General features: G+C 51.9%; 3 protein-coding genes across 5 annotated transcripts in view; 1 reads left to right on the top strand and 2 right to left on the bottom strand.

Annotated features, from left to right (window-relative positions):
* The window catches only part of EPHB6 (EPH receptor B6), a 13,737-nt gene extending 8,526 nt beyond the window's left edge, over nt 1–5,211 (top strand). The window contains exons 6-18 of one of the 3 annotated variants that reach the window (XM_034638523.1): nt 461–616; nt 959–1,315; nt 1,422–1,546; nt 1,712–1,874; nt 2,132–2,246; nt 2,504–2,556; nt 2,722–2,841; nt 2,982–3,229; nt 3,477–3,653; nt 3,888–4,037; nt 4,298–4,491; nt 4,614–4,769; nt 4,880–5,211. In XM_034638523.1, the coding sequence (XP_034494414.1) occupies nt 461–616; nt 959–1,315; nt 1,422–1,546; nt 1,712–1,874; nt 2,132–2,246; nt 2,504–2,556; nt 2,722–2,841; nt 2,982–3,229; nt 3,477–3,653; nt 3,888–4,037; nt 4,298–4,491; nt 4,614–4,769; nt 4,880–4,988 (2,123 nt within the window). In that variant the 3' untranslated portion in view covers nt 4,989–5,211. Of the gene's footprint in view, nt 1–460; nt 617–958; nt 1,316–1,421; nt 1,547–1,711; nt 1,875–2,131; nt 2,247–2,503; nt 2,557–2,721; nt 2,842–2,981; nt 3,230–3,476; nt 3,654–3,887; nt 4,038–4,297; nt 4,492–4,613; nt 4,770–4,879 lie in introns of those variants that run through there. The other 2 variants (XM_034638533.1, XR_004619027.1) reach the window with 2 other exon arrangements.
* A 589-nt stretch (nt 5,212–5,800) lies between these two features.
* On the bottom strand, nt 5,801–19,878 carry TRPV6 (transient receptor potential cation channel subfamily V member 6). The gene is given in 16 exon segments (XM_002924161.4): nt 5,801–6,080; nt 6,399–6,505; nt 7,528–7,796; nt 8,169–8,235; nt 8,573–8,738; nt 8,978–9,054; nt 9,155–9,241; nt 9,557–9,769; nt 9,852–10,004; nt 10,397–10,572; nt 10,719–10,817; nt 11,093–11,184; nt 11,186–11,228; nt 11,592–11,714; nt 11,858–11,955; nt 19,373–19,878. Coding segments are annotated over 16 exon segments (2,178 nt in total). The 5' UTR covers nt 19,501–19,878.
* Nucleotides 19,879–34,450: 14,572 nt separating this feature from the next.
* On the bottom strand, nt 34,451–59,908 carry TRPV5 (transient receptor potential cation channel subfamily V member 5). Its single transcript, XM_011230960.3, is given in 16 exon segments — nt 34,451–34,754; nt 35,443–35,549; nt 38,728–38,996; nt 40,976–41,042; nt 41,241–41,406; nt 41,657–41,733; nt 41,832–41,918; nt 53,533–53,745; nt 55,374–55,520; nt 55,914–56,089; nt 56,236–56,334; nt 56,610–56,695; nt 56,697–56,745; nt 57,213–57,335; nt 57,451–57,548; nt 59,781–59,908. Coding segments are annotated over 16 exon segments (2,196 nt in total).
* Between the last annotated feature and the right edge of the window lie 1,040 nt (nt 59,909–60,948).

Here is a 60,948-nt window from a genome sequence, read left to right on the forward strand (position 1 = left end):
GAGTTAAACTCCTGAGCTATCTTGGGATGGGTCCTTTGACCCTATTTGCCATCTAGTTAGGAAGGGATCATCACGGCCAGGTGACCGGGATGCAGGTAGGAGAAGGCAGTGGAGACCAGCTAAGGGGAATCCTGCTGCAGGGTGGAGGCTCCCGAAGGCCCTTGCACAGGGAGGTCATACAATCAAGCCAGACTCCTCTATCTGGTGCTTGGCTTGCCCATAGCCCCCACTGCACCTCATTTTTTCCATCTGTGGCAATGCAGTTCTACCCCAGTGGCCGTGGAAATAATCTCTGCCTAAGGGAGGGAAAGAGGGAAGAGGGGGGTTGGTCTCAGGAGGACAGGAGAAACAGCCCTGGGGAATGGAAGGCTGGGGGCATGTCTGTGTGCTGGCATATGGTGGGGCTCAGGAGGCAGTGGAGGGAGTGAGCCTAATGTCTCTGCCCCATTCTGCCCCCCAGCCTGCCCTGAGGGGTCCTACAAGGCCTTGGCTGGGAACGCGCCCTGCTTACCGTGTCCTGCCCGCAGCCAGGCCCCCGATCCTGCAGCCCCTGTTTGCCCCTGCCTTGAGGGCTTCTACAGGGCAGGTTCAGACCCCCCAGAGGCCCCCTGCACTGGTGAGTCCCCCCACCAGCCCCAGGGGTGGAAATGGGACTGCAGGCGGCAGAGAAGGGGAGCCTGAGGGCAACACAGTGGGGCTGGTTTGCATTTGCGGTGACTTTTCTCCTGTTCATTTTCTCCCTCCACTCACCTCCTTCTCACCCTGACCCCATCCACGCTGGCCCTCTCCTGCCTCTCCTCCCACCTGCCTCTGCTTTCTGGTCCCCACGCCATGCTCTCGGTCTCCTCCCCTCTGACTCCTTCCTTCCTTCATTACCCCCACCCGTCCTCCTTCACCTGGACTCCCACCACCCCTTCCTTTCCCGGCCCTTCTCGCTGCCCCCTGCCGGGCTCCCCAGGCCCTCCGTCGGCTCCCCGGGAGCTTTGGTTCGAGGTGCAAGGCTCAGTGCTTATGCTGCACTGGCGCCTGCCTCAGGAGCTGGGGGGACGAGGGGACCTGCTCTTCAACGTCGTGTGCAAGGAATGCGGAGGCCACCAGGAGCCGGGCTCGGGCACCGGGGGTGCTTGTCGCCGCTGCAGGGACGAGGTGCACTTCGACCCCCGCCAGAGGGGCCTGACTGAGAGCCGAGTGTTAGTAGGGGGGCTCCGGGCCCATGTGCCCTACATCTTGGAGGTGCAGGCTGTGAACGGGGTGTCAGAGCTCAGCCCCGACCCCCCCCAGGCTGCCGCCATCAACGTCAGCACCAGCCACGCAGGTGAGCCTTACGCTCTGCCTGATGCCTTACCTTGTCTCCTTAGAAGGCCCTCCCCTACTCCTGCTGCCGGGCCCCTGGAAACCCGCCCCCTAACCCCCCACCCCAGTTCCCTCTGCAGTCCCTGCATTGCACCAGGTGAGCCGGGCATCCAACAGCATCACGGTGTCCTGGCCACAGCCGGACCAGACCAACGGGAACATCCTGGACTACCAGCTCCGCTACTACGACCAGGTGGGGCGGTGCGCAGCAGGGCTGGGGGGAGCTCGCAGTGCCCCACGGTGGGGCCAGAGATGGGGGAGGTGGGCCAGGACGGAGAGGCGCCAAGAAGCCTGAGGGTGGGAGCAGGGGTCAGGAGCTGGGGCTGGGCAGCAGGGAGTGAATGGCTGTCACCCCCAGGCAGAAGATGAATCCCACTCCTTCACCCTGACCAGCGAGACCAACACGGCTACCGTGACACAGCTGAGCCCTGGCCACATCTATGGCTTCCAAGTGCGGGCGCGGACTGCCGCAGGCCACGGCCCCTATGGGGGCAAGGTCTATTTCCAGACGCTGCCTCAAGGTGAGAGGGAGCCTGGATGGGGAGGGGGAAGCACCAGGGGGTAGGGAGCCAGGGGCCCCCCCAGGCCTTGAACCCTCATCCAGAACCCTCCAGACTAGAGGCCGTGTGGGTAGGAGGCCGTGAGGGCAGTCTCATGGCTGACCAACTGGCCTTTGGGTCTGTGGGGGGGGGGCGTGACTGGGTGCCAGGGAGGGTGTGTAGGTGCACGTGCTTGTGAGGCCTTGCCCACATGTGATCCTGGCTGGCTGCTTCCTCAGGTGAGCTGTCCACCCAGCTTCCAGAGAGACTCTCCTTGGTAATCGGGTCCATCCTGGGGGCCTTGGCCTTCCTCCTGCTGGCAGCCATTACCGTGCTGGCTGTTGTCTTCCAGAGGTGAGCCCTTCCCAGCCGTGTCCCCACACCACTTGACCCGCAGCACAACCCCACGTCCTGGCAGCCCCAAAGCCCACTGCAGAAGCCACCTCCGAAGCCCACCTCCCCTCACTGGGCCCCTTCCCCTGGGCCCATGCGAGGCGGGAAGGGGGGATCCAGCAGCCCTCAGTCCACGGATGCCTGGCTGGAGAGTGGCCTGCATGGGGGCCGAAGGGAGGAAATGGGGGTATCATTCCAGGGCTCTGGTTTGTCCTCAGGAAGCGGCGTGGGACAGGCTACACAGAGCAGCTCCAGCAGTACAGCAGTCCAGGTGTGCGGGAGGGAGGCTGGGGGCTGAGCGCAGCAGGCAAGGCTAGGCTCCCCCAAGGTCCGGGGGTGCTCCTCGGCCTGCCGTTGTAAGAGGGCATGCCTGGGGTGTGTGGGCAGCCTGGCCTCGTACCGCACCCTCAGCATGTACCCCATTTGCCTACAACAGGGCTTGGGGTGAAGTATTACATCGACCCTTCCACGTACGAGGACCCCTGCCAGGCCATCCGAGAATTTACCAGGGAGGTGGATCCTGCATATATCAAGATCGAGGAGGTCATTGGGGCAGGTGTGTAGGCGCAGAGGAAGGGGACAGGAGGGACTGGAGCCCCCGTGAGCCTTCCCTGGCAGGATCCCCTCTAAACAGGGCAGGACACCGCGAGCCAAGGTCCTTCCTCACTACCCTCCCACCTGCACCTGTTCTCCCAGGCTCCTTCGGAGAAGTACGCAGGGGCCGCCTGCAGCCCCGGGGACGGCGGGAGCAGGCCGTGGCCATCCAGGCCCTGTGGGCTGGAGGTGCCGAGAGCCTACAGATGACCTTTCTAGGCCAGGCTGCCGTGCTGGGCCAGTTCCAGCACCCCAACATCCTGCGGCTGGAGGGTGTGGTCACCAAGAGCCGGCCGCTCATGGTGCTGACGGAGCTCATGGAGCTGGGCCCCCTGGACAGCTTCCTCAGGGTCAGTCTGGCCTGGGGGCGGGCAGGGGGCCTGCGGTCCAGGGAAGTTTGCCGTTCTCAGCTGTCCCGGAGACAGAGACAGAGCCCTATTTCTTTGCTCCCCCACCTCCCCTGGTCCTCATCCTTCTCTCCCAGGCCATTTTCTGATTCCCTGAGCCCTTCTCCCTCTCCTGCTGATGTCTGCCTGGCAGTGCATGGAGGTTCCCTGCCCGGCCGCTGGCGGCTGACCTCTGCCCCCTGCCCCTCAGCAGCAGCGGGAGGGCCAGTTCAGCAGCCTGCAGCTGGTGGCCATGCAGCGGGGAGTGGCCGCCGCCATGCAGTACCTGTCCAGCTTCGCCTTCGTGCACCGCGCGCTCTCCGCCCGCAGCGTGCTGGTAAACAGCCACCTGGTGTGCAAAGTGGCTCGTCTTGGCCACAGTCCTCAGGTGAGAGCACAGTCTCAGGGGCTCAGCCTTTTCCAGAGGGTGCTGGCCGGGGAGCCCGGCTCCCGGGTGCGTACCACCGGGCGCGCGTTGTGGTGTCTGAATGGAGGAATGGAGCCCGCCTGTGCTCCCCCTAGGAGTGCACCCTGGGCAGACGTGGCGACCCGTAGGAGTTGCCCAATAAATGTGACCCCTGCTGTAGTTACTGCTACTGTTGCTTCTAACCCCACCCCTCAGGGCCCAAGTTGTATGCTTCGCTGGGCAGCCCCAGAAGTCATTGCCCACGGGAAACATACCACCTGCAGTGACGTCTGGAGCTTCGGGATAGTGATGTGGGAAGTGATGAGTTATGGAGAGCGGCCCTACTGGGACATGAGTGACCAGGAGGTGAGCTCTTGACCTAGACATTGCTGATTCTCCAGCCCCATCCTTCCAACCCACCAGCCTCACAGGCTCATACATTCGTAGCTTCCATTCTCTAATCCACTGAGGTTTTAAGCTGTCTTGGCTTCCATATTTTTTCAGTTCCTTCCCCACTCCAACTGCATGCTCCACCTGATCCCAGCCCACCCGATGACCTAACAAACAGAATATGCCTTTCTGCCAGCAGTAGCTTCCCATCACTATGTTCTTCTACTAACCCCCAGGTGCTAAATGCAATAGAGCAGGAGTTCCGGCTTCCCCCACCTCCAGGCTGTCCTCCTGGACTACATCTGCTTATGCTAGACACTTGGCAGAAGGACCGTACCCAGCGGCCTCATTTTGACCAGCTGGTGGCTGCGTTTGACAAGATGATCCGAAAGCCAGACACTCTGCAGGCTGACGGGGGCCCTGGGGACAGGTCTGGAGATTGGGACTGGAGTCCGGGACAACCAGGGAGGGTAGAGGCAAACCGGAAAGCAAACTGAGGAGAGGGGGCTAAGATGAAGGGGAAATGTTGACCACCCCCCTTCCCCCACTCAGACCCTCCCAGGCCCTTCTGAACCCTGTGTCCCTGGACTTTCCTTCTCTGGACTCACCCCAGGCCTGGCTTTCGGCCATCGGACTGGAGTGCTACCAAGACAACTTCTCCAAGTTTGGTCTCTGCACCTTCAGTGATGTGGCTCAGCTCAGCCTGGAGTAAGCGGGGAGAGGCGGGGGTGGGGGTTCCGCTGGCCTCCAGGCCAGGGGTCCTGCCGGGGATCTCAGAGAAGCCGGCCCAGACCTGACCCGCTCCTTCCCCACACCAGAGACCTGCCCGCCCTGGGCATCATGCTGGCCGGCCACCAGAAGAAGCTGCTGCACAACGTCCAGCTCCTGCAGCAGCACCTGAGGGGGCTGGGCTCAGTGGAGGTCTGAGGTCTGAGGCCTGGGCGGGCCCCTGGGAGCGGACGGTGCCTCTGTCCCAGCCCCCGACGCAGGCCCACCCACCGAGCGACGTGGAATGCTAGAGCCTGTCTCTGTCTTGGCCTAGGCTAGAGGCCCCGGCCACACTACACCGGACCCTCTGGACGCTTCACTCCCTTGTCCTCCGCCCTCCTCCTCCCTCCCCCACATTAAAGGGAAAGAAGAAACTTTGCAAGTTGGAGGTGTGGTGAGACCTCAGTCTGCAAGGAAGGGCTGGGAAGGCCTTGCAGGAGGCACCCAGGCCGTTGCCCACAGGCGACAGCACCCCGCTGAAGGCACAAGGGCGCAGAGCAGGGAACGGCTTTATTGGAAGGTAGAAGGTGGCAAGACTCAAGCAGCTTCACCCCACCCCCAAAGCGGTGCCTGTCCCCCTCACTCACGCTTTCCAGAAGCCTCCCCCCAGCGGTCTGGAGCACCCTGGGAAGGGCTGTCCCCTTCCCACCGTGACACTGGGGTAGAGACGACAAGCCTGTCCTTAAAGTGCTTTGCTCCGACAGTACAGAGTTCTTCAGTAAGGCCGAAGAGCCTTGCAGCCCGGTCTTCCCCGTCACCAGCCCGGTGCCCGGGGTGAGGTGAGGGCCACCTCCCTCCTTGGTCTCCGTTCGCCCCAGAGCTGAAGGAGCAGTGGAACCTGGGGCGGTGTTTCCCAAGCGGCATTCCTCAGCATGCATTCTGCTTTCCCCGAAGGGAGATTAGACCTCTAGGTGTGTTGGTGTTGGCTTCTGATGCCCCAGGCAGAGAGCCGTGGCCGGGGCAGAGCACGCTCAGATCTGATATTCCCAGCCTTCCCCATCTTCCAGAGCCCTGTTGGTCAGCCCCCTCAGGTCCCTCCTCAGGGTGCCCTGCCGGAGCCTCTCCCAGTTGGTGCTGCTGCGGGAGGTACTTCGAGACACTGAGGGGGTAGGGAGGGACAGGTGGGGGCCCAAGGGGCTGCCCAGCTGCAGTTTTTCTGAGGCTTTATCCACGTCCTCGGAGCCCTGGCTGTGGAAGGCCTGCGCGTAGCGCTGCACTCGCTGCCTGTTGAGATCCTGTCTGTCCTCCACCCTGTGGAGAAGGAGGCCGGCTATGAGAGGCAGCCGTGGATGGAAGCGCTGCTCCCGGACCCAGCCTGTGTCCTGTGCTCATCCCCCCTGCTGTGACTGGCCCTTCTCCTAGTGTGAGGCTGGTGTGGGCACAGGGGGTTCCAGCCTCTGGGCTGCAGCCCCGAGCAGCTCGTGGGGCCCCTCCCTTAGCAATGGGGATCCAGTGCAGGGACGTCAGGTCAACAGGCAAGGGGCCCAGGGAGCTCGCAGCCTGCACAGGGCCGCTGGGAGCAGGAGGTCGTCCGAGCAGGGGGCGCCCGGCCCCACACCGGTCACTCACCGCAGGAACCAGCAGTCCCCCAGCCCATACTCGCGCCCGCAGATCCCCGAACGAGGCCACAGGCAGCGAGGCAGCTTTCGCTCCAGCATCACCGTGGTGGCCACCACCTGTGTGTGCGGACAGAAGGGGCCGTCAGAGGTTGGGTGCAGAGTGAGAGAGAGAAGGGTGGGGAGAGGAGAGGGTGCTGGGCAGAGGAGGGACAGTTTAGTGATAGCTAGGAAATGCAGGAGCTCATGGTCTCCAAGAAGCGACAAACGACACCCCCGAGCTGGGTAGTGGTGGTGATGTCAGCTTGGTTGACCCTCTTCTGTGGGAGAGAGTCAATGGGACATGAGCCCCGCAACTTTCTGCCCTGTGGCCTGATAACCATGCTGACCCTGCAGGAGGTTGTGAGACCTCGCGCCAAGGAGACAGCAAGGAGAGCAAAGCAAACAGAAAGGGATCCTCGGGGCCGCAGGATATTTTGACCCTACAGACATAAAGGCCATTTAAAAATGCTAATATCCTACTGAGAAATCTCATATCAAGACATTTGCATGGAAAACATATTTTCCTGAGCAAACCCCATTTAGCCAATTTAGGGCCTTTTAACTCCGTTTTCTACACAGCACAGCTAAGTGCCATTCAATGTGGGGGGTTTTCATTTTTAATTCTGTTGAGAGAAATCATTTTCTAAGCGTATTTTCAAATGATTGGATTCACTGAACGGTCTTCTGGCTCCATCAGGACGATCCGGCTGACAAGGACTTCTGCCTCCCTGCGAAGTTTTGGTCGCATTTTTAAAAAACCTGTCCAGTTTTTCTGGGTCAGGTTTTACAGACTAATTTACTAAATGCACTTTCAGTCACCGTTAGTTTTATCTCTTGTTGGTTGATTTCTTGTGGACTCTTCTAGAAAAGCCTGAGGTTTTCAATTTTGAGAAAACTACGAGGAGTTCTTCCAGCCAAGCAAATGCTGCTCCGTGGTAGCACCAGCCAGCGCTTCCGGACACTCTGCATTGTCCCGTGTCCCGCACAGTGACCCCCTACACCTGCGCCGCGTCAAAATACCTGCTTCTACGTGAGCTCAGCCCGTCCGCGGCGCGGGGGGAAGCGCCTGCGCGAACCCTCCCAGCCACCAGGGGGCTCACCTGCGCCCTCCAGAGCTCGTCCCGCTCGTGGGCCACCCGCCAGTGAGTGTCGCCCATCATGGCGATGAGGAGGTTAAGCATGAGCAGCGTGGCGATGATGGCGAAGGCCGCGTAGGTGATGCTGTACATGAAGGGCAGGTCCACGTCGTAGTTGGCGGGCCCGTCGATGACGGTGAGGAACAGCTCGAAGGTGCTGAACAGTGCCATGGAGTAGTCGTAGAAGTGGCCCAGCTCGTCGGGGTCCTCCGTCTGGAAGATGATATAGAACGCTGCTCCACCCAAGGGGATGGAGAGTTACCATGGCGACCACATACGGGACTGGACCACGGCCAGCTCTTTGCTGCCCAGTTCAGACCCGCTTCCCTCATCTCCAGCATCCCCATCCGGCCCTCCGTGGCTCTGTACTTTGGGTTCTGATAGTCCCCTATTCTCAGGATGGCTTATCCTGATCCCAAGAGCCACGCCTCCATAACACTCCCAGTTTTGTCTCACCTCCGAGAGACGTTCCATCCTCAGACATTACAGCCTCGTGTCTTGGCCTTCCCTCCCACCTCCCCCCAGGTTTATCCACAGCCATTCTGGGCTCTCTGGGCTCCTCCAACCTCTCCCTGCCAGGGCCCCGTGCCAGACAGGTGATTTACCTGAGGCAAAGCCCAGGATGACCACGGCCATCAGCCAGCAGAACCGCATCAGGTCGCCAAAAATCATCTAAAGGGAGGAGGGGAAGGAAAATGAGCAGGTGCCCCTTGCAGCCTCTCACACGTCCAGCCCAGTGAAGCCCAGCAGCTCCACCCTCCAGGGGCTAGACACTATGGCTTCATGCCAAATCTATTTGGCCTTTTGGGTCTGGCCCTTGAACTAAGAATGGTTTTTACATTTTTAAAGGATTTGGAGAACAAAAAGAAGGAGGAAAAGAGAAGAATATGCAGTGGAGGCATCCGTGGCTCGCAAAGCCTGCGAGTCTGTTATCTGGCCCTTCGTGAACATGTTTGCAGTAGCGCCTGCTCTAGGACCTCTCTCTAGAAAGCTCGGGGGTGGCACAGACCTTCTGGATCATGATGGTGAAAGGGCCCAACATCTGGAATCCTCGGGCGAAGTACATGACATTGCACCAGCCCAGCACCAGCGCGAAGGACATGGGCACCACCTCCCCATTGGTGTTCGTGAGCCGCATCACCATGGTCACCAGCACCATGCAGGCATAGGTGATGCTGGGGGTGGGGACAGAGGGGCGTGTGAGAGGAGACTGGGATTATCTTGGGGATGCCAGAGCAAGAGCGACTGAGGGAGGCAACACCCACACACTCGGTTTGGCCTTCACAAGCTCAATGCACAGGGCCACACACATCCCTGGAGAAGGATCTCTGGAGTTAATTTCTTCTGGGGATTGTCCAGGGGTCAGGAATCCAGAGAGTGAGGGAAGGGATCGGGGGAGAGAAAGGAGACTCACATGAGGACGTGAAACGGCCCCCCAAGGATGGTCTGTCCAAAGAAGCGAGTGACCCCCACCCTGAAGATGTCTGGAATCTGGAGAGGGGCCAGGAAGACACAAAGGCACTTGTAGTCTGGGGCTCAGGCTGGATCCCTGGGGCAAGCAGCCTCCTCCCATATCCTGCCCACGCCTCACCTCCGCCAGCAGAATGATCACAGCTCCGATGACGCTCACCAGCTCCCCCACCAGGCGGATGTCATCCTCGGGGGTCACGTAGGCCTCCTGAGGGGGACCCAGGGTCAGAACACTCAGGGCTTCCATACCCCCGCGCTGCCGCCCCCGGACACAAGTCAGTGTCCCGTGTGTGTGGGGTCCCCGGCCCGTCAGATTCTTTATAACCCGCTAGGTTTGGCCATCTCAGACGCTGCTGTTGGAACGCAGCCGAGTCTGCACCTGTGCTGCGTGTTGCGTCTGCGCCTACGTGTTTGCAGCTGTGCACAGGGAGGTGAGGGGCCGTCCAGCGGGACCGTGGTGCAGGTGTGAGAAAGGGCACAGAGCTGAACCCCGCCCTGAAGGTCCGAGGCTCCCCAGCGTCACCTGGAGCAGCTTCTGCTGCAGGAGCCTGTTGTCACGGGGCCCCGTGTGGTTATTGGTCCTGGGCTTGAGGGGGCGGTAGACGCAGCACATGGTAACGCAGACGATGTACAGCAGGTAGAGGGCGCCCAGCACGCAGAAGTACGGCCGCCCATAGCGTTTCCACTTCAGGCTCACCAGCTCCTTCACGGGCGTCTGGTCCAGGATCTGGCGAGCCTTCGGCAGAAAGAAATTCGAGCACACAGCTTGGAGACCCCGGCCTCCCTCCCCGGCTGCTGTCCCACCCAGCGACCCACACCTCCCGCTTCTTGGTGGTGACGATGAGCTCCAGCAGAGACTGCTCCTCGCCATCGCCCGAGGAGTCGATCTCCGTGAGGTCATAGAGGGTGGAGGTCAGCGGCCCGTACGTCCACTGGATGTGCTTCCGTTTCTGCATCAGGTGCTGGAACATCTGCGAGGACACAGCGGTGAGGCCGAGGGTCCGTGGGAGAAGCGGGCCACGGGCACCACGCCACCCAGCAGGGCTGCTGCCCGCTCCCCGGCCCTGAAGGGCACTCAGCCATCCCCACGCCTCTGTTGCGTGAACCTCCTTTTGTTTCTGCTTCTCTCTCTTTCCCACAAACTCTCTAAAGATAGAAAGAAGAGGACAGGCCAAGGGAACAGCACTTCGGGTCACCGGAGCAGATATTCTAGAGTGCCGTTCTCCAGGCTCCGGATCAGGGAGGCCTGAGGCTGAGCGTTGAGCGATGGGTACGGAGTAAGGGACTGCCACCCGGCCCGCCGGGGAGCTGGGGAAGCAGGGTCTTTAGAAGGAGGCCAGAGGGCCAGGGGAGCGCCCCTCACCACAGTGTTGCCCTCCACTCCGGCCAGCTTGAAGGGGGTGAGACCCTGGTGGTTGGGCACGAGGTCCAGGGGCTGCAGGTGGTCCCCGCGCCCATCGTAGGACAGCAGCAGGTTGTACATCTGGCAGGCGAAGGTCTTGTTGGGCTGGAGGATGAGGACGTGCAGCACGGTGTTCCCTGCGGGGGGACACGGCTGTCCCATGGCCATTGCACCGAAGGCCCTGCTCTTCCCCTGCCCACCCTGGGGCGGGCCTCAGGGCTGTCCGGGCCCCTGCCCTCATGGCCCCCAGTGTCCCCGCTCCCCTCCTGAGCCCAGCTCTTACCCAGGGAGTCCTGGGCCCGGATGTCAGCTCCATGCTCAATGAGCAGCCTCACGATCTCCTCGCTGCCCACGCAGGCAGCGAAAGACAAAGGGTGCTCCCCTGTGGACGCAGAGGGCTCCGTGGCATGAGTGCCCGATGGGACGGGCTGTGTCCCGGAGTGACTGCCTCCTTCCCCCCACATCTCAGCTCCGGGCTTGCTGACGCTTGTCAGCAGAATCAGAGGCAGGGATGGAGCAAGGGCCATGGGGCTTAAGCCCTCTAAGGCCTGACCCCTCCAGCCTTCCCAGGGCTGGAGTCCTCCTCAGCTCCCCCCTCCCTCTGCTCTTGCCCACCTCCCCACGCCCCCTTCCTCCCAGCCCTGGCCCTGCTCCCACCAAAGTAGATGAGGTTGCGGGGGCTGCGGCGGAAAGCTGTGCCCGTAGCTCTTGCAGAGACGCTGGCCCCGTGGGCGAGCAGGGCTCGCACCATTCACGTTCTGGTTCACGATGGCTATGTGCAGTGCAGTCTGACCTGGCCCAGAGAGAGCTCTCAGTCATGGGGTCTGTCCCCAGAATCCTGCAGGGGTCCCTCCCATAGCTACACCCTGTCCTCCTCACCAGGGCAGCCCAAGGTGGAGTGGGGGGAGGAGCCCCTGGCTGGCAGGGTCTCCAGGGAAGCCAGCTGCTGCTTCTTTTCTTACTCTAGGCCCCTTGCATTTCAGGGGGCTGGTGCGCTAATGGTGTGCAGTGAAGATGATGAGAAAAAAGGGAGATGGAGAGAAGCACAAAAACTAGGGGTCTCTAACTCCTTCTTTGGTTTCCCCAGATTATCCACCACAGAGACTGACTTGAAATATCACCCCTTCCCTCCATCCTGGGCCCCTTGACCCCTCACCCTCATACAGCTCAGATGTCATGGGCTCGAAGACCAGCTCAGGGGCGGCCTCCATCAGCACCATGGCGGCCTCCAGGTTGTCATAGAGGGCTGCTATGTGCAGTGCCGTCTCCCCCATGGCTCCTGGCATTGACAGAAAGAAGAGTCACGTGGGTTCTATGGAGCAGGGGGATAGGGACAATAGGGACTTAGTGACCCACAGCAGAAGGTCCTGGGCTATACTGGGAGCCGTGTATGGGTCTGACAGGTGCTGAGGACTCTCTTACCTCTCTGGTGCACCTCACAGGCCTCATATTTGAGTAGCTTGCTAAGAGCCTGGACATTGTTCTCCTTGGCAGCTAGAAGGAGAGGAGACTCCCAGATCCTACAAGGGAATAGGATCAGAAAGGTGGCAACGGTGAGCATACCCAGTTTTACGGTGAGGGTGATGTCTTGGCTCCCTCACATACAAACACGTGTACCGCAGGGGCATTGAACTTGATGCGGGGAAGTGAGGCCATCGGGTGCAAAGGGCTGTCTGATTTTTTTCTTGACCAGTTAGTTAACCCAAACCAACTTTTCCCCCTTTCGGCTTGTAGAGGAGAGCATCAGTACTGGTTTTCTATCCCCTGGGTGCTGGAACCAGAATGCGGATGAATGTGTTATCTGTGCGTATTGAGCATGGAGGGGAGGAGTTTTACTGAAGTACTCATTCACCTCCTGACCTACTGACCTCTGGAAAACCCTGTCTAGCTTCACTAAGTGCCCTGTGATTACCCCCCAAGATAAGCCTTGTTTTCATGGACTGAGGGTACAAGGAGTTCCTCCCTCATATTTGTGAAGGAAGTCAACATGTAGAGGCTAGCCGATTTCCTCCAGGGGTGCGATGCTCTCCTTTCTAGACCTTCTCAGCAAAGCCCTTAGATCCCCGCACTTTCCTCCTGACGACAGCATCCTCAGAACTTCATCAGAGAGCAACAGTGGATCCTTTTTGTTCTGACCCCTAAGTCAGAGTATACTCTCTTCCTACTTCCTGTCTGCTTCTCACTTGTTTTAGGGAAAAAAAAATTGTCTTCCCTGACTCACCAGATCCTCTCTTGAACTTTATTCCTACAGTGAACTAAAAACCTAGATTCTAATCACAGCTTAGCCCAACTAAGACCCATTGGGCCCCCTTTATTCAATTGCTCTCTTGGCCCAAAGCCATGGTCTTTCCATGGGAGCTAAATGAAATAACACCATTTAGCCATAGATGGCCCACTATGTGAATGGGAGCTCACACTCTGAAGGACTGGTGGCAGGAAATCAACTCCAAGAGCTAGGATGGGGGGTGGGGAGGTCAGGAGAGGAGGAATGAGCACAAGACTCACACACATCTCCCCAAATGTGCGCCCCAGCTCCCCACCCCCCAGGCCACATGGGCAGCTGCCAGGCCCTGTCACTTCGACATTCAGTGTTCTCTCCCCACCCAATCCCTACCTCCTCATCCCTGCTGACCCTCATCAGTTCATGTCTTCATTCTCTATTCTGCCCCTCATTAACAAAATACTCCAACTAGTTTCCCTATGCCCTATTTACTCCCAATCCATTTTTCTCTGTCCTGCCAATGTGCCCCCTCTGAATGGCAGTACCATCATGGCTTTGAAAAGCCCACCCTTAAATGCCCACAGAAAAGGAACACAGAGATCCTTTCTAGCCTCTGTGCACCGGCCTTTCCATTCTCTCCCCCTCCCATTCATTCCTTATACCCGATGCTGTGGCCTCACTGCCCCAGAACGCCCTATTCTCCCGACGCCTGAGCCACATGCTCCTTCCACCTGGAACCCAGCGCCTCACCTCACCCTGTCCATCGTCTGTCCTGTGACCCCAGTGCCTAGGGACGTGCTCCGCCAGTGGTAGACACTCTCCCACTATCTGCAGAATGAATGAATTTGTAGCAGTGCCAGAAGGTAGTTTGGCCTTACTGCCCCTCCTTATTATCTTCATTGGCCACCCCCGAAGCCAACCTTAGGCAAACATATAATCTAAGTAAAAACCAGTATGCTTGATATACAAACACAGCTGCAAAGCAAATTTTCTACACCCCCTTCGCCACTGCCGCCTTTCCAACAATTTGCCCAAACCCCTCCTCTATAAATATTCTCAAGCCAGCTCTATTCCGTAATACACACACACACACACACACACACACACACACACACACACCCTCCCCAGGAAGTTTTCCACACTAACCTCTGGCCCTTTATTTTTGCATCTTTCGCTGTGTGTTGTGATTATACTGTCTCTTCCTCTATATTAGGGGTCCTTAAGGGCAGAGGTCAGTCACTTTCTCATATTTATATCCTTTCTTTTCCCTCCTTCAATTAGCTCCTGGCTTTATGCCCTATTTGGACTAAAGTTAATGGCAAAGTTAGAAATGGATCCAAGGGGCCTGCTTACCCAAGTGCAGAATTCTGCTCCCTGCTCCCTAAGATATGAGTGGGGACGCTAGTTGGGGGCCAGCCTATAGACACCCCTTTTGGTCCCTACACATCTCCAAAGCCCACAAATGTTCCCCACAAACCTCCATTCCTCTGTGCTCTTTTTCTTGCCTTGCGGACTGCCCTAGCGGCCTGGGGAACAAGGAGTTACTGTCCATCTGGGCTTGCCAAATAAAAATGCAGGATGCTCTGTTATATTTTCATTTTAGATATACAAGCAATCATTTTTTAATAGAACTATGTCCCATGTGCTGTTTGGGACATGCTTATCCATCATTTATATGAAATTCAGATTTAATTCCGTGTCCCATACTTTATCAGGCAACCCCAGTCAGACTACAGTCTGGGTGAAGAGTCAGCTTATGACCCAACCCAGCAAAGTGTGTAGAGAACTGGTCTCTCCTGGGTGGCAAACTCCAGAATCCAGCAAAAAAGGGGGTAGCCTAAGAATGGTTCTGAGGGGATCAGAGCAATTACTTGCAATGGCATCAGACGGCCACAAGGGGACAGCAGAGAAAGCCCTCGGTCGCGTTCTTGGCGATCGGGCTGACCCCCCAAAACCTGACTATTCTAGGGACCCATAAAAAAGGGTCAAGAGCAGACCCATCCAAAGATTCCCGTGCCTGAGATACGAGTGGTTTCTACCACAGCAACCCAGCACAGAAGTTTAGATCTGGAGCAAAATCTATGTATCTTCACCAGGTCTCTGCCCCACACACCCAGGGCAGGAGAGGAGGAGATACTGATAAAAATATGTTCTGGTTTGAAAGCTTAAATTATACTCATTCCTTTCCAGGGGAAAATTTTACTTCATTTAGTAGAATACTTAACATTACTGCCAGAATCTCTTATTCACAAACAGTGGTTTAGACCTGTGGCTCTCAACCAGGGGTGAGCCCCTTTCCCCTCCCCAAGGAATTTGGCACAGTCTAGGGACATTTTTGGTTGTCACAATGGGGGAGGGGCGGAGGGGTGCTCCTGGCATCTGGTGGATAGAGGGCAGGGATGCTATTAAGAAGCATCTGCACCTGGGTGGCACAGTCGTTAAGCGTCTGCCTTCAGCTCAGGGCGTGATCCCGGCATTCTGGGATCGAGCCCCACATCAGGCTCCTCTGCTAGGAGCCTGCTTCTTCCTCTCTCACTCCCCGTGCTTGTGCTCCCTCTCTCGCTGGCTGTCTCTGTCAAATAAGTAAATAAAATCTTAAAAAAAAAAAAAAAGCATCTTACATGGGGCAGTCTCCTGTAACAAAAATTATTCTCTCCAGCATGTCCCTCCTGCCAAGGTAGGGAAAGTCTGAGCTACAGGTAGAATTATTCAAAACAATCTTTTTAAAAGGAGGATTCTTCCCATTAAAAAGAATGAGAAATTCCCTCTATGTGTTTTCTTACAAATCGTTAAATATTTAACTAAGAGAGAAATGAAAAGGTAAAGCTTTTTAAGCACTCACTGATTAAGTAGCAAAAAGAAATTACAGAGAAAATCTGAAATTATAGCAGTGTGGAAGCTGTTTTCAGGATGTAGAATGTTTTATTTTGCCTGACATTAATTATAAAATTGAATGGTTTAGTTTAATGTTAGACTGGTGAAAATTGTATTACAAACCCTCATTTTTTCCACAGGACACAAATCCCTGATCTTCCCCCTGAAGTTCCCTCTGGGCCACCACAGGAGCGTCTCTCCCTTCCTTTCTCCCTGTTCCCTGCACTCCGTCCTCTCCTCTCCTCCTTCTTCTTACGGATGTGTACATGTCTATGTGCACACAAGCAAAGTTTTCTATTTGGTTGCTGGAAATAAGATAGAATCCAAAGTGCCTGGGAGGAGAATTCAAATCAGAATTTGAGAGCTAGGAAGTTGCTAGAAACCTGGTCTATCTGTTCACATCCCAGATGGACAAAAGGAGTCCCGAGGTGACCTGTCTAAACAAGTCAGAGGCAGAGCTGGGACTGGGTCTCCCTTCGCCCATTTCTCTGTCCCTGTTCTCTGGGTTGATCAGGCTTTGGGAAGGGCTGAGAGGCATGGGGGCTGTGTCCATGGGCGTGGGTCCCACTGGTTTCTCCACAGGCACCCCCTCAAACACGTGTGCCAGTTGGGAAGGGGAGGGCACACACAGTGTGGGACCTCAGTGTACAGGTTCACGGGTGGTTACAGCTCTGAGAGGAGGTGGTGCCCAGCCCCTCGAACTCCTGCCAACATCGGGTGTTGCCTTTTGACTACCGTGGTTGTTTTCATCACAGTAAATCCCATTTGTTAAATGTGCTTTTCAGCTTCCAAAGCAGCATCCCCCTTATTATCCCTCTTGCTCCTTACAGCCCTGTGACACAGGCTGAATGATTCTTTCATTTTTCAGAAAAGGAAACTGAGGCAGCACAACCAAATCCTTGCAAGGAGATCACGCAGAGTTAAAAGCAGAATGCTTGGCCAAGAACCTAGCCTGGGGCTCTCACCGTCAATTATGTGGTTCTTCTAGTTTTATGGCTCTTTCCAACCTTTCTTGGGGTGGGTGGGGAGGGGGTCAGCCCAGAACCATGACCACAGATGCAGGAAAGAGCAGTCCCGTGTGGAGAGGAGGCATGCACTGGCCACTCACGGGCCATTTCCCCCCAGCTTGCGTTCTTGGCGACGGGATGAGGAAACCAAAGCTCGGGGGAAAGTGGTTATTTGCAGACTTGGAGCCGGGCCGCGCTTCTCACTGCTGCAGCCCTAGCCCATGTGCCTGCAAGTATGCGTCCGCCTGTATTTACTGAGCCACGGAGTCCCAACAGACTGGAGAGCCCAGAGCTTACTTTTCCAGACACATCACTTCATGTGTATTTAAACAGGTATCTATCCAAACAGAGAAGAACCTCCAGTGATCATCACAGCCTTCTCACCGTCTAGAGGGAGGGAGAAGGTTCCAGCAATGGGGTCGAGTGTGAGCCTCAGGGAGCTAGCCAGCATGCCCTACACCAGGCAGAATTGGATACCCAGCATCCGCCTTTGTGCTCCCGTGACCCTTGCTTATACCCTTGGGGAGGACACTCCCCAAGCTCACTTTCACCCAAGTAGATGCGTATTGGTGCATTTTGCCCGAAAGAACATGAGCGCCTTGAGATCAGGGATGTCACGCTCACTTTCTGCAAATCTAGCAGAGTGCTTTATGATCGGTAAGTAGTTAATACATTGACTCTCAGGAAATAAGACAATTTAAGGTCCAGGGGGAGAGGAGGAAGAAATGGGAGAAAGGGAATCGTTCAGCTTGGGTCCGACAATGTGTATTTAAGCGGAGGTAGTAGCGAGTCTAAGACCCAAGATACACCTGCTAGAGAGGGGGAGGGGTGCTGGGTTCCTGATCATCCCAGAGAGACCTGCAAGACTTCCCCTCTCACTGGACCATGCTCCACCGGCCCTTGTCCCCCAACCACACCCAGAGGCCCCCGCTGAGCTGTTGGCATGAATTCTGACGTCATCCCTTGCTCACTCTGGGCCTGCCTTGTTCCCGGGGGGATAACAGGCCCAGCCTCCCATAGGTTTGGGGTTATAGTAGGTGAGGTAGGTGCTCGTTATGTTGTTTGCTGCTTTCTGCCATCAGCCCGCCTCCTCGCCCGTCAGTACTGTCCTCACTTACACAGTCCTCTATTTACCTAGCTGCCTGCAGATCTTCCCTAAGGCCGGCTCACTCCACAGCCTAGGACGCTTCCCTTTCCAGTCCTTTCAGTGTCTTTCCTGGGATTGCCCACCCAGTGGGGAATCAATACTCCAGGCTCTGGAGGGGAAGGAGAGGGCCAAGAAACTGTGGAACCAGGCAGGGAGATCAGGAAAGGAAGGGATCCCACCAAGTGGCGACATCAGGCCATCCTGGACCAAGGCTGCTAGAGGAGGCCCACTCGATGGTCTGGAGAAGAAATAGGGGCAGAGGAGACGAGTGGAAGCAGCCAGGCTGTGGTCCTTCAGGGTCTTTGCCTTGTTGGCACACAGGGCAGCTCTACTGCCCCTTCCAAGCCCCAGGCCTTTCTGTGCTCTGTCTGGCTCCCCCAGCCCCGGGGTCCTGAGTGGGAAGGGAGGAGTGGAACCAGGGATGGCCTCTTCTCCAACAACAGTGCCATTCTGTGCCTAAAGATGTCATCAGCCAAACATGCGCTCAGCCCCTACTCTCCCAGGCCCGGGGGGAGAGAAGTGGGCGGCTGGTGTGAGAGTCAGTGAAGCCAAAGCTCGGAAGGGAGCACGCCCCCAGCCCAGAATCCTGGGGCAAAGGGAGAAGAAACACAGGCACTCCCAGTCAGGCGTGGGCAGGCCTCTGCTCTCGGAGATGGAGAGAGGCCCTCAGATACCAAATCCTTGGGCTTTCCTCTATGAAGCGACAAGGATTATCTGTCGTGTTACGGACCCCAGGAACGCCCTGCCAGGAGCACTCCCTGCTAGCGTGCCAGCTCCTGGGTGGGGAGGCCCATGGAGTCTGGACAGGCCATGTCCTTCAGGGACGGTCTCAGGCTTTCCCCATTCTTCTCCTCTCCCTCCTGAGGCGGCGGTTGGACATCAGAGTTTAGGGATGTTTTCAGGGGCTGGAAGCAATAGGTGCAATATCCCGGGGGCTCAAACTTTAGAGCCTCTCAAATTCCTCAGGCTGAATGAGAGAGTGGTGAGCACTCTGGTATTGTGGCCAGGCACCCACACCCCTCTCCCCAGGAGAGAGTCATGAACTCCAGGGCTGGGTCCCCGCTTTGTTCGGCTCCGTGTACCCCCAGTGCCTGGCATTCAGCAGGGCCCTGGGCAATGGCTGATGACGGTGATAACGTACAGGAATGATAACTGTGGTCACATTTTGTCTTCTGAGGTTACTAGTGTCTGCAGTTCCTTCCTGCCTCATTCATTCACTCCCACACACGTACATGTATGTGTTACATGTTTCTGCAAGAAAGACTGCTCTAGGGGCAGGGAGCAGAGATATCGGGCATTGTCCTGACCCACCAGCACCTCTGGGGTGGTGGTTCCATGTTGCCGTAATCTTTCCAAGGCCCAGCAAGGTGGCTGGCCTTCCAGGGAGTACAAGAGGCTTGCATAATTGAATTGGATCTTAAAGATAGTGGACACCTGTGTGGGTGCCAGCCCCCTCCCCTTCCACCTGACATCCTGGGGAACTAGCCCCACAGGCCAAGACCTCTGAGACAAAATAATCCCAAGGAGCCAGGCCTGGAGGCACAGTCTGTTCAAATAGAGGTGCCAAACAAAGACTGAGAGAGTGAGGGGGGAAAGTCGGGGGGAAGGGGAGGAGAGGGGGAAGAGGGGGAGCTGGGAGGGGGTGAGGGGCAGGCCTGGGGGTTCAGAGGAAGCAGACCGAGGCTTACCTCTTCTGCTGCTGCAGGTTCTGCTCATCTCGGCTCTGAGCCCACGGCTCCTGTCTCTGGAACCACCTACAGAATTTTCTCCACAGGCAGAGAATGAGCCCCTTCTCCTTTGGCAGCGGCAACCCCATAGAGTGTAGGGCCGGCTCCTTGGGGGGCTGAGGCCGAGGCCAGACCCCGACAGGACGAAGCCGTGGGGCTACATCAGCCTTCCCAAGGGCCGGCCTGCCCTCTCGCTGGAGAGGTCCCGTCTCCTAGTCTCCTGCCTCCCGGGGTCCCGCGGAGTCTCCCTGGGGCACCAGAGCGGACTGCGGGGGGGCTCTGAGGTTCTTACACTGGGCAGAGCTGGGACTCCCTCTCCGCTGGCTCCTCCTCAGGAGCTCCTCCTGGGAGCAAGCAGGAGCTGTGTGGACACTCCCTCCCGCCTCCCAAATTACCTGAGATTTAAAGGGACAGGCCAGCAGACCTGCCTTCAAGCTGTGGCCTTGCTGAAACTCCTTCCCCACCTGGGCTCTCTCCCTGCACCTGGGCCAGTCCAGGAAGGGGAGGCCTTCAAAGAGTGGAGAGGCCTCCCTTGGACTTCAGGACACCTGGTAACCTTTTATAGAAAGACCTGGACATGTCAGACCAGCCTGAGAGACTGAAGGTGTGAGGGAGGAGGGGAGGAGCCAGGAGGGCCTTCTGGATTGAGGGGCCCCCCTGGGGAATGAGTAGCCCACCTCTGTCCCAGGGTCTTTTCTGGGCCTTTTCTCCTGGAGATTTAGCTTTCCTTCAGGCTTCCAGTTTAATCTCTAGCCTGGCCCAGAATAAGTATATAAACAGAGCATGGGATGGCAAACTTTTTCCATAAAGGGCCAGATAGTGTATGTAAATATATAAGCTTGGCAAACCACATAGAGGCATATAGTCTCTGACACACGTGCTTTGTTTTGTTTCGTTTTGATAGCCCTTCAAAGATGTATCATCCATTCTTAGCTCTGGGGCAGGGCAGAAAGTGGAGCTGTGGGCAGCATTTGGCCCCCTGGACTTCACAGACCCCTACCCTGGTATTCCAGAACCCCTCCCCAACACGGCATATATGTATTGGGTTACCAGATAAAATACAGGACATCCAATTAAATTTGAATTTCAGATAAACAATGAAGAATTTTTTTTAGTATAAATATGCCTCTAGTATTGCAGGTATGTTCTCTGGCAGCCTCTGGGGGAGGTAGCCTCTGTTCTCCCCCTGTTGCCTGCTGGGCCCAGCTGAATGTTCCCACGTGAACTCACATCAGACTTGCAAGGCAGGTATCATTGTCCACATTCTACAGATTAAAAAGCAAAAAAGAAGAACGAAGCCCAAAGTGGTAAAGTAAATCCCCCGAGTCGCATAGCCAATTTGTGGCAGTGGCCAGATTCAGACCCACTCCCACATCCCAGTGGGTAGATGGAGGCCCAGGGAGGGATGGTGGCTTGCACAGTCACGGAGAAGAATGGGGCCCATCCTGGTCCCGCCGCACAGACCTCTGACAGCAACGGGCTGTCATGGTCAGCTAGTTCAACCTTCCCCCTGGAAAGAGACCAAAGCTTGGCTGATGCAAAGTCCCATGGCACAGCAGGGGCCTGATGGCCTGGGGCCTCCGTGTCTGGGCATTTAGAGTCACAGGTATGGATGGGTCACTCCCTAGCTGCAGAATCTGTTTTTTACTACCTGTGTCTGATTCAGAGAGCTGGAGGACACAGGAGAGAGAGAGACAGACAGAAAGAGAGAGAGAGAGTGTGTGTGTGTGGTATGTGCACATGTGCATGGATGTGTATGTATAGGGGAGAGGGGGAAGCCAAGGGGCAGGGTGGGGTGTCCCTGTGGGCAGGGTATAGAAGAGCCGCCCTCAATCTAGAGGGAAAGCCATACTCCTGTCCCTGCTGTTGGGCCCGAGGCCAGGCCATAGAGCCCTGAGCAAACAGTGCAGTTCGATTAGCTGCCTTCCCCACCCACCCAAGGTTCAGTGGGTTCATGTTGGGTGGGGGGGAGGTGCTGGGACCCAAACCAGGACCTTTGTGCCCATTAAACCAGTGTGTGTCTGCCTGCTGACCCGCCCACCTTCTCTTTACTGCTGGGCTCCAGGCAAAGACCCCAGCTCAGTCCCAGGTGGGAAAGGGAATAAGGCAAGGCGGTATTTGTCCTGTGGAGGAGGGAGGCTGCTGGAGGACAGGCATTCCCAACTTGCTTTTCCTTCCACCACTTCCTCCACCTGGTGCTGCCTTTGCACGGGGCACCATGACTTACGGGAAACTGAGAACAGATTGGAAATGGGCATGGAGGGCTGGGAGGGGTGTCCTCTCCGTTCTTGGACCCAACATAGTGTGTTTGGACAATGAGGAAGGGGGGCCTCGGGTTGGGTGACGCTGCTCACACAGGTCCTCTCACATCTGAAAGCCACAACCCCTGTTCCTCCCAGGAGTTGCTGGCTCTGAGGGGACAGGGAGGATGCCCTGGTGCTCCTCCTGTCTTGAGGAGCCTTGCCTGGCTCCCCAGCCCACCTGGAGTCCATGCTGGGCAGCGTCTCCTCACTTGGGAGGACTCGGTTGCAATCCGTGATGAGTACGCAAATTATAGGAGGCTGTCTGTCGGTACAGGGGCTGAGGGGGCGCGAGAGAGACTGGAACTCAGGGAGGCTGGGCACAGCTGCTGAGGTCCTCCAGAGTTGGCAGAGGGGCAGTGGTCGAGCCGGGTATGACTGGCCCCCGGTGAAGGCCACACTGGCGGGGCTGGAGGTGGCCCGGGAGAGGATGTGTGTATCAGTATGTGCAGGGCTGTGGCCACAGGTGCTGCTTGCGGCTGACTTCTGCATGTCAGGCATGGTTTGCCAGCCTGGGCACTACTGCTGTTTTGAAACAAGCAATTCTTTCGTGTGGGTCCATCCCATGCACTGCGGGATGGTTGGCTGCCACTCACTGGGTGACAGTAGTATCCCCTTTCCTCGGTCGTGATGACCAAAAATGTCTTCAGACATTGCCAGATATTTCTTGGGGGACAAAAATCAACTCTCCACTGAGAGCCACTGATTGAGGGCAAAAAAGGGTATACATTTTTTTCTGGTTTTGTCCCTCTGTTTGTTTGTTCTATGTCTATTGTGTTTCCCTGTTTTTCCTCTCTCGTTGGCTCTCTTTGCAATTGTATCTGCTCCCTCGGTCTTCGACTGTGTGCTAGCATGTGTGGGGTTTGTGTGCACGTGTGTGTTAGGTGTGCATGTGTGTGCATGCATGTGTGTGTGGTATGTGATGTGGGGGAGTGTGTGTGTGGTGGTCTGTAATGTGGGATATGTGTGTAGCTGTGTCCCTGACTCTGAGTGATCTCTCTGGAACCCTCGGTTTCTTTTTCTTATTTTGATCTCTGCTCTGTTTCCTTGTCCAGCTGACCGCATCACCCCATCCCTGCTCCCCATGCCCTTTGGGAGGGTGTTTCCTTCACTCTGTCGGTGTGGTGTGCAGTGTGCAGTGTGCGAGGGCTGCCTACAAAGGAAAAACAGGCGAGAGGCTGTGAGGATGGAGTCAGCACAGGGCAACGAGGTCAAAACCGCTGCTCACTCAGCTTGGAGTTTGTTCCAGTCACTGGGTTCACAAGCCCTGTGTGCCAGCTCATAAAGCCTGCACGGGAGCGGGCGGCGGGTCAGCGGGTGAACACAGGGGCGCGTGAGCACACACACACACCCACACACACACAAGTGTGCGCTGAGCACTGCCCGGGGACGCTGCGGGGGGTGCACTGCTGAGCCGCCTGACTGGCAGCCGGGTGCGCTGGGCTCTACCCAGTGCCTGATTGGGCACTGGGGGGCAGTTTGTGCTCGAGACCCTCCAAGGTCCTTTTCAACTCAAACATCCTGTGACTTCAACCGAAGAAGAGTCACCTGAGTTCCTTCGGCTTTCATAGGTCAGGAGGTCTACACAGTTGCAGAATGGTCACGTACTTTCACCCAAAATGTGACCTTTGTCCCCAGCCCCCTTTCCTTGTCCCCTTGCTAACTGTGGCTCCATCCCTTTGCCCTCATTTCCTGCACGCTCCAGCCTGCGCCAGTCAGGCACTCCCACCATGGGCTCACTGTGCAGGAGCTCCAGCTTCTCTCGGCTTGCTTGAAGACATCTGGTCAAGGCCCAGAAGACCATGACCGGGGTGCTGAGCTGGTGGCAGAAATGGGGCCCGGGAGGAAGGGCAGAGGCTGCGAGGAGTGGCATGGCGCTGCTGCCCCACCTCCTCAGATAGGCCCGTGCGTGGTATTTGGCATGTTTTTAAGCACGGAGTATTTATGTCAGATGAACCAATGTGTCATAGCAAGATCTTAGAGCAGCCGTGTGTGTGTGTGTGTGTGTCTGTGTGTCTGTGTGTGTCTGTGTTCTGGCATCTCCTACTCATCTGTAGATTTTCAAATTCACAGGCATTGATTCTCTTGGACCCTGACCCCTTTGCAGAATGTGCCCAAAGGACACAGGTGGGCACGTGGGCTGAGGGACTTAGGGGAGCATCCTTCTTGACCCCTGCCTATGTCCCTCCACTGTCAGCCACTCTACCCACCCCTCCTCGAATAGAAGATTTTCTGAGTCAGCCTTGAGAGGTCTCCCTGGGCTGGCAGCCCCTCCGTCACCTCCTCAGAGCATCTTGTCTCCTAAACCTCCACCTGGAAGGTGCAGCTTTAGAAGGAGCCCCGCCAAGCTCTGAGCTGCCCCTAACCCTCTCCTGAGGCCTCCACAGGCTGGACTCCTGTGGCCCACGGCCTGGGCCAGCCCCTTGGGAGGTAGGGCAGGGTTCAGGAGTGCATCAAAGCCCACAGCCCTCCTGCTGGCGGCACTGTCCCAGCCTCCTGCTCCTTCCTCCCCAGACCCTGAGGTCTCTCCCTCCCAAACCTGGACCCCTCTGCTCAGCCACTTGCCCCACCCTCTTTCATCCCACCTCACCTGGAGCCTAGAGGCTCCTCTCCAGCGGGTGTTACAGCCAACCATGAAAGAGGCTGAAGGGTGTGCAGCCCCCAAAGACCTTTCCAAATATGCCAAATGTGCCATGAGGCTGGCTTCTGGAAGATGTCAAAGGGAGCAAGATGTGTAACCAGGATGGCTCCATTCCAACCCCAATTGGGCCAGAAATCACTACCGGTCCTTGGCCAAGTCACTTACCTTTGAGTTTCCCGATCTGCAAAAACAAGGACTCTTCAGTTCTCAAGTTTTCCTGTTCCCTTCCACACTCCACTCGTCCAGATGGCCCCCTCAGCTTCTAGGTGCGGACGGCATGGAGCTCAGAGCAGCCTCCTATCTCTCAGGTGTCTGTCTTTGCCTTGGCATCATTGAGGCAGATGCCCTACCATGCAGAGAAGAGAGAGAGAAGGTTGGCAGACAGGACTTGGGGCCATATGGCTTCTGATCACCCTCTAGCCTTGTACATGGCAGGATCCCGTGACCCCTGAAGTTCGAAGTGGGAAGAGAGTAGAGCTCCCCCACCATGACCATTCCCAGAGCACTGACAGCCAGAGATGAGGCTGTGGTCATCCCTCCGGGTGGGAAGGGGCTGGCTGTCCACTCCACTCTGCTGCACTCTGGGCAGTGTTTCCCACGCTGGGCTCAGGGTGTGTGCAGGGGGAGCCGTGGGTCCACTAGGCCTAGAGTAAACGGCATTGGTTTGCGGCTCCAGAGAAAGGGTCTAGCCATTATCGCAAATTGGATCACTATTATTTAAAGCCCAAACCAGAAGCATGTGCTCGAACTGGAAGCCATGGCCTTCTCCGCAGCAGCCCTCAGCGGCAGCCCGTTATCAGCCATCTGCCCCCAGACTCGTCCCCTCCTGCACTTCTTGTTCTTCCTCTGTCCCCACCCCAACAAACTCAGTGAAAGGGCAACAGGCCATGATAAGAACTCTTTCAAATTCTATTTATTTAGCTCAAGCGTTCACGCAGACACGCCAGCACCTTCGTCACAAAAAACAAGCAAAAAGCCAGACTTGTTCTCAAAGTAGGGGCAATTGTTCACTGCATACAGACGGGCACGTGCACACTGGGAGGGGAAGGGTGGGAGCAAGCAGTCTGCTTCCTCCTGAGAGCCCCAGGTGAGGACTCAAGGAGCAGCTGGGAAGGAATAGGACAGGGGAGGCCGAAATGGGCTGGGGTTTGGGCACAGGACGCTGGGAGGCTGACCTGGGCGGGAGCTGGGACTCCTTTTTCCAAAGCTGGGCTTGGATGGACTGTAGCGAGGAGAAGGGGAGGGCTCCCCACATGGCAAGGCAGGTTCTGGGGCAGATACCTGAGCAGGGCGTGGTGGGAGGCTGAGAGCAAGGTGGAGAGGCAGGGGCCAGGGGGCCAGCAGGTACAAGGGTGGGGCTGAAGCCAAACAGAGCATTCTCCAGAAGACTGTTGGGCAATTCTAGACCTACCCAGGCACGGAGGACCTGAGGTCATTGGTCAGGCACTACAACAAGAGATACTAGGAAATTGGGAAATACAAAGATCTTGGCGGTTGTGTGTCTCCCCGACCACATGAGCCCTCAAGGCATGGGCTTCCCCGCTCCTGGTGCCCTCTGTGTGTGGGACCCTGTGCGCATGGCAGTGGGGCTGGTACTGGTACGCATATGGTAGCACTTGGTGGAATCTTCTGATAGGGATCTGCTCATAGGCCCTGGAGAATCAGCACTGCCATCCATATGCTGTGCCCTGGGGACGGTTCTCAGGCCACCGGGTCCCCTCCCTGATCCCTCCCCCTTCTCCTGGCCTTGCTGAGGTTCCCAACTCCCAAGAGCTGACTTTAATGTGTCCCCAAGCTACAGGGAAGTCCAAGAACCATGACATAGTCAGGGCTGGGCCTAAAATCCTTACACACAGACCAGAGTACAGGAGACGTCAGAGCTGTCGGAGTCTACGTGGAAAGTGCTAGCGTGTCATTGGAGGTTGTGTGCCCATTGTCGAGGGGAACTGATGGATATATTAAAATGCTTACTGGGGGCACCTGGGTGGCACAGCGGTTAAGCGCCTGCCTTCGGCTCAGGGCATGATCCCAGCGTTATGGGATCGAGCCCCACCATCAGGCTCCTCCGCTATGAGCCTGCTTCTTCCTCCCACTCCCCCTGCTTGTGTTCCCTCTCTCGCTGGCTGTCTCTATCTCTGTCAAATAAATAAAAATAAAATCTTTAAAAAAAAATAAATAAAATAAAATAAAATAAAATGCTTACTGACCTAGGTATGCAAGTGCCATGAACTAGCATCACACCTGGGTGCCTCTGTGTTCTACCCTTGGTGTCCGAGCACGCTGCAGGTGGGTGTAGAGGGTGGCACCCCTCCCACCCAGACAGATTTGTCCGTCTGTCCGCATAGGTGAGCAAGGGAGCCATTGTGGGAACAGGTCTTTCCAGGGGTCCAGAAGCTCGGATTATTGTCCTATTCTGCACTGGTGAGATCTGTGACCTCAATACTACAATCTCTCCAAGAATCAGCTTCCTTATCTGTAAAATGAGGATAGAAATCTTGCCCTATTTACTCTACAGGATTGCTCTTTGGGGTTAGAGAAGATAATAGGTGGAAGAGACTTTATGTTACCCACAGTGTTGCATGAATGCAAGTCATATGTTTTATCATTGCTTGGGTGGGAGTATTTGAAATGGAAACATCCAGGAAATAACTTTCTAGTAGAAATGCTAGACTCTCTTGTTTCAAGGGCCCTGAATCTTGTAGGGGAAGGAGCACGGGCCTTGAGACCAAATACATTTGGGTTGGAAGTCAGACTCTGCTAATTACTAGTTGAGCATGGGCAAATTAGGCCACCCCTCCGAGCTGCAGTTTCCCCGCCCACAAAATGAGCACAGTCATACGCATGTGACCTTAGGCAAGGAGCTGCCCTCTCTGGGCCCTAGCGGCCTCTCTGTAAAAGGCTGACAGCATCTGGTGCGCAGTCTCCTTGTGAGGGGCTGAGGCTGCGTGAGGCTCATGGCCCACAGCAAATGCACAGTGAGAGCCTCTGCCCCTCGTCCTTCATCCCTCTCTTCTGTTGCTGTTTTTGTGTCTTGGAGCCCTTTCAGTAACCAGCTTACCTTCCTGTGGGCAAATCCCCCCCGCCCCGCCGTGGGACCAGCACAGCCATAGACCACAGTCCATCCCATAGACCTCATCCCCTGTCCCTCCCAGAGACAGTTCCATCGAACTCCCTTGCTCACCGCTGAACTGAGTAGGGATGAAATAGGGTCTGCGCCATGTCCTTTACCCCAGCTCTCAGAACCATGTCAACCCTGCCCCACTTCCGCAAGAGGCTCGCATGAATTACCTGGCTCACACTCCAGCTCATCCCTTGAAGCTTAACTCAAAATCACATTGTCTCTTGTCTTCCCTCTGTACCCCCTCACTCTGCCAGGGCTGGTCCCGCCTCCGCTGCGCTCTAGCTCCCTTCGTCATGCCCTGTGTGAAGGATAGGACTGCATTAACATTGTCCCCTTACCTGCCTGTCGCCCCCATTGGCAGACCCTCACAGGAAGAGGTTAAAGCACATCACATCTTCCTTCTCCCCATCAGAGTGCTTGGTGTAGAGTATATATTGAATTGTGTTTTATGGAGAATGATCTGTGCTGAGGTATTCAGTGGGTACATTTCAAGCAAGGTATTTAGTGGGTACATTTCCTTTCTTAGGCCCCAAAGGCAAAGGTGGATCTGTGTGGAAGAGAGGGGCCCGGAAGGGAACAAGGGGAGGTGGCAGGGAACCCTGCATGTGTGTGTATGTGTGTGTGTCCTGGGAGGAGGGGGGGTGTTTGTCAATCCCCAGCCCACACACAGAGGAAATGACTTCCGCCCTGGAAGATTCATTAGCCTGCAGAAGGTGGGGAAGGGGGAGCAGCCGGGATTTAGGGGAGGGTGTGGTGTGTGAGGCGAAGGGCCTGTGGCTGCAGCCACTCCCTCCAGCCCACCCTCCTATCCTAAGCAACCCCTCCTGGCTGGCTGGAGACCCCAGGGGAGGTGGTGACCCCGGACCTAAGACCTAGAGGATGCTGGGACAGAGGCCACACTGCCTGGGAGCTGTCTTCTTGCCCACCAGGTTCACACGAGGAGGGAGAGAGGAGGTGAAGAGGCGGACACTTCCTCATGCCTGAGCAAAGGAAGAACAATTTGCCACTGTCCTCTCTGGACCTGGATTGTGTGGGGTGAGCAGGTGTCGGAGTCTGGGAGTCCCTGGGAGGAGAGACTAGGCATCATCCATCTAGGAGTGATGCTCTCTGACCCAGGGTGGAGAGTGTCTCTAAGGACTCGGACAGGGGTCACTCTGTGGAGCCACAGTCACTGATTGATCTCTCCCTCCCTTACCTTCTTGTTTCTGAGTTGGAAGGAGGTGCCCGGTTAGGGCTGAGGAGCCGCAGAGCGAGTGAGAGCATCAGATAAGTAAACTAGGGGAAGGCTATGAGATACTGCCATGACAATGGGTAACATCAGGGAGATCTTAGTGACCCACGTGCTTCCATGTGTGCTGCTGTTATGGACACAGCCGTGGCAGGTGGACAAGGCCAAAGTCATTAGCTAATACTACGGCAGAGGGGGACTGAAATTGGGTTTTACCTGCACCCATCATCGCTAAAGGGCTCCGCAGCCTGGTCAGGAAGCAGTTAGGGAAGCACATCCAGCAGCAGGAAAGGAAGGGGCCACAGCACTGCTGGAGGGAGAGCAGTGCTTTGAGAACCCTCTCCCTGCGCACATGTGCAGATCCCCTGTGACAGGAGCCCAGCACTCCCTGGGGGAGTGGGGACCCAGGCTGGGTCCCTCCAGCTGCAGCCTGGCCTTGTACAAGCCTCGCTCCCTCGGGCCCGTGGCCGTAACTGCCGCCTCCTCAGTGCCAGGGTTAACAAAGAAGTGGCACAAACAAAAGCAGGTGTGTCCAGTCCTGCCCCAGGTGGCTCCTGCCTGGCTGCACCCCCTTCCTGGCAGAGACTGGGGGCCACTTACCCAGCCTCTCCTGTTGTGTGACACCGGTCAAAGTATTTCTTTCCTTGAACATTTCTCATTTTTCCTTCATTAGCCTTTAAGAATGGGCTTGGCCAGGAGAAGTAAATGATTATTGACACCCCGTCAAGGCACTTTCTCAGCTGTCCAGTGAGCGGTCTCAGGTGCGTAAGGGCCAGTGGATGCCACAGCTTGCCCTTCCTCCAGCTCCACTTCTCTGCCTGTCCATGCCTTGCACATCCACCAGAGACCTCCGGAGCCAGCACTTACTTCCCTCCTCTCTCCCTGCTGCTCTCCCCTCTTTCTTGGTCTCAGCACCCCAGACCTTATCTCCCATTTCTCCAGCGCAGCACGAGGGAGGAACACTGACCTCTTCCTTCCTTCCCAAGGCTGCAGGCGGGCCATTCCTCGAGGGCTACCCAAGCATTGTCACTAGAACCCAGCAATATGCCGATAAAATACCGCATCAGCGGCTAGGAGAGGACATATTTTTCAAGTCCAGTGATGCCTGTGGGAGCAAACCCTCCTGTGTCTTCGTGCCGCTGGTCCATGAGGCACCCAGGAGCAAGGAGTTTCTGCATTCCATATTTTGAAGTAACCAGGGAGGGAGGAGACAGGAAGGGAGAGTGGTAAGCATTTGGGGGTGCCCAAAGAATTCCTGAGGCAGGAACAGCGGCATTTCTTTTGCCCTGCTCCCTGAGCCTGTCTCTAGAGCCCCGTGAATAAACCTGGCATCTGCTCAGCGGCACAAAGCATCTGCCAACTCTCTTAACCCTTCAGCACGCGTGCCTGCTGCTTCTCCTTCCTCACCTGGGCTCCGGGCGGCAGGTACAGAATCTTGTACGTGGCCTCGAATGCTTCTTTCAGAGGGTACCACATACCCCAGGTTCAGGAAGATCTGTTCCAGAGCTTTGCTGTTGGGGTTCTTCTTTCCTTTCCCTCTTCCTCATGCTATTCCACACCTTCTCCTCTTCCTCAGCCTCCTCCTACTTCCCTCGCTCTTCTCTCTCTCTCTCTCTCACACAGACACACATACACACAGAAGTATATTTAACCTGAAAAAAAATTCCCAATAATCACTCACATTTGCATTGGTTTTTATCTTTTCCAAAGTGTTTCTATCCATATTATGTGCTTATCTTTGATTATTACAACTGCTCTCAAATGCAGGGTTTTTTGTTGTTGTTGTTGTTGTTGTTTTTACCACTTTTGACGGGTGGAAAAAAAAACTCAAGTATGGCCAGTGAGAGAGCTTAGAATGAAAACCGGTCAATCATTCACAGATCTGGCTAATGACTATTTATTGCACACTACATTGTACAGGAACTATGCCAGTTACTGGGAACACAGTGATGAATAAGATAGGCACCATCTCTGTCTTTGTGGAGCTTACAGTCTACTAACGAAGACAGACATTAAAACAAATAAATACGATAAGGTGCAGGATGTGTGATAAAAAAGAAAATGTAGGTAGCCTGGAAAGGTAGAGCAGGTGGACCTGAACCTAGCCTATGGGTCAGCACCCCCGTACCCACACACACAACCAGTGTACAACCGTGAGGCTGAGACCAAGATGACTAGAAGTCACAAAGATGGAAGGGAGAGTGGGCGCAGAGAAGTAGAAAGGTCCAGAAATTGTGAGGGCCAAGAAGAAGAACCTAGCACTATCCAGGAACTAAGAGAACTCCAGGTTAGTGAAATAGAGCCTGAGAGAAGAGAGGTGTGAGGAGGCTGGAGGATTGCCTGGGGTCAGCTTAGGGAGGGCTTCCAGAAGACCACACCTGGGGGCAGGACTTGCATCTTATAAAGACCCTTCTGGCCGTAGTGTGGATGATGGATTGAAGACCAAGACTGCAGGCAAAGAGAGCAGTTAGGGACCTACTCCTGGAACACAGGAGGGTTCAGAGAGGCAGAGAGAAACCGAAGATTTTATATTGGTATGGAACAGCCTTCAAAATATATTAAGTGAAAAAAGCAAAAACTGTTTTTCTAACAAGCTGTACCATTATATGCTTTTTAAAGGGGAATATATACATACATATGCTTGGATATATACAGAGTATTTTTGGAAGGATTATTAAATTTTTATTAATGAATGTCCCTGGAGAAAACACCAAAGGGGCCAGGAGAGAGGTAGGAAAGCTTTTTCCCCTGTGTATCTTGTGTGCTTGTTGAATTCTCTGCTATGTCATGTATGATCTAATCAAAATCAATTCTTTTCAAAGCAGATGTTTTAGGGAACAGAATCCACAAGATTTGAGATTTACTGGATTTAATAGTTTACGGAAATGTGTTTAAGATGGCACCAGATACTGGCTTAGGCAACTTTGCCTATTATTTGCTAGGGAACTCTGGTGGGGGAGCAGGTTTGGTGAGGCAAAAAAGGCTGTTCAGTTTGGGACATGTTGAGTTTGAGGTGTTTGTAAAATAGCCAGGCTCAGCTGTCTAATAGATAGGCATCCAAACTGTTCATGCCTGGAGCTTAGGAGACAGATCTGAACCAGAGATAGGGAGTGGGGAGTCATGAACATGTGCGTTTTAACACAATCTGCAGAAGCAGGTGAGACTGCCCAGGTGGTGAGAAAAACAGAGAGCCTTGTGGCCAAAAATATTTAAAGGATTTATAGAAGAGAAGCAGCCAGCGTGGTAAGAGCGTGTGGCACTAACGTGCGGAGAGGGGGTGAGTGGTCGACTATAGTCTGAAGGCTGCCGAGCGTTCAAGCAGGATTGAGACTGTTCAGTGAGCTTAGCCAGAGGTAGATAACATGAGAGATGTCAGTAGCATGGAGAGGCAAGGTCAAATCACAATGGGTTGAGGACTCAGTGTGAGGTCAGTAGACAATGGAGTCTTCTCTAAGAAGTTTGGCCCTGAATGGGGAATAGAAAAGATAGGGCAGTAGCTGGAAGGAGAGGGAAGGGTTGAGAGAGGGTGTTTGCCATTCATTTGAAGATGGGAAAGAACAGAACATGGTTATTTGCTGACCCCCGGAGCTAGTGCAGAGGGTTGGGGGGGAGATACACAAATGAAAAGATACACAAAAGAGGACAGTGATGGACACAGCTGTCTGAAGAGACAGAAAGAAAACTGAATCTGGAACTCAGATGGGAGTTTAGATTTACACAAGAGAGGAAGTGCTTCCACTGTAAGGAAAATAAGTGGAATCATGACGACTGAGCACTTTCAGAAACCCTGCCCAGTGTGTTGGACCCTGTGTCTGTCTATTCATGTGATCCCTCACTGTTCCACATTCATCTGTGCTTTGCATGAGTATCTAGATGAACCTGCCAGTGGTTTCACAAATCCCACTTACCTCTTTACTAGTCCAGACCACAGTCCTCCTAAAAGATATTATGGATTTTGGGTGAAGGTGATGATAGCGCTGGGGTGAGATGCAAAGGACTGGAGACAAGAGGGAGGCTGTCAAGCCTGGGACTGGGTGCCCTGGACACTATCTCCCAGTTTCCTCCCTGGAGAGGGATGGCCCATCCTGCATTGTTGTTGCCACCCCACAACTCAGCACAGGGGCCGAGGGAAGTGGGGTGGAGGATGGCTGCTGCAGGAGACATAGCCAGGAGCTTGCTACCTCCATGCACAAGGATGATTAGCTGCTAATGAGCCACCTGAGGGACAGACAGGGGACAGTCCCATAAAAGAAATGATTGAGCTGTTCAAGTACAGAAAGGCATAATTTACCACACTTATTTAAACATACACCTGGACACAAATAAGATACAAACACTTAAGACTGTGAGCCACAAAAAGCAAGGATAAAACAACTCAAAAACAACAAAAAACCAACACAATTCAAACATAGATGAAGGACTTGAATAGACATTTCTCCAAAAATAAATATAGAAGGGGCCAATAAGCATATGAAAAGATGTTCATTGTCATTAGTCACTGGGGAAATACAAATCATAACCACAATGACCTACCACTTCATCCCCATTAAAACGGCTATTATCAAAACAAGAAGAAGAAGGAGAGGGAGAAGGAGAAAAAGAAGGGGGAGGGGGAGGGAGAGAAGAAAAAAGAAAAACAACAGTGTGGCAATTCCTCAAAAAATTAAATAGTAATTGCCATAAGACCCAGCAATTCCATGTCTAGCAATATACCCAAAGGAATTGCAAGCAAGGACTTGAAGAGAATTATACACCAATGTTCATAGCAGCATTACTCATAATAGCCAGAAGGTGGAAACAACCTGAAAGTCCACCAATGAATGAATGAATAAACAAAATGTGGTCTATCCATACGATGAAATATTATTTGGCCTTTAAAAGGAACAAAATTCTGATGCCTGCTACAACATGGATGAATCTTGAAAATATTATGCTAAGTGAAATAAACCAGACACAGTAGGACTAATAATGCATGATTCCACTTCCATGAGGTATCTAGAGTAGGCAGATTCATAGGCATGAAGTAGGATATTAGTTATAAGGGGCTGTGTGGAGGGGATGGTGGGGAGTTCATGTTTAACGAATACAAGAATTCCACTTTGGGATAATGAAATTGTCCTGTGATGAAGAGCAGTGATGGTGATGCAACAATGTAAGTGGACTTAACGCCACTGAATTGTATCCCTGAAAGTGGTTAAAATAGTACATTTTATGTTATGTACATCTTCCCACAATAAAATTATTTAAAAATAAGGCAAGAATAAAGAACATTTCTTCTTGCAGTTTTCTAGTTGGGATTTGGTTGCCAGGGAGGGAGAGAGTCCTACAGGGTATAAGAGAAAGGGAGAGGCCGCAACCTCAGTGCCACGCCTGGCTCTTCCCGCAATAAGCCTTGTGGAACCAGGCAGGCTGCACAGCTTACTACATTCTAGAGCCTGCGTGAGGCGGAAAGAAAGATGATCCGCATGTCAGTCTAGCATCTCTACCTCATGTCTTTGATGGCCAAGTCCCACTTTGCTTGAAGAGATTCCTTCTTTTCTCAAGATGTGGGACTTCCAGGAACCCAGGAGATATGTGGGGCAACAGATGCCCATTGCCCATCTCCAGAAATGCTCATGTGAAGGGTGACACATGGCCTTTAAGAATTATTCTGTTGATCCCCTCCCCATGATTAACAGGCATGAAAATTAGATACTGCCCCCCATCTAGGCCCACCTGCTTGTCAGGCCAACAGTAACAAGGGTCCTCATCATAAATGATAGATGTTGTCCTCTCCATCCCCCTCGCCAAGGTCCAGCCCAAGATTCACATGTCCCAGGGTGTTGCGACGAAGGATCTCCCAGCCCCGGTGGCTGCTGCTGTGAGATGTGGTCCGGGACAGGGAGGGGGTGGGGGGGGCCAGAGAGGCTCTGGCTATGGTCCCACTTTCAATGGCAGAAACAGAGGGCTGTTTCTCAGAAAGCTGCTCTTGTCCATCCTCCTTGTCTGAGCCCTTGAAAGCTTCCACATAGCGAAGTACTCGCAAAGGATTTTGATCGTGGTGGTTCTCGACTCTGAGGAGGGCAAAGGGGAAGGGATTCAGTTTAGGTGAAGAGAAAAGGACTGTGATGAGAAGGAGAGGTGGAAAGAACACATGGAGGAAGCAGGACCAAGAGGACAAGGAAGGAAGGGACCAGAGTCCCAGGATCAAATGAAGGGAAGTGCAGTAGAATGCAGGGTAAAGTGGGATAGAGACCAAAGAGGTAAGCAGTCAGGTTTTGGAGAGTAGTGAGGTGTGTGTGTGTGTGTGTGTGTGTGTGTGTGTGTGTTTAATAGTGAACACGGAAGAGAAAACAGAGAGGGGAGAGCCATGGTCAGGAGCTGAAGGTAGAGTATGGAGAATGTTAGCTTCAAGGCAAGAATTTACTAGACATGGGGGTCAGGTAGGAACAAGACTAGAACAACCTGGGTAGCCCATGCCCACGTCTAAGCATGGACACATACACAGCCTCACACACGTTACTGCCCTGATGTACTCACAGCCTGGCATCAGCTATTAGCGGTCTTGTCATCCTCCTCATCAGCTCCACCCACTTCCTCTAAACAGGCTAATGCGGTCTCACTTTATAGAGGGATGATGTCTCCCACTGGTCCGACTGGGGATATCAGGAATGAAAAGATGTGTACTAAATGTGGAACTGGTTACACTACTCCCATGGCCTCACACTTGTTGGCACGTTACATATATACACTGTCACTCACCGCAGGAACCAGCGGTCCCCCAGCCCGTACTGGCACCCGCAGATCCCAGAGCGAGGCCACAGGAAGCGAGGCAGCTTCCTCTCCAGCATCACCGTGGTGGCCACCACCTGGGAGGAGAGAGAGGTAGAGGAAACTCAGAGTCATGAGGTTTCAGGGGACACTTGAGGCCACTGTCATAGGGACCAAAGAAGAACCTGTCGGATGAGGATCCCAGAGCTTGGGGAGATGACAGTCATTTAGCCATGCCCTCACCTGTGCCAGGCATCATGCTACCTGCTTTACTCATCATTCATCATAAAAGGAGAGAGAGAGTATTTTATGAGTGTTTTCAATAAAACTGTGACCCCTACATTACTATTCACATTCATAGAAAATGAGCCACTCCAAACTAATTTCATTTGCTTTTTCATAGAAAAGCCATAGACTAGCTATCTTGATTTAAATGAAATGATTAAATAGAATCTCTATGATGGTGGAGATGAAGCGACGCTGCTAGTGTTCAGGGAATTTGCAGCAAATTAAATACCCATATCCTACAAAGAAAGAGAGTGGGTTAATGACTTGGGTAAACTTGGCAGGGAAAATTCTAGTGGCACGTCACATGTTCTGTCCTTTGACCAGCCCTCATTAATTACTTAGATGAAACATAGAAGACAAGCTTATCAAATAAGCCTGTGACATAAAACTGGGAGGGTTATGTAATATGTGAGGTGACAGAAGCAATATAAAAATGGTATCACCAGACTGGAATGCTGGTCAAAAACCAATAACGTGACATTTAAGAGAACCAAATGTAAGGTCCTACACATTTATGTTTAAGACTGTGCAAGTACAGGAAAACAGCAAAGGGGCCCCACTAATTAAGTTGCATAACAAAGATGCAGGGGGTTCTAGTTGATCATGACCTTGGTAAGGGCAAATTGTACATTTGCTAAAAGACCTGGCTCAATTTGAGGTGGCATTTATACTATAGTGTCCAAAGCAAGGAAAGGCATGACACTTCTTTATACTGCATTCCTCCAATCTTATCAGGACCACTCTAGTTTTACAATGACCATGATCTTGGTTAGTTGAAGGCACCAGCAATCCTTAAAATAGCCCAATTTCCCATGTCATGTTCTTCCACTCAATTTTCTTAGTTGCACCAAGTTCCCTCCAACCTCAGGACTTTTAATCATTTGTTCCCTTTCTCTACAGAGCTCTTCTCTTTCTTTATCTTGAAAAGGACATTTATGGGGTGGCTGGGTGGCTCAGTCATTAAGCGTCTGCCTTCGGCTCAGGGAGTGATCCCAGGGTCCTGGGATCAAGCCCCACATCAGGCTCCTCCGGTGGAAGCCTGCTTCTTCCTCTCCCACTCCCCTGCCTGTGTTCCCTCCCTCGCTGGCTGTCTCTCTCTCTAATAAATAAATAAAATCTTAAAAAAAAAAAAGAAAAAGAAAAGGACATTTATGTGTCCTGTTGTGCCATAAGTCACCACCCCCCCCACCTTGTTCTGGTAACAGAACCTCTTTAGCTTACAGCATTGTCCCTTCACCACTCTGTCCATCAGTTAGGGTAGACTGGACTATACACAGGCCTGGCCAATTAGTCTATTCTCCCCTAAACTCCACCACCACCATCCCCACTCTCCATTCCTTGGCCTTAACTTCAAATTCAGGGATGCACTTATGGCTCAAACCTGTTACAGTGAGATGGAACTTAGACTGGGTTTTCAGGGGAAAGATGTTCTTTGAGGGATTACATATTGCACAGCATCAGGAAACACACAGAATACTAGAGGAAAGGGGCTCTTGGAATTGCTCAATGCAGTACATCTGCTCATTCCTTTGGGAGTTTGGAGCTTCTAGAAGACATGGGAAAGAGTGACTTAGGAGAGTCTGGATAGGAAAGCAGAACAGGGAAACTAATGTCATGTGGGAAATGGAGATACAGGCTCTGGCCAGATATGCCTAGAGCTAGTTTAGTTCTTTAAACTTTCCACTTATGAGGACCAACACATCCTCCTCCCAATGCCTTTTTTTTAAAAGTCTATTCGAGTTTGGTTTTCTGTCCCTGTAGCCAAGAGTCCTGATTGATACAACCCTTATCCTTCATCTCTTTCTTTCATTCTTCTTAACTGGCCAATTCTTACTCCACCAGGAAAGCATTTCCTAAACTTCCCCATCAGACTGCTCTGTAGCATCCTGTTCTTAGCATCTTCCACTTCTCCATGACGCTTTTACTACTGTAACTGTACAGGCTTCCGGGAAGTCCATTGTTAATGGCGGTCTTCTGAACCAGACTGTAGGCTCCATGAAGACACAGATGGCATCTATTGTGTTCATGATGGTGTCCCCAGCTCCTAGACATTTCCCAACACATAACAGCCTCTAAGTAATTATTATTAAGTGAATGGAAAGTCTGAGGGCATAAATGATGGCTGTATCCAAATGTCTGAATGGTGTTCATACAGAAGAGTGTGTTCTGTGTTATGTGAGAAGAAAAGGCTGGGCCCAAAGAATGGAATTGTAGAAAGAGAGGTTTCAGCTCAATGCAACATGGACATTTCTAGTAACAAAAACTTTTGAAATATGACAAAGCTCTCCTCCTCCCAACCACTATCCAAATCCCTGAGATAAAAAGGTCCTAATCAGCATTAAAAAAGATATTAAGTGACCCTTTGACCGATGAATAATTAATCTCTAGGTAGGAGCTCAACTAGAAGACCACTACAGTTACTTCCAACTCTAAAATTGTATCATCCTCAGTGATATAAAGAAAAAATCATAGAGAAACAGGGAGAAGCAAATAGAAGATAAGGTGAACATTAAAAACTAGAATATATAGGGGCATCTGGCTGGCTCAGTCAGTAAAGCATGCAACGCCAACTCTTAATCTTAGGATTGTGAGTTTAAGCCCCATGTTAGGTGTAGAGATTAAAAAAATCTTTAAGAAATAATTAAATTTAAAAAAAAATAAGAACTAGAATACATAAGAATAAGACAGTTTCTAGTTCTCACTGGACCCAAGGTTGACTATTAGATCGACTTTTCTCCTGTGATCAATACCTCAGCTCGTGGGTATTGAACCTACCCCTATCATACCATTTTTCACTCCTTCTGTTTCTTCCTCTGTCCGAATACCTTTGTTGAGGTGACAACCCCACTGGATTATTCTGTGATTCCCCTAAGAGTCATCTACCATAACATATTCCACTTTGCTTTTTCTGTCCATACTCTTCCCCTTAGTAAGACTAATACTAATAAACTCACCTGCGCGAACCCTCCCAGCCACCAGGGGGCTCACCTGCGCCCTCCAGAGCTCGTCCCGCTCGTGGGCCACCCGCCAGTGAGTGTCGCCCATCATGGCGATGAATAGGTTGAGCATGAGCAGCGTGGCGATTATGGTGAAGGCAAAGTAGACAATGCCAAACATGAAGGGCAAGTTCACTTCGTAGTTGGCAGGCCCATCAATGACGGTGAGGAACAGCTCGAAGGTGCTGAACAGTGCCATGGGATAGTCATAGAATTGCCCTAGATTGGCTGGGTCCTCTGTCTGGAAAATGACATAGAACGCTGCTCCGCCCAGGAAGTGGGCATGGAGATGGGGAAACAGGGAGTTATCACAATAAGTATGGGCCTAGTCATATCTCCACATACTTACACACTTGCAGACACACAGATATGCCCATAAATGTACATATGTGACTGTGTACATGTAAGTCACATTCTACATGGGGACCTGGCTAACCCTGAGATGTCAAATGACCCAGTTCATCAGTCTGGAAAATGGTAATACTCAGCCATTTAACAAAATGTGTGTATAAAGTATGTATGTGTATTATAAATATTATAAATATATATATTTATAATGTTTTTATAAATAAATATATTTTTATAAATATATATATATTCACATATAAGATGTGAAAAGCAGTTAGGTGACTTATTACACACTTATTACACACACACAAAATAAGTCACCTAACTGCTTTTCACATCTTAGAAAATAGAATATATAAAAGATGATTTGTTACAAGAATGCATGGAATCTCCAACAATTTCAAAGAACCGACATATGAAATGACAAAAAGAAAATCACCTTAAAAAAAAAAATCTCAGTGACCTCTAGATAATCATCCATCACTCTGAGATTCCTTGGGTGAACTTGGACCCTCATGGAGAAGGTTTCCCAGCTCAGTGTCTAGCCTGCTGGATAATACTGCACATCCTGGAACTTTAGTACAGCATTAGAACCTTTGAAACACTCCTGCCCATATGGAGAACTGAAATATAAAAGTGATCTCAAGAATGGAAATAGGGTCTATGACAAAGAATCAAAAAGCAAGTGCAGCAATCAAGAAGAGATAAGGTTTAGAAGATTCTGGGTATAGGACATCGACAGAAAGCTGCTCTGTCATCATGACCTCATTTTGTAACTGGCAAGTCATGATACTATATACTATATAACATATATATACTATATGCAACATACGCATACTATGTAACTATATATATATGTTGGGAGTGGTAATTTACGTGTACAGATGGGGTAGAGAGTGGGGAGAAAGAATGCATAAGAAATACTCCAAATAGGCAGACTACCACAGTTTTACCCATTCATAACTCAGATCTTGGGGCATTTTTTTTTTCAGTCTACTGTTTGGTGGGAATCCCTGTTAAATGGGAATTCTTATGACAAGAACAGTGTCCTTTGTACTAAAATCCATGGTCTTTTAGAGCTGGGGGGAGGGGTCTTTAAATACTGCCTAGGACATCCCCTTGTCTTAGGGATGTTTAGTTGCAGACATTAAAGACTGGATTTGAGTTGCCAATCTTACTCCTCTTCCATCCTCTTAGCACCTTTCCCTAAGAACTTTCTCTTACTTGTTCACTGCCCTCACCCTCCCTCGGGCTCTGGCTGTTATTTTCTGACTATCCTCCTCTCTCTACCCTGAGAGTCCCCCTCTCCCCCAGCCCCAGCGGCTTGGGCTGAGACTGAGTCGCCGCTCCCTCTTTCCTCAATCTCTCTTTACAGCTCTTTTTCTTCTGTTTTCCTCTCTCATTCTCAAACTTTCTAGAATCTTTTTCGGTACCTCCTCTTTGAATTCTTTCTTTTTCTCCCAACTTCGATCACACATAGGAAAAAAAAAGTATGTTCTGTGTTATTGAATTCTCTATACTGCTTCTTCTGAAGTGTAAACACAGAAGAGTTAAATATTGCACTGTCTCTGTTTGCCCACAAAGTTTTCTGAGATCTGCAACTGGCCAGTCTTTCCTGTTTAATGGCCCTCTCTCTCCAAAGCCTTTCTTCTATCTCTTCTTTAATGATCTTGCAGAGCGGTTAGTCAACACGAATGTTATTGGCCCATAAAGTCAGAGCACATGGTCTCACTTCTAAGCCAACCTGAGTGACCCATATCCCGGGGATATGCTTTTTGACTCAATTTCTACTGGGGAGGTGGGGGAGCAAAACAGAGAACTGAGAAAGAGTGAGCCAACTTTCTGAAGAACTGGACCCCATTACCTAGTAGAAGAGGGGACAGTGCTCTTACCGGAGGCAAATCCCAGAATAACCACAGCCATTAACCAGCAGAAACGCATGAGGTCTCCAAAAATCATCTACAGGAAAGAGAAGGGGAGGGAGGGTGGAGTGACCCTTCTCCACCTGCCTCTCTGCAGCCATCCTGCTAGACTGGAGGCCCCCTAGCTCCACCAGATTCACTCACAGCAGTGTTTTCCTGTTTGCTCTGACTTCCTCCCTCTGTCTGGAAAGGTCCTACAGCTGAAGCCAGAGGAAGCTTTGGGGAAAGCACTGACCTTCTGGATCATGATGCTGAAGGGACCAAGCATCTGGAATCCTCGAGCAAAGTACATAACACTGCACCAGCCCAGCACCAGGGCAATGGACATGGGCACCATCTCCCCGTTCATGTTGGAGAGCCGCATCACCATGGTCACCAGCACCATGCAGGCATAGATGATGCTTGGCAGAGGGGGGAGGAAGAGAACAAGGAGTGAGAGAGGAAATATTCTTGTCCCCTCTAGCATGGTGAAGACTTGGGTAGTACCCCCTCAGGCTTAGTCCTTACACCCAAAACACACACATATGAGCCCACCGGAGGGAAATCCCTGGAGGTGAGAGTCAACTGAGGTCTAGGTCCCGGAGAGTAAATGGGAGACCTGGAACAATTCTGGCAAGGGAAGGCAGGGGACTGAAAGGAAGGGACACTCACATGATGACATGGAATGGTCCCCCGAGGACAGTCTGTCCAAAATATCGAGAAGCACCAACCCTAAAGATGTCTGGGATCTAGGAAGGCACCAGTAAAACAAAAAGACAATGTGGACTGCAGTTCAGTCTGGGACCCCGGGTGGATGGCCTCAGCTTGGACCCTGAGGGTACCTCACCTCTAGGAGCAGGATGATCACAGCCCCCGCGATGGTCACCAATTCCCCCACCAGACGGATTTTATCCTGCTGAGTCACATAGGCCTCCTGTGGGGGTAAGTTCAGGGTAAGTACTTTTTGATGGATTAGGAGTCAAATCCTTTTTGGACAAGTGGTCTAAAGCAACTGAAGTCCATCTCAGATAAAGAAAAGCTCCCATTACCACCATCACACCTCCCACCCCCCACCACTGTATTTGTTATTGTGGCTAACTGTGTTTTCAGGGCATTAGTCTAGGTATCCAAGGCTTAAAATACGTTGTACATGCTAATAATGTGAGCCACCCCCTAGCGAATCACTATAATATATATGGTGAGCAGAAGTTTATGATATGTGTTCCAAGGGGTTGAGATCACATTTCAGAGTATCGAGTTAAGAAGGCTAAACCAACAGGAAGGGTTATCAGCGGTTTGGGATGGTTTCAACTATGCTGAAAGTCCAGCTTTTCCAATCTCATTGTGATCCTTGGAAGATAGACTAGACTATAAACATATCACAGAATTCAGATTCCAGAATGGACCCAGAACCAACTAGTTTTAGCAAAACCTTGAATAAACCACTTAATCTCTCTGAGTCTGAGGTTTCTCATCTGTAAAATGGAGACTATAATGCTTTACCTTCCAGTGTTATTGTGGAGATCACATTTGATGATGTATCTGGATGTAGTTTATAAACCAGAAAGCACTATAGATATGTTCATTGTAGTTTTATTATGATTTGGCAACATAGAAAAGGTCAGAAAACAAGGCTAGAGACACTGTATGGATTTTAGTTGTGGAAGAGTCCCAAAACTTAACTTTAGTTAAGGAAGGTCCCTGCCTTATCCTGAGCAGTGGGTATAAAAGATATAGCCCTAAGGTCACGATAAAAAGAAGACCATCCTCCTTATGTGCATGTGATTTCACAGTGAAAGTCTTACAACTTAACACAGATGCAGTGATAGAATTCAACAATAATGATCCTTAACTTTTTTGAAGTGATGAGTCCATTGGAGAGTATCATTAAGACTGTGGACCCCCTTGCCAGAAAAATGTCTTCATATATTTGTAATCCCCACAGGAAATTGTATACATAATTTCAACACATTCAAGTATGCTTTAGACTCTGAGGAGCTCTCTTCTCTAAGGTCACTTCTCTGAGTGGTGCACCCAAGAAAGGAGTTGAGAGTCCCAGCGCCAGTGGGAAAGGTGATGATCTAAGCTAGGAAGGGTGTGATCCCTCATTAGGCATGAGGAATGCTAATCATCTCTGCTCTGCTGGTAAACTGGAACCTCTAAGCATCCTTCAACAGGGTACTTTGAGAATGTTCTCCCTGGTCCAGTGAGAGACATAGCTTTGAAATAGGAAGAGATGCTATGTGGTAGGAGGGGATCAATGATATAAAGAAGGCATCCACCAGGAGCCCCATTATTTCTCAGAAAGTGACAGCTCAGAAGCACCCAAGGATATGAGGCTTTATGGAAGAGTAGGACCAGACTACCAACAGAGGGTGGAAACGTTTCAGGTAAATCCTATGGGACTAGGAGAGATCATAAAAAGAGCTGGTGTCTGTGTTCCTGGGAAACAATGTGATCTAACCACCTGCAGCTAGATTTCAGTGACTTTGTTATTGTTGTTTGTTGTTTAAGGAATTGATATTCTTTTGACAAACTGGTCAATTTTATTTATCATCTAAGGGACAATTTGCCTTTTGCCTTGCTTCCAAGGAGGCTCAGAGACTGTTTGTTTTGTTTTGTTTTTGTTTTTTATACTCAGCTCTAACTGAATCCCCCGCCTCTGTCCTGAAATTCAATTCATAGGCCTTGTTCTTTTTCTTTATCTTAATGTTCCTGTAGCATCTCTCTTTAATTGTAAAACATTCCAACTCCTTTTGAGAATCAGGTAGTGAATAGTTGGATAAATAATAAGTACATTAACTATAGAAATAAAATAACTGCATCTGTGCCAAATATGTGTCTGTACAAAAATTTTGAATTCTTTTCAGAAGTTTTTATCTTTGTTAAATATGTCTGGAAATCTGCTCGTTCTTGGCTTAACTAAGTAAAGGAAATGCAGACGTTGGCCCTGAGCGTTGTGGGGGATCATAGCACCCCTAGAGGACGGTGGGAGAGTGGCATCGGCTATTCCCTCAGGAGCTCAAAAGGTGAGACACCAACCAGTGACACTCTTCTTCTGGGGCTTCCCCCCCAACTTCCACCCCTCTGCTTGTTTAACAGATTCCTCTACGAGTAGGGGTTCTGGGGCGCCTGAGTGTTTCAGATGGCTAAGAGACAGACTCTTGGTTTCAGCTCAGGTCATGATCACAGGGTGATCAAGCCCCACTACGGGGGGTCTGTGCTCAGTGGGGAGTCTGCTTGAGATTCTCTCTTTCCCTCTCCTCTCTCCCCCACAACAACCCTGCCTTCTCTCTCTCTCAAATAAAACAAGAACAAAAACAAACCAAGTACGAGGTCTGCACAAGCTCAACACTGAGTAACAGGTGTCCCAAGCTTTGTCACAGCTCCACCTGGGATCTGACTGCCCTAAAGTAGCTGCCGCCACAACTCTGTCCTTAAAAGTCCTCTCCCCTAAACCAGGCCGCACAGTGCCACAGTGTCCTGAAGGCTCCCTTCCTCGCTGCTATCCAAGATCACCACACAAGACCCTCATATAGGGCTTTTATTTGTCTTTAATTGCTCTCTCTAGAGAGGAAAAGGTAATATATACGTGTGAAAGTTGCAATAAGAATAATGGCAATTCATACAACTCAATAGCAAAAAATAACAATCTAATTAAAAACTGGTCAGAGGAACTTGAATAAATATTTTTTCAAAAAAGACATATAAAGGTGCTCGACATCACCAATCACTAGGGAAATGCTGATCAAAACCAAAATGATATTTCACATCACACCTGATAGAATATCATCCAAAAAACCCAAACAAACCAGGGAATAACAATATTGGTGAAGATGTGGAGAAAGGGAACTCTGATGCACTGTAGGAATGCAAACTGGTGCAGCCACTATGGAAAACAGTATGGAGGTGCTTCACAAAGTTAAAAATATAACCGCTATATGATCCAGCAATCCCACTTCTGGGCATATACCCAGAAGAAATAAAAACAGGATCTTGAAGACATATCTGCACTCCCATATTTATTGTAGCACTATTCATAATAGCCAAGGTATGGAAGCAACCTAAGTGTCCATCAATTGATGAATGGATAAAGAAAATATTATACACACACACACACACACACACATACAATAAAATATCATTCAGCCACAAGAAAAGAAGGAAAGGCTGCCATTTGTGACAACATGGATGGACCTTTAGGGCATTACGTTAAGAAAAATAAGCCCAACAGAGAAAGACAAATACTGCACATGGTGTCACTTATATGTGGAATCTAAAAAAAAAAAAAAAAAAGTAAAAATCCTAGAAACAGAATAGAAAAGTGGTCACCAGGAACTGTGGAGTGGAAGAAATAGGGAGAAGTTGGTAAAAAGGTATAAACTTTAAAGCTCTAAGAGGAATAAGATCTTAAGGACCTAATGCACAGCATGACTATAGTTGATTACTACACTGTATTATATAACTGCAATTTGCTAAGAGCGGGGTGCCTGGGTGGCCCAGTCAGTTAAGTGTCCGACTTCTGGTTTCGGCTCAGGTCATGCTCTCAGGGCCATGAGGTCAAGCCCTGGATGGGGCTCTGCCTTCAGTGGGGAGTCTGCATGAGATTCTCTCTCCCTCTGCCCCTCCTGCTTGTGATCTTTCTCTCTATATAATAAATAAATAAATCTTAAAAAAAAAAAGAATTTTGCTGAGAGTAGAATTTAACTGCTCTCACCAAAAACTAACGTAGAAGGTAAATATGCGAGGAGATGAATGTGTTAATGAACTAGATGGTGGGAGCACTTTCACGCTGTATACAAACTCCAAATCACTGCAATGTACATGTTAGGTATCTTGCAATTTTCTTTATCAATTATACCTCAATAAAGATGAAAGATTAATGGAACTACTGGGCTTTTAAAACACTTTCTTTTTCTTTTGGTTTTAAGGGGAATTCTAGTGCTTCGCACCAATGTATATAAGGTTGGCTCTCAGTTTGGAATAGATAACTCTTTTCAAAGTTGAGATTTTCACGTTTTAAAAAAGGACAGGAGCATTGAATTTTGGTGAACGACGTATTGATGTCTATTGAACGGATAATAAGAATTCCCCCTTCATTAACCACCTCTGTGAATTAAACCCTAAACTCAAGCTGGGAATGAGCTTTCCTTTGAATTTCTGAGAATTTTATTCCCTGGAGATTGTATTCAAGATTTTCTGTCTATATTGAGAGCCTGATCCACAGCTTTCAGGATTTTTGGTCTTTATGAAAGGCTTTTGGGCTCAAGGTTGTGCTTGGCAAAGTAAAGTGGAAGACACACTCATTCTTGAGGTCCTGTTCATTCAGTCTCCCAGTTCTCTCTCAAATGCTACCCTTTCCTTCAATTCACAGCAATACTCCCTTAATGCCAACCTGTGGCATCTGTCATCTAGTTTACCATGAAGCCATTGCCCTCATTTGGCTCACTCCCTGCCATGCTTCTGGACTGGTCTTTCTAAAATGCAAATGTCATCACATGGCATCTCTGCTCTATACCTTTCCTGGTTCCCTTAAGTCTTCAGAATAGAAGTGAAAGGGAGAGAGGCACCGGGGTGGCTCAGTCAGTGAAGTATCGACTCTTGGTTTTGGCTCAGGTCTTGATCTCAGGGTTATGAGCTCAAGCCCTGCCTTGGGCTCTGCACTCAGTAGGGAGTCTGCGGGAGATTCTCTCTCTCCCTCTGCCCCTCCCCTTGCTTGTTTGCTCTCTCTCTCTCTGATAAGTAAATAAGTAAATAAATAAATAAAATCTTTAAAAAAAGAAATGAAGGGAAGATGGGAATGGAGGGTGCTGCCTAAGCCTTTATCATAGCAGAAATTCCGTTGATAATGTCTAAATTTAATTAATGATTAAAGATAGAAGCGTATTATTCAGCAGTGTGGCGATAACAACAGGAATGAAAAACTTAAAGAGGTCAAACCTGGTTGCCTCCATGGAATAGGACGTGTGTCAGGAGGGGCCGGCCCCCACACTGCTTCTCTTCATTATACCTGCCCTCTAAGTTTTAAATCATGTGCCTGTATTCTTTTAATTAGAAGTGCCACTGGGAGATGAGAATTAAACAAAATAAGACCCGGACTACTAGACGTGATGTACAGAGCCCTTGCTGGTCTGGCTCCTCCTCCGTGTCCTCACGTTCCGTGTGATGCTCCGGCCACATTGAACTATTGGGGTTCTTGGGCGTTAAGCTAGGCCTTTGTGTGGACTATGCCCTTTTCTTAAACTGCCCTCCTCCATCATAGTTCCTGGCCCACTTTAGCCTTAATAGTCAGGTCATGGCATTCCTCCTGGGGCTCCTCTCCTGCCCCTCCACCCCAGCTCAGGGGTTCTCCCATAGGCACCTGGAACCACTCTGCTTACTGACCTCACCCAGCACACTATAATCGTCAGGGTGCTACATGCCTCACCAGTCATCTCAGAGCTCCTTGAGACCAGGGGCACCTCACTGCTTTTTATTCACAATGCATGGCGCAGTGCAGTGGATGCTCCATTGTTTCGAAAGAAGGAAGGAGGGAAAGGAGGGGGGGAAGCAGGCAGGTTCAAGCTGAGCATGCTCTGAGAGTTGCAGAAGGGAGATAACGAGGGAATCAGGAAGCAGGACTGGGGAAACCCATCTGGAGGCGAATGGGGAAAAGGTCACCAAGATTCGGGCTTTTCCAGGATTTTGAGATTTGTAACTTAAGGTCACCTAAGAGGGCCTGGCTAATAATGCACTGAGAAAATACTCTACCCCACTCCTCTAAAAATAAATGTCTTTCATTAATGACTGGAATTCTTTATATCTTCATAAGCCTTGGAATTTCAGTTGTCAACAGCCAAATCCCCTGAGGAGGCTGACCATTCATACTTCATGGAAGTGAGCCTAATGACCTTGCTCTCATTTACCAGCTGGCTGAGCTCATTGCCTTGAAGGAAATGCCCAGAGGGAGTGGGCAGAGCAGAATCAGAGTCACCTGCACCACCTCGGAGACCGGAGACCGGCAGGGAGCGTGGGCAACCCAGAGGAAGTGGGAAGACGGCCGAAACAGCGCTCAAATTCCAGTCCTAAACCTTCTTTTCCTCCCCAAGACCCCAGCTTGCAAAGGAACGAAGTTCCCAGAAAGAGTCCTGCTGGCTCGTAATGAGGGGTTACTCTGATCCTCTAGCACGTGCAGGGGGTCCTAACCAAGGCTGCCCCTCACACGCGGTGTCCCTCATCCCGACCGCGAGAGATGAGGGACAGCTGGACAAACTGGGGCATGTGGCAGGCCCCGGGGGCCCCTCAAAGCCCAGAGACATGAGTTTCTCATGCAATGAGGCCACTAAGAAAGAAGACTGGGACCGAGCACATGACTCTGGAGAAAGAAATGGCCTAGCTTGAGATAATGCTAAGTGAAATAAGTCAAGCAGAGAAAGACAATTATCATATGATTTCTCCCATCTATGGAACATAAGGAACTAGGAAGATCGGTAGGGGAAGAAAGGGATAAAGAAAGGGGGGGTAATCAGAAGGGGGAATGAAACATGAGAGACTATGGACTCTGAGAAACAAACTGAGGGCTTCAGAGGGGAGGGGGGTGGGGGAATGGGATAGACCGGTGATGGGTAGTAAGGAGGGCACGTATTGCATGGTGCACTGGGTGTTATACGCAAGTAATGAATCATCGAACTACATCGGAAACTGGGGATGTACTGTGTGGTGACTAACATAATATAATAAAAAATCATTAAAAAAAAAAAAAAAGAAATGGCCTAGCTTGGTAGGTACAGGTGAAGTTCGGCAGTGAAGCAGACCAGAACCCCGATCCCAGGGCTGCCCTTACCCACTGAGTGCCTTTGCCAAAGTACTTAACCTCTCCTGGCCTCAGATTCATCGTCTTTAAAACGGTGATACTTTCCCTTAATAATTAGGGTATCTATGTGGACTAAAGGATATAAGGCTTTGTCATCCAAAGTGCGGTCCACAGAATCACAACATCATCATCCCCCCACTGCTGGTTAGAAATCTCGGGTCCCACTGGAGCTTTAATTGTCAGAATCTGATTTTAACCAGCTCCCCCAAGCACTGATAAATGCGTGTAACTTGCACAAGGTAAGCACTCAGCACATGTTATTTTTACCTACCAGCCTCCCTACTTCCATTCATCTCTTTTGCTCTTTAATTTGCTGTGCTTGTCCCACAATAAGGTGCTTAGGATCCCTGAACAGCATTGTGTAGAGCCGGATATTGACTGGGTTTTCAAGTAGCTGTGGTGCTCTGGGTTGTTCAGAGCTTGTGAGGAATAATGATGTGTAGACAAATCAATCCCACTGACCATGACAGGTGGAGGACATTTTTTTTTTTTGCACAAAGCAAATATTTAATAAATGATTCCTGAATTATTCAATTTGTTTGCTGCTTTCTTAGTTATTCTTAAGACAGTGTTCTTTCTATTGCTTTTTAAAATTTTAATTCCACTCTAGTTAATATACGGTGTTAAGTTAGTTTCAGAAGTACAATACAGTGATTCAACAATCCCATACATCACCGGGGGCTCATTGAGATAAGTAAGCATACTCTTTCTCCCCTTCACCTATTTCACCCATCCCCCCTGATAACTATCTGTTTGTTAAAAGAGTGGGGTTTTTTTGTTTGTTTGTCTCTTTTCTTTCCTTTGTTTGTTTTCTTTCTTAAATTCCACATGTGAGTGAAATCCTATGGCATTTGTCTTTCTCTGACTGACTTATTTCACTCAGCATTATGCTCTCTAGCTCTATCCATGTCCTTGCAAATGGCAAGATTTCATTCTTTTAAATGAATGCAAACCTATGAGTCATTCCTGCAGCAGTGTGCTCCCTCCCCCCTGCACCTAATCCATTGTGCTGTAGTGATGCCACCCTGGCCCCCAGCATGTCCCTAGGCCAACCCACCATTATCTCTTGCTTGCTGAACCATAACAACCTCTTAACTGGTCTCTCCACATCCACACTGGTGTCCTCAAATCTGTTCTCCACCTTATAAACAGAGACAGGTTTCTAAATCAAAGTTCTTGTTAAGTCCCTCCCCTATTTAAAATCCTTCTGAGCTTCCCATTGACTTTGGCACAGAAAGTAAAATCTTCAAGATGGCCTGCAAGGCCCTTCATGATTTGAGCAGGGTCAGCCTGGGCAACCTCATCTGGCAGCTCCTGCCCCACCCAGCTCCTGGGCTCTAGCTCTTCTTTCTGTCCTCGGATGTTGGCAAAGTTCTTCCTGCGGCAGGGTTTTTTTGGGTGCATGCTTACTGCCTAGGACTAACTCTCCAGCTTTAACTGATGTGCAGCTCTCGGCTTACAGATATTCCTCAGGAAAGGCGCCTCTGGCTTTTCAGCATGCCTAGGCCCCTGTTATAAGCTTTCCTAGCAGCCTGTCCTTCTTGTCATATGAAACCATAATCTGAATTGTAACAATCACAGGTTGTGATGAAACATCTATTCATTTACTTAAGGTAAACCAGTCTGTAGACCCGAAAGGGCAGAGATCATGGGTGTTTTGCTCAGATCGTGTTGAATTCCTAATGCCTACAACAATGTCCAGGCTCCATAGGCTCTCTATGGTTATTTGCTTAATGAACAAATTAGTGACATGTTCTTGGGAAAAGGGCAGGAGAGAGATCGAGGAAATCTTCAGGAGACAAAGAGGAATTTCAATGAGAGAGCAATGCCCTCTTGCTGGATCAGAGGGATTGACTTAAGACTGGAAAGTTACAGATGAATAGGTATCAGAAACGGAAGCCAGTAGTTCTCAGCCCTGGGTGAATATTAGGATCACTCAAAGAGTTCTTAAAAATACCATTGACAGGGGGCCTCAGCTCCAAACATTCTAACTTATTAGAAACCAGTATTGTTACCAGTTTCCCATCTTGGTTAAAAGCCACTGATCTAGTAAGAGGTAGGATCTGTGAAAGGTCAAACAACTATTTGATTTCAGAGTTAGGACTAAAACCCAAGCCACCTGACTCCACAGTGACGCTTTCCACTCACCTGGAAACCCAAGAGAACTGGCATCACTGTGCATGTCGCCCTGCCTAAACCAAGTAGACATTGAATGGAGGTAGGAAATCAACTGAACTAATAGAGTTCTCAGGAAACTCTGGAAAAGCACAACTTTTATGGCTGAACAATGAGGCATCTTAGAGTGCAGTAACCCCCAAAGAGACCTCTAAAACTGGACAGAGACACTCTCACTCCATCCTCATTTCTGTCTGCTTTTGTGTTGTTAGCACTGCTGCATGGAAACAGATGAGTTTTTCCTTTCCTTTCAACTGTCCTGAGAAGGTGACACTGGGCTGCTCTCACGGAGCCCGGTGACTTCTCTGGATCCCATGAGATCTGCAGAGGAAATCCTTCAGTGGCTGGAAGCCCTGTGCGCCCAGATTTATTGGTATAATTGGATAGTAAAGTATTCATTTGTGTAAGATAAAGCTCCGTGGGCTAACCAATGTGTCAACAATTATATTAATCAAATCAAGACACTAATGGTGCAATTTTCATTTTTCTAAGACTCCCAAGTAATAGAAAATAGAAAAAAAAAAGAGAGAGAGAGAGAATTTCCTATTATTTAACAAGCCTGGTACATCATGAAAGCAGGATCTTTCAGATCATGGTCATAAGTTTAGGAGCCCCTGATATTATCCAGATGGGCTTAGTACTGAGTAAGAGGACACAGATATTCCAGAAACTCAGGACACAGCTCAAGGAGGAATGTGAAACAATAGGGACCTTCCATTGGTAGTCTTTGCTACCTGAACCCCTTACAAAAGCATTCTTAATCTCTGAGCCCCTTTCTCCCACCAAGAAAAGAACATTTGAAAGTTAACAGTCTTCTATTTGGCCTAAAGGATCTATTATCTAGGTGGAAGACAAAAGAGTAAAGATGGTAAAGGTTGGGGAAGAAAGAAGAGGAAAGAAAAAAGAGGGAAGGGGAGGTGCTCTCAGCTATAATTATGCTCCCCCTAGTCCTGCGGTAAGGGGGAGGGGATCTTCTAAATAGAGACTATCTGGGTCAAAGGAACAGGTTAGTCCTGTGCCAGAGAGAAAGGGAGCACATGGAGGGGAGTCTCTGAGTAAAAAATTGTTCAGCATCACCCAACTCTCAGGTCAGAATGCTATCTACAGTCTAAATCCAGAAAATCCCCAGGTAAACTGGAGCCAAAGGAGGACTGGGAAAACAACACATCTGAAAAATAAGGCCTGGAATGTTGAAAAAGCCCAGCTCCCCTCAACTCGTACATGTGCATGCATTTTCCCCATTTCTAGTCCTCCCCCACCCCACTGGGCCATCTCCTCAACGTCCTTATTTCTCCCTGTGTGGGTTCCATGCCTGGGCCAAGCTTCATGCCCAGTTTGAGACGTGTGGGACACAACCTCCCCCAGCGCACTGGTGCCCACTCTAACAAGGCAGCCCCAGCACACTCAGGATTGTCCTCTCCAGGTAGCAAACCCGACTCTGTCAGAGACTGGCTCTGGATCCACGAGCACACCGAATGTATAGCGAGAGGCAGTTACAGAAGCAAGAGAGATGGACCTACTCTGGGGTTCAGTGACGCTCTCTGTTGCTTCTCTGTGCCTTCCACTAACTTGACTCAGGGTTTTTCCTCCTTGACTAGGCAAGCAGCTTATGTTCTCTTTCTGACCCAAACGATCCCTCTTCCTAGCCTAGGCTGCGCCACACCTGCGGCTGGCCCATCCTGCGTGCAACATCAGTCTCCAGTGACTTAGCTCTTACTTGCCTGGCAAAGTTCTTCTTCCTCTGTCTTTTGCTTTCTGCCCACATACGTGCACACACTTTTGGCTATTTCGGGTCACCGGGACAAGAATTTTGGTTACCCGTGAACAGTAAACCAACCCAATGCGGCCGTACTCGTTGACTGTCTATGAGCGGAAGTACTCACAAGGGTCTACTCATTCTGTCGCCCACAGAGGACAGTTTGCTCCCTTCAGCAGCAGACTCTCAGAGCCCCTCTCCACCTCTGCTGAGCCACCCTCTCCACCCGGGTCTCTGAAGGACACTACAGATTGGCAAGCCCACAGGATTCAAAGGAACCTCAAAAATTATTTACTTCCACCAGTTACTTAATCTGGGCATCCTTCTTCAGCGGATCCGACAGGTGGCCTGACAGCAGACACGTTACTGCCAATGCCCTCATACTGAGAGAAGAGAGCACAGGCGGGGAGGGAGGTCTGTGTTGCCCTCACAGACCAGAAATGGACTCGGAAATGGACTCGGAGCGCAATGTTCCTCCCTTTGGCACAATAGGTTTTGTAAATTATGAGGAAGTTGACAAATGCATGATGTTTGTAATAACAAGTGTTCTTTCAGGGTGAGAAAAACCACAGCTCCTTGGACAAGTGCACTTTTACTCATTAGGTCACCTTGCTCGGTCTCCTGTCTCATGCCTAATTGGCGTCTGGGTGCTCCGGAGACTGCAGCGGCGGGAGCCTAGCGCGTCTTTCCCAGGTCGTGTCCCCGCTCTCCAGCACCAGCGTCCCCTGCCACCACTCCCTTCCACCCCCTCCCGCGAAGCGTCACCTGTAGCAGTTTCTGTTGGAGGACGGTGTTATCCCGGGGGTCTGTGCGGTTGCCCGTGCGGAGCTTGAGGGGGCGGTAGACGCAGCAGGCCGTGAAGCAGATCACGTAGAGCGCGTACACGGCGCCCAGAACGTAGAAGTACCGCTGCCCGTATTTCTTCCACTTGAAGCTCACCAGCTGCTTCACTGGGGTCTGCTCCAGGATCTGGCGAGCCTGCCACGGAAGGAGAGCACAGGTGGGGGTGACCAGCATGGGGAGGAGTGCAGGACTTCCCACCGGGTCTCGGAGGGCAGCGCACTAGCAGCGCCATCGTCTTTCATTCGGTTAGACAGCCGCTTCAGTTACAACTGGTGAATCTCCACCCTACGCTGAGCCCCGTGCGGGTGCTGCAGGGGGACTTTCACAGAAACACAGGGCCCTGGAGCACCGATGAAGTTTTGAGGGATGAACAGCGGTTAGTGGAGCGAAAGGGGGGAGCTAGAGAAGATCTTTCCATGAAGTACCGGCAGTGGCCAAGGCAGGCAGGTGAGAGAGGTCATCCACAAAGGCAAACGGGGTGTGTCTGGGGACATGAGAGGACCCGTGGGGAGTGGTGGGCAGGAGTTACAAGGGGTGACGTAAATCAGAGGCAGACCATCGCGCACTGTGAATGCCACAGTCAGGAGTTTGAAGGAGCTTTCCGAATGCAATGGGGAGCATTGGGGGGTTCAAGCAAGAAAGCAGGCACATTTGTTCTGGACGTGTCATGGACCGGAGAGGAGCAAGAGGCACAGGGGTTTGGATGTGGCAATAATCTAGGCCCCCAGGATGGGCTGGGGCCCTGATGTAAGTACATGGTGGAAGGTTAAGCACAAACGAGAGAGGGGGACAGAAGGGGTGAGGCATCTGAGAAAGGAAGAAAAGTCGAATTCAAAGCATAGCTGGAGGAATTAACCATCAGTTGAAAGAACATCTTTCCCGCTGAACCCAGAGGGATGGAGAGGCAGTGGGCAGTTTCTGAGGTGTTTGATAGGTCAGAGCAGGAAGTGGAAGGAGCTCCAGGCAGGGAGCCTCTGTTTTTGCCATAATGTGGGAGTCTGGGCTTCTGATAGAGCTAAGGGGGAGAGCTAGAAGGGAGGTAAGAGGGGCTTGGAATTGTGAGGGAAGGGAAAAGAAGTTGATCTCAAGGCAAGAATAAAACCTGTCAGAGAACACTGAGAGCCCGCTGAAATGGGATACCCAGGATTTGTGCTGGCACAATTCATGCAGAGGGATTGGGGTTCTCTTTTTTTTTAATTTTTATTTATTTATTTGACAGAGAGAGAGAGAAAACACAAGTAGGGGGAGCGGCAGGCAGAGGGAGAGGGAAAAACAGATTCCCCACTGAGCAGGGAGCCCTATAAGTTACTTGACCTCCATTTTGCTGCCACTGTGCATGATCCAGGCCCCTCTGATGGCATGCATTGTATCCACTGCAGTTACCAAGGACAGGGACCTGAATTTGAGGAAGTGGACTGATAGGAACTGTGATTTATTTCTGTAGTCTCAGTTCCTTGTATAGCAGCTGGGACTCAGAAGGTGCTCAATGAGGAATGAATGAATGAATGAATGAATGATAGGAAGCAACTTCCATTTGGAGAGGTTCTCAGCTAAAACGTTAGTTTGACAAAGGTAAGCAGAGGAGCTGGAGATGGGCAGAGGGAAAATGCAGTCAGACTGGACTTTTCTCCCAAAGGCCCCATAGTTCTGTTCTCATCCCCAACTATTAGAAGGCAGGGAAGTGTCTGGAGCCCAGGACTGAAGCAAATGGACAGACTTTGCTCAGATGCTTGACAGCCCCTGGTCCACTGCGGCATCTGTACCTCTCGCTTCTTGGAGGAAACCACAAGCTCGAGAAAGGACACATCCTCCCCCCAGGAGTCGATCTCCGTGAGGTCATAGAGGGTGGAGGTCAGCGGCCCGTACGTCCACTGGATGTGCTTCCGTTTCTGCATCAGGTGCTGGAACATCTGCCGAGGACACAGCGGTGAGGCTGAGGGTCCGTGGGAGAAGCGGGCCACGGGCACCACGCCACCCAGCAGGGCTGCTGCCCGCTCCCCGGCCCTGAAGGGCACTCAGCCATCCCCACGCCTCTGTTGCGTGAACCTCCTTTTGTTTCTGCTTCTCTCTCTTTCCCACAAACTCTCTAAAGATAGAAAGAAGAGGACAGGCCAAGGGAACAGCACTTCGGGTCACCGGAGCAGATATTCTAGAGTGCCGTTCTCCAGGCTCCGGATCAGGGAGGCCTGAGGCTGAGCGTTGAGCGATGGGTACGGAGTAAGGGACTGCCACCCGGCCCGCCGGGGAGCTGGGGAAGCAGGGTCTTTAGAAGGAGGCCAGAGGGCCAGGGGAGCGCCCCTCACCACAGTGTTGCCCTCCACTCCGGCCAGCTTGAAGGGGGTGAGACCCTGGTGGTTGGGCACGAGGTCCAGGGGCTGCAGGTGGTCCCCGCGCCCATCGTAGGACAGCAGCAGGTTGTACATCTGGCAGGCGAAGGTCTTGTTGGGCTGGAGGATGAGGACGTGCAGCACGGTGTTCCCTGCGGGGGGACACGGCTGTCCCATGGCCATTGCACCGAAGGCCCTGCTCTTCCCCTGCCCACCCTGGGGCGGGCCTCAGGGCTGTCCGGGCCCCTGCCCTCATGGCCCCCAGTGTCCCCGCTCCCCTCCTGAGCCCAGCTCTTACCCAGGGAGTCCTGGGCCCGGATGTCAGCTCCATGCTCAATGAGCAGCCTCACGATCTCCTCGCTGCCCACGCAGGCAGCGAAAGACAAAGGGTGCTCCCCTGTGGACGCAGAGGGCTCCGTGGCATGAGTGCCCGATGGGACGGGCTGTGTCCCGGAGTGACTGCCTCCTTTCCCCCACATCTCAGCTCCGGGCTTGCTGACGCTTGTCAGCAGAATCAGAGGCAGGGATGGAGCAAGGGCCATGGGGCTTAAGCCCTCTAAGGCCTGACCCCTCCAGCCTTCCCGGGGCTGGAGTCCTCCTCAGCTCCCCCCTCCCTCTGCTCTTGCCCACCTCCCCACGCCCCCTTCCTCCCAGCCCTGGCCCTGCTCCCACCAAAGTAGATGAGGTTGCGGGGGCTGCGGCGGAAAGCTGTGCCCGTAGCTCTTGCAGAGACGCTGGCCCCGTGGGCGAGCAGGGCTCACCAAGTTCACGTTCTGGTTCACGATGGCTATGTGCAGTGCAGTCTGACCTGGCCCAGAGAGAGCTCTCAGTCATGGGGTCTGTCCCCAGTTCTCTTGGGGACACAACATCCCCCTGGCATACAGAATGTCCCTGACAGGTCCTGGCATAGATTTTTGCCCTTGGCTCAGCACGATGGCCTGGTACTTTGGGCGATTAGTCCCGTAGGCTGTCCCCTCACTGTCCCCACCTCTTGACTATTGTGGGTAGGGTGTACTTGTGATCTAATGTTGCTATGAGAAAAAGAAACAGAGTATTGTCCTTCATGGAACATGAGAGGAGTAGAAAGGAAATATGGGACAGCTAAAGAAAGTCACAGATGCTAAAGGCCAAGGCCGGGACCTCTGCATTCCTTCCAACTCAAGGGCAACCTTCCTGAACCCTCTGTCACCCCTTCCCAGCAGAGGCCCATGTGAAGAGGTGACATCAGCCCCTTCCATACTGTCTCCACCTTGAATTACTGTGCAGGCTCCTCACCTACAAATGGCTCGCACAAGGTGGGCTCCTTGACCAGCTCCGGGGCAGCCTCTATCAGCACCATGGCGGCTTCGAGATTGTCATAGAGTGCCGCTATATGCAGCGCTGTCTCCCCCAAGGCTCCTGGAGTGGAGTAGGACAGGGGCTCCAGCTGGCGGTACTCTCCAGCACCCCCTGCTCAACTCCTCAGCGTCTGGGGGCCAGGCCCCCCTCCCATCACACCCCAGCTGCACCCCACCTCTCTGCCGGAAGTCACAGCTTCGGTCCAGCAGAAGCTTCTTGAGGACACACAGGTCATTCTCCTTGGCTGCCTGGAGCAGTGGAGAGTCTTGGATCCTGGGAGAAGATGAACATGAGTCCGGTGGAGGCAGAATCACAGAGAGGCCAATGGCAGAGAGAGGATCAGAAACGTTCTCTATGTGGAACAGTCACGAGTCACACAAGATGCTCAGTGACACGATGGAAAGAGTTGTTTGCTAGACTTTAGCTGAGGGTCAGACTGAGATGAGAGCCAGTCGCAGAGCTCTCCCCCGCCCATGGTTGCATCATCGTCAGTTTTTCCCCAGTTGGGGGCCGGAGGGGTTGTGTGGCTCAAGGCTTAAGTGGGTGGGAGACTCGGGGCGGGGGGTGGTGAGGAAGGCCTGGGCTGCTGAGCAGGTGGCCCTGGTGACACTGACAGGAGGCCATCAGGCCTGGCCTGGCTGAATCCATCTAAGCTGAGTAAATGTTTTCACCCCTGCTCCCAGGCCTGCTGAACCGGCTTTCCTTGGGCAAGGGGAACTTTGAAAGACCAGAGGGGCAGGGAAGCAGAGATGGGCCAGTTGTTGGGACTTGGGAGATTTACAAGCTGTCAAAATTCCAAATACCCCTCCGGGCTGTTCAGATACATATCCCCACTGTCGGGGGGAGGGAGAGTTCTGGAGTGGGGTACAGACGATCTAGTCCGTCTGTGTTTTACCCTGTTCCTGACTGAGAAGGAGCACAGCCTCAGGCTTCTCTGAGAACAGTGCGACTGGGAGCAGGAGAAGCCCTGTGGACATAGCCAACCTGAGGCACCTCTCGTCAGTTAATCTTTGTTTCTCTGCTGCCTGCTGCCTCGATGAACCAAACAAGATAAAGCTGAAGCCCATCCTGCTGGGCAAACAAGTACGGGCTCCCAGGGAGAACACAAGGCAGGTGAGGGTCAAGAGGGAGAGATGAAAGGCAGACAGACTGACCAGCGCTTCCCATGATGTCCCCAAGCCCCCAGGTCCTCTTTTCCAATTGCCCTGTGAGCCAGGGGGAAGAACTTTTTTATTTAAAGAAGAAGCTTTTTATCTTAAGATGGAGCTCGAGTCTGTCTGTTAGAAAAGGACTCTCAGGAGGGGCCAGCAGAGTAAGGGCCAGCCCCTCCCCATCTCACCTAGTGGGAGTCTGCCTAGCTCAGGGCAACCAGGGCTAGGGTCCCGGAGTTCACCTCCTCTTCTGGGGGCACCGCACACAGCCTTAGCAGCTAGGCCTCTAGCCCCACCTCCCTCTGCAGAGGGGAGGTCCAGGACCCAGCTCTCTCTCCAAGATGGCCCTACTCTCACCCAGAAGTTTGGAGGGAGGTGGGGAGGCCAAAGGATCCCTCACAGGGCCTGGGGTGGGGGGTTGGTGAGCAGGGAGCCTTTCCCAAATGAGGGCTTAGACTGTACCCAGGGCCAGCCGCACAATTTGTGAGGCCCAGAGCAAAAGGAAAATGTAGGACTCCTTGTTCAAAAATGAAGCGTTTTGAGTTGACAACAGCAGCTCATTAAACCAAGGGATCCTATGCCACTGTCGCATGAAGCCAGCCCGGGCTGGACCCCAGACTTGCTATTGTCTGCTCACCGAATCCCTAGGCAACTGTCTAATGGGCGACAAGTTCCCCAAATCCTCCAAGGCAGAGGCCCACCTGCAGGATGGGTCCCTGCCCTGGCCACTTCTTCATGAAATGATCTGTCTCCAGGTGTCAGCCCCACCTGACCTGAAGGCATCCCAGGGGCAGGCACGGGCCTCGTTCAGTCTCTGTGTCCTCGGAATATGGTATGGCCGGGACCGTAAACTGAGAGGTAGATAAGCTGAGTTTCCCTTATCAGCTGGTCGGCTCCAGATGTAATACAAAACAGAGCTCTCCTCCCCTTTGGCACACAGTAACTTTCATTCATACTAATGGGAATCCCTTACTCTTTCTCCACGCAACAAGTCTTCAAAAACTTGCAGGGTCTCATGCCTTCCCCCAGTAACTTGTTCCCCATCAGCCTGCACCTGCCTCTCTCCAGGGTCAGCTGCCCTCTGTCTTGTCCCTTTCTACCCCTGCCCCCCTCCGCCACCAGGCAGCCTGGTTAGAGCTGTGGTGTCATTTTGTCCCTGGCTTTGAGTCTACATCGAGTCTCCTCCTGCCCTGCCCATGAAAGGACGCAGCCGGGGTTTGTCACAAGCCGGCTGGGTACAGCCCAGTGCCTGGCATGGAATGCTGGCTTGCTCCAGGAGGGAGAGACAGCCGAGTGGATCAGAGGGCTTGGAGGCCAGTGTGGGGTGGGATGCAGCATGACTGGGGCAGCCTACCTCTTCTGTTGCAGCATGTGGGCCTCGTCCACATGCTGATCCCAGTCCTGCCCTCTGACCAGCCAGGAGGCCAGAAGTTTCTGGAGTTGGACCCAGGGTCCCTCTGCCTTAGATGGAGGAGCCCCCATATCTTCTCCGTACAGCACTGGCGGGTTAGGGAATGTGGTAAAAGGAGCCGGTCCGGGACTCCTCAACTGAGGAGGAGGCGGAGCCTGTTTGGGGTTGGGACCGAGAGTGTATCTCCTGTGTGACTTGTGCATGCAGCGTGTAGCGTGTGTGTGTGTACGCATGCGCACGCCCGCATGTACTGAGGGGACTGGGGGCCCTGCCAGGAGAAAGCAGATTTACCTGGAGGAGGAGCTCTTTCTAGAGAGCCCCTGGGGCACAGAACCTTCCCTAGAGCTGGGAGGGGAGAGGGGAGGGAGCTTCGTTCCTGGCAGTGGGCTGGGGCTGCAGCTGAGACAGGGGAAGGTGAGGGAGGGTGAGGCAGTGGAAAATAGAGGGGGAGCAAGGATGGAGCCCAGAAGGTGGGCCCCACAAGCAAGGTGAGCCCTTACTGGGATATAGGACAGTAGAAAAGTGAAGCCTCCCAGCTCAGCAATCAGGCAGGTCCTGGTTTGAATTCTGGCTCTTGGCCATTACAGATCAGTTAGGTGAGCTTTCTGGGCCTCAGTTTTCCAATCTGTAGAATCGGGCCAATAATTGTATGGTTTCCTGGAAGTGTCCCTAAAGCATGATCGAAAGAGCCCAGGGACTGTTGGTTCTCCTTCCACAGATAGGCTACAAGCCCCGAGGGGCTCCTTCTTTGTGTTGTGGTTGTCTCTGTCCTTAACCCTACAGCTAGCCTCCCGGAGGCTTCCAGGCCGCCCTCTTCTGTCTTCCCTCCCAGCTTTGTGGATCCCCAATCAGGGGAGACTCCAAAGGTGGAACCATAGGAGCTGAGCCAAGGTGGTGGAGGGAAAAATCTCTCCATCTCTCCAGGAACGAGTAGGCAGGAGGTTTGAGGACAGACGATCTCGTGTTGTTTTCTGATAGGATGGGTTCTATTTCTCTTCTGATTAGGAGGCCGAGGAGGTACATGGGAAAAGGTCGGGGGTTCTCTTTGTATTCTAATGAGGAGACAGAGCACAGAGAGGGCGGGTGACGGTGCACAGCTAGCAGCAAAACT

Source organism: Ailuropoda melanoleuca, chromosome 1 (assembly GCF_002007445.2).
Source record: "Ailuropoda melanoleuca isolate Jingjing chromosome 1, ASM200744v2, whole genome shotgun sequence".
NCBI classification, from domain to species: Eukaryota; Metazoa; Chordata; class Mammalia; order Carnivora; family Ursidae; genus Ailuropoda; species Ailuropoda melanoleuca.